This window comes from Populus euphratica, unplaced genomic scaffold, assembly GCF_000495115.2.
Source record: "Populus euphratica unplaced genomic scaffold, PopEup_1.0 scaffold76.1, whole genome shotgun sequence".
NCBI classification, from domain to species: domain Eukaryota; kingdom Viridiplantae; phylum Streptophyta; class Magnoliopsida; order Malpighiales; family Salicaceae; genus Populus; species Populus euphratica.
In genome coordinates this window covers 226,619-294,863 of record NW_011499890.1, presented here as the reverse complement: position 1 = coordinate 294,863, position 68,245 = coordinate 226,619, and the positions used below count along the sequence as shown (strand labels likewise).

The following is a 68,245-nucleotide window of genomic DNA, read 5'->3' as shown; positions in this document are numbered from 1 at the left end:
TTGCCAACCACTTTGGGAAAGTTTTTGATGGTTTTTGAAGGAAAGATAATCTCTCCAAGTAAGCTCCCTTGTATGGAACGGATGGAGGAGAAGTGATCTCCAAATACTCATGATGAAGCTTTCTTGACTTATAGGAGTGGATTTCTTATTGGAATGTATTGTTTTGCTTATAAAAGATTCAAAACCAAAGGACGGTATTGACAATATATATTTGCTGGGTTGATGGTTGATGTTAACTTTTATGCTTATATTTCTTGCAGCTGTTGCAACAGTCTCTTATCTTATAAGCAACATTTCAAGAGCTCTTGAAAGTTGAAGGCATCTGCATATTCATAAATCTGCAAACTGTATTGGTATTCTTTTGAAGCTGTATGGCTGTTAATGTTTCCCTAGGGAAAGCCTGTATCTTATATTCAAAGTGAAAATTATTTATTGGCAATTTTTATTTGTCACTGAAAACTAGCTCTCGCTGCTTGTGTTCACATGTTTGTGTACTCCTTATTTTTATGATAGAATCACACTTGTTGTTCAGCTTTGTTATGTTTTCATTGATAAGCTTAATGGTGACCAAAACTCTGCTTCTTGTAGTCCTTTAGTAATTCTTTCATTTCCTTTAAGATCTTTTTATCTCTGAGGTTTCATGGTGGGAATTCAACAGACATATATAAGATTTCACCGCGCTTCATCATCATGTCCCTGCCCTTTTCTTTTCTAAGTAGAACATTTTCCTCGCTTCTGGATTTGCTTTTTCTTGCTAAATATTTTTGGAACTGAGAAGATTTCATGTGTTTTTTATTAACAATCTCTTTAGATTTTTCTCCCTTTTTAATCCCCAATTGTTCATTCACAGGTTCTTAGAAATGCTATCAGCAAGACTTATAACCGTATATCTGATCTAAGAAACGAGATATCATCTCTTAAGAAGAGTGTTGTATCAGCTGAAGAAGCAGCGACAAAGGCAAAAACAGAGTTAGATGCTGCTGAGTCAAAGCTCTCTCTTGTGGATGGTGAGCCTGTTCTTGGTGATAACCCTGTGAGGTTGAAGCGCTTGAAAGCAAATGCTGAAAAGGCAAAAGAAGAAGAGGTGTCTGTGCATGAGTCTTTGGAGGCCAAGGAGGCTCTTCTTGCTCGTGCCCTTGATGAAAATGAGGTAATCAGCTTGAGATTATCTGTAATTTCCCTCTGTTTGGCTGCTTTTAATTCTTATTAGTTTTCTCATTTTGCATAAACTATCTGATTCATTTATGCCAAACTAGTTTGGTTTCCTGAACATGGCTTGTCACCTCGGAATGGAATCTTGGTTAAAGTTTTTGTGTGGAAAAAGAAAATATAGGAAGCTCTCTTTTCTAACAATGATTTGCATGTGCAGGCATTGTTCCTCTCTTTGTACAAAAACTTCTCAAATGTGTTGATGGAACGTCTACCTGATCCATCTAGAGCTCGAACATTGCGGGAATTAAAGTCAATTCAAGCGGATGAAATGACCATGGATCTCGATGAATCATCAGTAATGGAAGTGGATAATGAGAGCGGGAGACCCAACAAAAGGTTACTTTCCCCTCTTGCCCTTTTTCTTCTCCTCCCTTTTTCTTTCCTTTGTTTTTTTTTTTTCTCTGCATTTACTTTTCATTTCAAGAGCTATTTTGTTTCTCTCAACTCTGGCAGTCAGTTGAATGGAGGAAAGGAAAGCAACATCTATAATGTGGGAGAGAGAGAGCAATGGTGTTTATCAACTCTTGGCTATGTCAAGGCCTTTGCAAGACAGTATGCTTCTGAGGTAAATTTGGTGTAATGAGCTTCTATTCTTTTTCTGACTTCGTAGTTTTTTGGCATTTGTCTGAGTTTTATGTTCAGATATTCTCTCTTTCCCCTCTTTGATAGATCTTGTACAGCTCTTGCAGAACATTTTTAGTGTAATGGGTGGGAAACAACTCTGAATTTAGCAATAACCAGCTTACATTTTGTATTCATCGGTGATGCCGGTCTTAGTTTTAGAGATCCTGTGCTTTTTTATATTTAAATTTGTTTACCCTAATGTAAGAAATCTAGCTCAGCAAAAGCTGTTCTTTTTGCTGCAATGGTTCCTCAACTGGAACGATTTGTCTTTTGTTCAGTCCTACTAAGAGAATGTCATGACAACTGATGCAGCAGCAGTCTGTGGTAGAGCACTGCCAAATGGTCTGCAGAGGAGCTTAAAGCTTATTTGCCTAAACTTATTTTAGAAATTGGCACTTGGTAGATGGTTAGATGGTAGCCAAGGCAGTCTCTACTTTCTTTTAGGCTCTGTTGAACAGAATTAACTGGCAATACTTGTAAGAAATTCAGATCAGTAACTCCATAAAATGAAAAGGAACACACACACACCTACAGAGGGAACGTGATATGGACAAGCAATATAGCTGGATGTGGTCACAACATTATAGAAGTCGAACAGAGATGTATCTTTTTTTGCACTCCACGCTTTACTTGATTCATTGATGTTCCATCCCTTCTGTTTCATCTGCACTTCCTGTTGTGGAGCATTGCCATAAACTATTTAACTCTGAAAATTTGGATCTTCTTGGCAACAGAAGCCTGGGAACATTGATATCTATTACTGATGTTACTCACAGCACGTTTGATACCAGCGAAGTATTTCTATGAAACTTCTCTATCTCATACTATTTCATTGTTTGGGTGCACTAGCCACTGCTCTTTTTATGTGCATATTATGAATTCATGATGGCCATAACTGTCATTCATATTTTTTTTAGTACCAGCGAAGTATTTCTATGAAACTTCTCTATCTCATACTATTTCATTGTTTGGGTGCACTAGCCACTGCTCTTTTTATGTGCATATTATGAATTCATGATGGCCATAACTATCATTCATATTTTTTTTTAGTTTAAATGTATCATTAGAGATGATAAAGAATACAATGGATGTCTATGTTTCTGATGTCTATGCTCTACTTTGTTTGCAGATATGGGCTCACATCGAGAAGCTAGATGCAGAAGTATTCACAGAAAATGTGCATCCTCTTTTCAAGAAAGCTGTTTATTCTGGTTTAAGTCGGCCAATCAATGATGTGTGATCTGGCTAAAATTCATATAAATTTTTTATCCTGCATTCAAAATTGATTAGTGTACATGACCAAGGCTATTGAAAGAAAATTGAGTTTAGCCTCAATATCCAGGGTAAGCTAAGTTGTTTTAACTATGTTTTTTTTTTTTCCTGGCCCTACCTGCGAATCTGGTTGATTAGGGAGAAGCTAACCAAAGCCGCATATCTGGGAACCTAGGTTATGAGTATCCTGTATATTAACTATGTAACATCTTTGATACTGTTTGTTTTCTTCCATGGTGTTTTTGGTACAGCTTTGACACGGTTGCATTGAGCTCGTTTTTAAGTTAACCTCACCTGGTAACAGCCGTCGTGCTTTTGGTTTTTGTCATCAATCAGTTAAATCGGTAGTTCATAATCTCATGTTTTCCTTTTTGCTCAGCAATCACAAGGCAGGTGTTAATTTTAGGCAGGGTCATTGTTATTCTGTTGGAACGGTAGACCAATAAATGCCCACTTTGTGCTGTTGCTTTTCTGTCTGCCTCTTCTTCGCCATTATTGCACGCATTTTATTGCTGTCAATTGGGTCGTGATTTAGGCCAGTTTTTGTGCTTGTTGAAAGGTTATTGGTGTCTCCTCATTAAAAGATTCATCATGGACCATTTTATCATTAGTTGACGTGACAATAAGTATTTGGGACCTGCCTAACATGTCCCATGTTAATATTGTAGTATCAGAAAGCATAAACCTTGGTTTTATCGTTTTTTTTTTTTTTTTTTTTTTTTTTTTTTTTTTTTTTTTTTTTTTTTTTAATCTTGAAGTGCATTGCAAATGAATGAAAGCATGATAAGCTGTCAAATGATGCGAAACAATCGATCACGTTGTCTGGTCTTGAGATGTACGATATCAGGTCACGATATTATAACATCATTGGGGAAAGTAGGAGGGTTGTGCCTGTAAGCATGCTATGGTCGAAGCACAACAAGATCCTCTGTAAAAAGAACTGGCCTCTCAATGCATGTGGTTGGGTGTCCATGGTGGCTATATGCGCGATAGATGTTCGATCGAACTCGGGTCAAAAGCTTGTTGCCCGCTTCAGTTGTGCACTTGATTCAAGTATTGTAGACTTGTAGTTGAGATCAAATGTGAAGGTGGTGCCTCTCGAAATCGCAAGGGAGTTGTGCTTGAGGAGAAGGAAGACGGGAAGAAAGGTTCACATGAAAATTCTGTTTGTTTTTTTTTTAATTAATTTTTTTTTGGTGTTTTTAGGTTATTTTGATATTGATGTTAAAAATAGTTTTTAAAAAATAAAATAAAAATTATTATTTTGATATATTTTTAAGTAAAAAGCAACACTTTAAAAAAATAACTATAATTATATTTCTAAACACTCCTAAATATGCTGGTCAATAATAGAACCGGAATCAAACTCGCAATCTCAGCTAAACAATACAGTTTTAATTAATCACCTATCAAAACAGGGTTTGCTCATGGCATGCAGCTGTATTTAAAGCGTGGCAAGGATTCACAATCTTCGTGGGGGCACAAAAATGAGATACTCATGAGTGAGAGCATTGATAATTCTGAGGATGGAAAACAAACAGAATTGGTTTGGTTTCTACAGCTCAACCAGTAACTTCCCTCAAAGGGAAAGGGTAACAAAAAAAGACAGGGTTTCTTGATTCGATTTCAAAGCAACGCCATTTTATTCTTCAAGTGCATGTTATTTGCTTTCAAGATCCAATTTATTTGCAGACAAGTAGATAAAATGCAAAGCAAATACTAAACAAACACACAAATATTTTATATCACCCGAGTCTAGCCTGGTGCCTGTTTGACGCGGCAAATTGTTTTTATCAAAGAATTAGATAAATAAAACATAAATAAATTATTTAATACAATTTCAATTAATTCCTTTTCCTTTTCTCTTTTAAATGGAATTGAAGCATTAAAAGCTGCAAATACTCTGAACGGAGCATCGTTTGTCACCACATGAAATCCCAAGATTTTCGTGTTCTTTTTTATTTTTTCGTGATTGATGGAGTTGAATACAGAAGTTGACCACCATCTTACAAAATCGTGACCCAATCAATGTGAAGCGGAAGTTGAAGGCGGCTATCCATCCACTCCCAATCCCCCTTCGTCCGAGTTCTTCCCTTTCATATTCTGAAAAATTGGGTGAAGACAGGTGGCTGCCCCTTCAACCCTGTCACTTCACATTGAAGACTCGATCTTGGCTGGAATAGCAGAAAATAAGCTTTAATTCTGGTTTATTTTTGTATTTTAAAAAAATAAGCTTTAATTCTGGTTTATTTTTGTGTTTTAAATTTTTTATATTTTTATTTTAAATTAATATATTTTATAATCATTTAAATATTGATATCAAATATAATTTTTAAAAATAATAAAAAATATTATTTTAATAAAAAAATTTATAAAAAAAACTATAGATACACTCAAAACATGCAACGCATGCTTTCCAGCCTCCTAACAAAATCAACAACTCCCTCCTGTGCTTGATTATAGCAGGCTTGGATTTGAGTGATAAGGTGCTTCAATTCAAGATTTTCTTTAATTATTTTTTAGAATTGATTCCCAAATGTTACATTGAATGTCTAAGGTCTTGTGATGGTTTGGTGCTGTAGGTTTTTAAAAGTATTTTCATTTAAAAATATATTAAAAAAATTATTTTAAATTTTTTATATTAAAAAAATACTAAAAAATTACTAGTAACTTGATATTTTTTAAGAAAAATATATTTATTCTTTCTATACATGACAGTTACAAATCAATCTTATTTTACTTGTGAATAAACACTTGGAACTAACATTTTGATTGTTTTGGATTTATTTCTTTTTATGTAATAAAGTCCTAGGTAGTTATAAGATATATATATAAATATATATATATATATATATATATATATATATATTGTCTAAACAACCCACTACTACACACCCATTTCTCCAACAAGGGAAGAAAAGTCACTGCTTCTCTCTCTCTCTCTCTCTCTCTGTGCACGTTTGAACCACCTTTTAGAGAGAGAAAATCAAGGCAAAGCACCCTCTTTTCTCTCCAACTCTCTTAAAAAAACAGAAAAAGAAAGAAGCATCCAAGCTCATGATTTTTTAAAGAGAGAAAGCCCCAACAAAAGTAATAGCAAAAACCCAGCATTTTTCATTCTCTCCGAATTCGAACTCCTCAATGTTTTTTTCCCAAACAGAGATCGAAGTAGGAGAAAAAAGATTATGGAGTTTGTAGGTAAATCAGTTAATAAGAAGTTTAATGGGTTTGGTGTCTTCAAAGGATATGTCAAATCCTACGACGAGTCGTCTGGATTCTTCGAGATCAAATACGAGGACGGTGATTTCGAAGAGCTTGATTTCTCTAAAGTTGCTTCTCTGTTAGAAGAGGATAAAGAAGCCGCCGGTGTTTCTGCTGCCGGGCCTGTTGACCCCAAGCCTCGTTTGGGACGGAAGGTCAAGAGGCGTAGGCGTGCTGAGCCTAAGAAGCCTGAGAGCGGAGAGTCAGGTAATTCTGGGGTTGTTGAGGCTAATGGGTATTTGGATATGAATAGAAGTGTTGATTTGAATGAGTGGTTTGTCGGGGATTTGAGGGGAAATGTTGATATTAATGTTGATTTGAATGAAACCCTGGAGAAAGGAAGTGGGGCTGTGGAGGATTTGAGAGAGGGGGTTTTTGATTTAAATGCCGGGTTCAATTTTGATTTAAATGAGGAGGAAGAGGAGGGTAATCCCAATCCCAATCCTAATTATAATCATAACAATAATAGTAACAATAAAAACAATTTAAGCGTTGATTTTGAAGGGAAGAAGAGAGGGTGTATTGACTTGAATTTGGATGTGAGTGGTGATGTGGATGAGAATTTTAAGGAGGTTGATTTGGAGTGTATAGTTGTAAAGACCCAAAAGAGGGAATGTGGGTTTGATTTGAATTTGGGGATTGATGAGGAAATTAAGGATGAGATGGATGTTGGTTTTGAAGGGCAGATGGAAGAGACTACAAATTTTGAGACTCAAAGGATGGAGGAGTTTGAGAAAAGTCATATCGAAAGTGCCATTCCTAATGGGAAATTGCAAGGAGTGCATGTCTCTAATGATTCGTGTTCGGGGTTGGTTGAGAGAATTGAGGAGGTGAATATTGTTTCCTGTGAAGATTTTAGGGCTTTTGATTCTGTTGGACTGGTGGATGTTAAGGATGTCAAGGAGGATTTTCCAGAGGTGATTGATTCAGCGAGTGTGTATAAAGAGGAGAGCGGGAGTCGGAGGAGGGGGAGGAGGGGGAGAAAGCTTCCTGATAATTTGAATTCTACTCCAGAAGTGACTGTTCTCTCAGATGCTAATGCTGTTGGGGATGATTCTATGGTGGGGAGTGGTAGGCGGAGGCGCGGGAGGAGGAGAAAGCTTGCAGATAATTTGAATTCTACTCCAGAAGTGACTGTTCTCTCAGTTGCTAATGCTGTTGGGGATGATTGTATGGTGGGTGGTGGTGGTCAGAGGCGTGGGAGGAGGAGAAAACTTGCAGATAATTTGAATTCGATTCCAGAAAAAATAATTCTCTTAGATGCTAATGCTGTTACGGAAGATTGTACGGTCAGAGTTGATGGGAACCTTGGTGATATTGGAAGTTCATATAGAGAGGTCAGTGCTAGTGCTAGAAAGAGGAGAAAAATCTTGGATAACGGGAATTCAATGCAAGAAACAACAGTCTTGAGAAGAAGTGCTCGTAGAGGGTCAGCTAAAAACAACGTGCTAAAAGATTTATCAATGTCTCCTGTAGTTAGTGCATTGACGGAGGACAAACCTGTTAAATCACATCATGAATGGCCTGAAGAGCCTGTGGTTCTTCCTCCAAAGTTGCAATTACCTCCTTCTTCACAAAATTTAAATTTGAGTGGAATTCCAGTACTTGACCTATTCTCAGTTTATGCCTGTTTGAGGTCATTTAGCACTTTGTTGTTCTTAAGTCCATTTGGGTTGGAGGAATTTGTGGCAGCACTGAAGGGTAACTCTCCAAGTTCTTTATTTGATTCTATTCATGTTTCAATTTTGGAAACTCTAAGAAAACATTTGGAGCACCTTTCAAATGAAGGTTCTGAATCTGCTTCTAATTGCCTGAGGTATTCTTTTTGTTTGTTCCTACCTGTTATTTTTTTTTTTGAAGTTGATTTGGTTTACATTTGAAACTTGGGTTTATTAGTATTTATTGTCTAAATTGATTATCATTGTAGGAGCCTTGATTGGGGCTTGTTGGACTTGATTACATGGCCTGTTTTCATGGTTGAGTACCTCTTGATCCATGGTTCAGGGTTGAAACCTGGATTTGATCTTAGTAGATTGAATCTGTTCAGAAGTGACTACCACAAACAACCTGTATCCGTGAAGTTGGAGATGCTACAGTGTCTTTGTGATGACATGATTGAGGTGGAGGCCATTAGGTCGGAGCTTAATAGGAGATCTTCAGGAGCTGAACCTGACATGGATTTTGATCGAAATATGAGTCCTGGGGCTTGCAAGAAAAGGAAGATTGCGATGGATGTCTCGGGTAACTCATGCCTAACGGAGGATGCTGATGATGACTGGAATAGTGATGAATGCTGCCTTTGTAAGATGGATGGGAATTTAATATGCTGTGATGGTTGTCCTGCTGCATACCATGCAAAGTGTGTAGGTGTTGCCAATAACTCTTTGCCAGAGGGTGACTGGTATTGTCCTGAGTGTGCAATTGACAGGCAGAAACCGTGGATGAAATCTCGAAAGTTGCTTCGTGGAGCAGAGCTATTGGGAGTTGATCCTTACAACCGGCTATATTTTAGCAGCTGTGGTTACTTGTTGGTGTAAGTTTTTCCTATTGATCATGGATTGGTCATCGGTGATCATTCGTGTTGCTATTTTTGCTATCTTTATTGTTTGAGTAGCTGGCATGTAGAATACAGGCTCCAAAGTATTTAACAAAACAATGAAAGCAATGTAATGAAGGTCTGTTTAGTTGGTAGTTTTCTGAAACTGTAATATTTGAAGAAGTGTTGAAGTTCGTATATTCTTATATTGGTTTAAAAATTTAAGATGATCAATATCTCAAGGCAACAAATTTATATGACTAATTAATTGGTAGTAGCCTTAAGATTTCTTTTCACTAGTCGATAGCCTTGTCTAGCATGCCATTAACAATAACTTTATGGTTTCCTTCCTTTACCTAGGGAGACAAGTTTGTGATTGTGATGATATCCCTTTAGTATTAAACTTGTGTGGTCACAGTATTTGAACTACAGTTATTTTATGATCCATCTGCATGTGAGCTTGCTTCAGAAAATGCATATTTTTTCATTTATTGTTGACCTTGCAGGTCAGATGCGTGCGACTTCGAACTCCCATTCAATTATTACCAAAGGGATGATCTTAGTGCTGTTATTGAAGTGCTAAAGTCTTCAGAGATGATTTATGGTAGCATTTTGGAGGCTATCCACAAGCACTGGGATATTCCTGTTACTTTGCACGGAGCAAGCAATTTGAGTTCAGTAAAGCATGCAACAAGCTTAGACATGAGCATACCTGCATGTATCTCGGCATCTTTAGAAACATGTGCAGCTAAAATTGAGACTGCTGGTGGACAAAACCTGGAAAAGTTTGCTAATAGATGTTGTGGTCATCTTGATTTTGAGTTTTCAAAGTCTGTTGTGAGCCCGACATGCATGAGTTCTGAAGGATCAGCTGAAACCACCCAAATCAAGTTGGGGAACCAGAACTTTCAGAAAGGGCCTGACTGTTCTAACAGATCTGCTGGCTTCTCAAATGAAACTGAGATTCCAGAAAAGTCCCCTCTCATGGGAGACTTTTCTATGACTTCCAACATTTTGGATGTTAAACAAGAAAAGAATCGATGTTCTCCTCCCACCAGATGTCCTTCATCTGCTGTAAAGGCAACAGATGAGGTCACATTACAGGTGCAGCCCAGAACTGAGTACATGAACTATTACAGTTTTGGTTATACATCTGCTTCAATTGCGGAAGTGTTATTGTCTAAATCATCAGACAAGACCACTGAAAACTCCATGAAATCAGATGAGGAAATGGCTCTAGCTCAGATGAAGGTCATTTTAAAGAATTCCAACAGGTTCCGTTGGTCAAGTATTCCTAGTCTAAATGCTGAAGTCCAGAAAGAAAAATGTGGATGGTGCTTCTCTTGCAGAGCTACCACCGATGAGCCAGATTGCTTGTTTAATATGAGTCTGGGTCCTGTTCAGGAAGGGTCTGAAAGTGAGGTGATCAGTCTCAAAACCAAAAGAAACAGGAAAGGCTATCTTGTGGATTTAATATGTCATATTCTCTTGATTGAAGATCGGCTTCAGGGGCTGCTACTGGGTCCATGGCTGAATCCACATTACACCAAGCTTTGGCGTAAAAGCATTCTTAAGGCATCTGATATTGCAACCGTTAAACATTTACTGCTCAAAGTAAGGACTTCTCTTTTACGTTGATGGTCAGCACTGAGCAGAATTGATATTGCATTTTATTTCTTCAAGATTTCTTTTATTCAAGGTTAAATCCATTTCAAGGTTCAAACTGACATGCCGAGCCTATCTTGTTTGACAGCTTTTTTACCCTGCTCACTTGATTTTAAAATGTTATTCAAACTTCTATCTTTCCTTAATCTGGGTTTCAGCTGTAAGTTGCTTTCGGACAGCCAATGTTGTCTTCGAACCAGGATTTCTTATATTTGTTTATTGAATTTATCCAGTCTCATTCTTAGCATAACAAGTCGGGGTGGTAGTCCTTGACTCCTTGGTCCAGAACAGACCAAGTTGGTCCAAGCTGTAACGATCTTTACCACAGTTATTCTTTGATGCATTAGCTTAAATTCATAGTCATATGGCTAATTGTGCAGTTAGAGGCAAATGTGCGGCGTCTTGCACTTTCAGCAGACTGGGTGAAACATGTGGACTCTGGTGTCACGATGGGATCATCTTCTCATATTGTGACTGCTTCGTCACGTGCATCATTAAAAAATGGGATTAGCAGGAAAAGGGTTAGGTCCACAGAATGTGAGTCAAATCCTTGTGCAAATCCTGCCAGCGGATTGGGTATGCTTTGGTGGAGAGGTGGTAGGCTTTCTCGACGGCTGTTCAGTTGGAAGGTTTTACCTTGCACCTTGACATCCAAGGCTGCCAGACAAGGTCTGCAATTCTTTTTCTCTTTCTTAATTTTCCTTTGGGGTGTAGTTTTTGCTTTTCAGTCAACCGAGTATTATTCTGAATATGTTTAAACTTTGAAATTCTGCAGCTGGTTGCATGAAGATAGCGGGCATATTATATCCTGAGAATTCAGATTTTGCTAAGAGAAGCAAACATGTTACCTGGCAAGCTGCCGTTGAGTCATCAGTGACTGTAGAACAGCTTGCTTTGCAGGTACGGTACTCATTTTTCTTTTCCCTTTCAATTTTTCTTGATCATGGTAATCACCTTCATGGTTTGTTTTCTCAACCTCATCTATGTGGGCAGTGCATCTAATTGTAAATGTCAGCTGTATGATTACAATGTCTGTTTTCAGCTTCCTTTCTGCTGGTTCAATCTATTTATTTTAATTGTATGACCTTTCCAGGTTAGAGAGTTTGATTCAAATATTAGGTGGGATGAAATTGAGAACACTCATCCTTTGTCTATGTTGGACAAGGAGCTTAGAAAATCGTTCAGGTTGTTCAAGAAGGTAATTATTCGCAGGAAGTGTGTAGAAGAAGAAGGGACAAAGTATCTTCTTGATTTTGGCAAGAGGAGAAGTATTCCTGAAATTGTTTTAAAAAATGGGTCTATGATTGAAGAATCCTCCAGTGAAAGGAAGAAGTATTGGCTAAATGAATCTTATGTTCCCTTTTATCTCTTGAAAAGTTTTGAAGAGAGAAAAATTGCTCGCAGATCTAGTAAGATGAAATCTGGGAAACTTTCTGAGGCTATTGTGTTAGTGAAGAAGCCCTTGAAGCAAAGAGGGTTTTCTTATCTTTTTGCTAGAGCAGAAAGATCTGAGTACCATCAGTGTGGGCATTGTAACAAAGATGTTCCAATCAGGTAATGTAATTTTAAAAATGTTGATTTTTTTTTTCATTTACCGTACACTGTTAAAATTTGACAGCATGATTACTTGTTATATGCACCTTTTTGTTTAAAGTCATTTGTTTTTGCGCTTTTGTTCCTTTTAGTATTTGTTTCATTGCAAATATTAATTTCCTTTCTTATGATATTTAACCAGGGAAGCTGTCTGCTGTCAGAATTGCAAGGGTAAGCAGCTCTTCCTTATAAATGCCACAATAATCACAGGATTAAATCTGACATTTGGCACTCACTCTCCTTTTCCATTTAAGTTTTGTATCTTACAAATATTATACAATTTTTCAGGATTTTTCCACAAAAGGCATGTGAGGAAATCCGCTGGTGCCATCATAGCTAAATGTATATATACATGCCACCGATGTCACTATGGGAAAAATTTGAAGACAAATGCAAAATCAGTGAAGACTGAAACAAAAAGAAAAAGAAATAGCATCAAGAGCACAAAAGTTCAGGAGCGAAAATCAAAAAAGGCCAATGTAGTTAGAAATTCGGTGCGACTAAAGAACAGTAAAAAAGCTTTGAGGGGTTCACAACCACTACAATCACGAAACAAGAAGGTTACTGTTGTACCACTACGTTGTTCAGCTAGGAAAGCTAAACAGAAAGCATTGCAAAACAAGAAGGTTGTAGGACGCAAGAGAGGAAGACCATCCAAATCCAAAAAGGGGGCAAATAAGAAACCAAAGAGAGGTACTTTGTTGCATAAGAAGAGAACAGATACTTGTCATAGTTACTGGCGCAATGGTCTTCTGTTGTCTAGAAATTCAGATGATGAACGGGTGACACATTTTAGGGAGAAAAGCCTTATTGCCTCATCAGAGAGTGCCATTGATGATCAACCCAAATGCCATCTTTGCTGTGAAGCAGGATATACATCTATTTCAAATTATATTTCTTGTGAGATTTGTGGAGGTAACTATGTTATTATTCTTTATGTCCATTTCCATTTAGCTAAATTGAATTGTTGGAAGCTAATGAAAAATATATTATCTGTTGATACATTAGGTCCCCCCCACTTTCTTTCTTTCTTTCTTTTCCCCCTGTTTTTCATAGCAATGTTTTCACCCTAACATGCTTTATGCAGAATGGTTTCATGGAGATGCATTTGGACTTGATGCGGAGAACATAAATAAGCTCATTGGTTTTAGGTGCCATGTGTGCCTTAAGAAGACTCCTCCTATCTGCCCGCATGCAGCAACCACAAGCCATGAGGTTGAGATAGCTGAGGTACAAAATGATGTTGGGACTGAATTACCCAAGGAAGAGACTGATGGTATCGTTCATCAAGAGGAGGATCATCCAGGTTCACTTCTTGTGTCTGAGTCTGTTCATGTAGAGGGGAAATTAGGTACTGCTCTGGATTCAAATCAGAGTTTTGTGTCCGAGTCTAAGTTGGAAGCAGAAAATGGGCATGCACTTGCAAATGTGATTGAGAATACTGATGCAATTCAAACTTTGTACGAGAATTTGAAACCAGATTTACTAACATCACCTAATGAAAGTCATATGGTCGAAGAGAACACAATTAAATCAGGAGATGATGCTATTGTAACTTCAGATGATGCCGCACAGCTCTCTTCCTGCAAGTTCGGTGTGGATTTGATAGAAACTGGATTGGCTGCATTGGGACCAGATGGTGGAAAGGATAGCTTAACAACACCCTCCCTGAAATCACCAATTGATGGATCCTTTATAGAAACCATGAAGATGCAACCTCAATCATTCATGGCATCAAATGAATTGTAAGATGAGATTGAAACAATTGTAGATTAGGTCCACTGTATGTCATTTAACTGGTGAGACAGGAAAGGTAGAGCCTAGAGTTATTTTCAAGTTCAGAGCTAACTGTAAATCTTCTAATGTTCTTGACATTCATGGCTGAAGCTTATAAAATACACTGAGAAGATTCTTTGAAAACTAAAAACAAGGAGTTTATTGGAGGAGGTAGTTTCTCTAACAGCTTTCAATCTCTATGAAGATTGCTCCATGTCATTGCTGTCTTATATGATGGAATTTACTCAGTTCGTGCTTGGGAAGCACGTGTAGGAGCATCTTTTACCAGGTCTGATGGCATTTTCCTCTCCTTACATATATGTGTGTGTGTGTGTGTGTGTGTGTGTGTGTGCATAATTTTCTTTCCCGATAGCTAGCAAGTAGGATTAGGTTATTTGGGAGAGCTTGAGGCATGGAATTGGTAGCAACAGGTTTCGTGAGGGTTTATGAAGATTAGCACATTATTCTATAACTAGGTTGTGGTGGCAGTTCTGTATTTGGATTTTTAACTTCATTTTTTGCACATTGATTTTCTATTGAAAAGTAGCTGTTAACTATGTAAACTCGTGTAAATATAACTAACATCAATATGATCAAATGGAATTCATGTGTGCATGTTTGTTTGAACCACCTTGAATTCGTATCAACTGGTAGAATTGATTTTGTATGAAACTGACGAACACAAACTTGCATGTATTTTCGTGGATATGCACACACCTGTTTATATGGAACGCATTAGATATGGTAGAATGCTAAAGTGTTTGCATAGCTCTGTGTATGTGTGTGTGGCTTGCTTGTCGTTAATTTCATGTAGATACGTGCTACGAGTGGAGCAAAATTGTAGGAGAATTCCGACTGTTTTTAAGCATGTCACGCAGCGGAATTGAACGGTTCTTTCTGGTCTTACATGGTCCTTAAGTTGTTGACCATTTTCAGCAAGGTGACATTAAGAGAGAGAGATGCAAGGAGTAGAGAGAATCACATTCTTTCCATATATATAAAGAAAAAAAAGATGAGAATTCCTCCCTTCTGTTTCTCTTTTCTCCTTGTGTCAATCTCTTTGCCTTTTTATCTATGATTGATTGAGGTTCTCTCTTGTTGGCTCCCTCTTTAGGCAACTAAGTTATAACACTCCTATCCAAGAGATTTCTCCACTCTCTACTGTTACAAGACAAAGTGGAACATACGGGTAAAAATGATGTAACATGTATAGACACTAGTTATTAAAGGAAACAGTCCTAACATTTTATTAACTCAAAATGATATACACAAATCTGTTTGGATGTGTGTGCACAATCAATCATTCTGTCTATCCACATAACTTGCAACCTGCACTCTTTAACTTGAAGGGATGTTTGAGCCAATTTTTCTCTCTGAAACGAAAGAATCGAGAAATCAATAGCTAAAACTCACTATTTCAAAACCCCGACTTGACCTGGGAGCTTAGATTGGGTTGAGCTTCAACAAATATAAAGGAAAAATTTAGTATGACCTGATTAGAATTTCAGGTTAATCTGTAACTTGGTCTGTTCAAGGAAAACCCCGATTAAAATTCATTGACCTTTTTCTCTCTTTTTTTTCAATATTTTTATTTTATTTTTTTATAAAATAAAAAAAAAATGAATCGATTCAGGTTAATTTACCACTCGTGACCTGTGAACTTGTTCCTAATTGGATTTAAATACTATCTTCTTTAAACCAACCAAGCATCGATGATAATAATCACTTATGACTAAATTGTATAAATAATTAGCAATTTATTGTTATATCAAAAGAAAATCAATGGTGGTAGAAGATGAATTTGATTTCACGGTGTTTATATTGAGATGATGTGATAGTTGGCTGGTACTGAGAGATGATAGTGAAAAAACTGCAAAAAATGATGATGGGTGTAGAGATGGTTGAATAAGAAAGAAAGAAGATGATGAAATTGTGTTCATAGCAAGAGCGAAGAAGATGACAGATAAAATCGATGTATAAGTGCTCATAGCAGGAGGGGAGAAAGGTGATACAGATCTGCAAAAATAGTGGCAGATGCATACAAGTGGTAGGTGGAAGAAGATCATTAACGTCATGAGAAATAAACTTTCTTGCCTTTGAAAATAGAGGAGCAAAAACTAGCTTTCAAATTGAACATTTGTATCGACGTGTTAATAGCAAGCATGTAATATTTTACTTGTAGAAGTTATTAAAATATTAAATAAATTAAAAAATTATTTCAAAACTTTTCCTTTTTAAAAAAAATTCATTATTTTTTTTTTTCATTATTGATCTCTCTTGTTACTAACTCACCGCGTTAACATATTATCAACTAGCTATATAATTCACACTTCATTATGAATTAAAAAACTTTTTATCTAAAAAAATATTGGGATGCAAGGTACTTTGATACTTTTTTTACATGAAAAAATCAAATTTTAAATTAAAAGGTACATCCAAATATCTAATTAAATAAATTGATTATCATTTATATCTATATAAATGAGCAAAAAAAAATTACTAATAGAAAATTTAAAAAAAATAAAAGATGAATGTAAATCAAGATATTCAATCACACAAAATAGAATATTTATCTAATTGTATTTATTGAACTTATTTATTTAAATTAAAAAAAATAAACCACAAAAAAAATTGTAATCTAAAAAATAAATACAAATAAAACCGATTGAATAAACCCATACCCTAAAAAAATATTATGCAAGGCCGAACTTATATTAGAATAATATCTCAAAAAATTAAACACAAATAAAATAAATTTTTAAAAAAACTTATATTATAAAAAACATGTAAAACTCATGATCTTCATCATAAGACCAAGATAAAACCAAGATAAACTCATAAAAAAATTAAAAATAAACACAAAACCAATATATATATATAAAAAAAACTAATGTAGAACAATAAGATTGTACAAAGCTGAATTCATAACAAATTAAATATCAAGAAGATGAAATTAAAAAAATTAATTACACAAAAAAATAAAAAAAATGATGGTGGAAATAAAAAATTATTAGAGGGAAAATAAAAATTTTCAATTAGAAGGTTAAATTGAATTGAAAAATAGATTTAACAACAAAAAATAAATAAAAAAAATAAGAATCAAATTTAAAAAAAAAATAGAATAACAAAAACTTTGATTAAAACATAAAATTAAAAGCAAAAAAACCTTATTAGAATGACAAAAAAAAAATTAAAAGAATAGGCATCAAGAAAAAAAAATTATATGAGAAATTGTAATTAAATGAGTAAATTGAAAAAAAAACATAAAACTTCTATAAAAAGAATAATAAAAAAATAAAAAAAATAAAAACTAAAATTAAAAATAAAAAATAAAAAAAACAATCACACATTTTATTTAGTAGGAGAGAGAAGAAAAAATAAAAACCACTAATGATAATCCGTTCATAATACACTATCATACCCCATACATGATGATATATCTAAAGAGACGATGGAAAGTAAGGTTTGACCATCGAGTGATATTAAATGGGCTGTTTAAATGATGCAAACACCATTAATTCAATGGTGTGTACTTAACACAAGTTACTATTTTTTTAATTAAAATAATTATAAAAAAATAATATTAAAATATTAAAATGCTTCCATAACCTTGATAATTACTCTAAAAAACTTGTGTAAAAATACAAAAATAATTTTGAATGCAAACCTTAATATTTTTTTCTTGAAAGCAAAATAATAATTTAACTGAAATAATTTATAGTAATATATGTCTAATGCTAGAATGAAACAGCAACGTCATATATATTTTGTTAAATTATTATATAAAATATAATTTTTTCAAATAAAAGAGGAAACCCGTAAATAAATGCATGTCATCCACCGCACAAGTGACAAAAGAGAGAAAGAGGGCAGGAGAGCATAAAACATGATCATCAAATGCGAGGGACCAAACCTATCTATAACAGATCATGTAACAGATAAGAAAGGCAAAGCATATAACACTCGTGATTTTCAAGTCAAACACAACAAAACAATGCCATTCTCTCCCACATCTCCTTCTTCTTCTTCACTATCTACCCTTCAATCTTCTACTCCTGCTCTTTTTTCTTCACTCAAACCACACTCCCATCCTTTTCCTCCCTCTTCTTTTTCTTATGCTTTCAACCCCAAGAAAAGACTCTCCCACACCCGTCGTTTTCGCGTTGTTGCTGCAAATGTAACTCTCCAGTCTGGCAATGGTGCTGTTTCTGTTGATGCTGCTCCTAATACTTCCACTGAGAAGCTGGACTCATCTTACTATGGAAGACAGTACTTCCCTTTAGCTGCTGTTGTTGGCCAGGTCTATATTATACATCTCTCTCTCTTCAATTTTGGTAATAAAAAAGATTTATTCTTTTTTAGTACTTGGTTTTTAATTATTTTGTTTGTTTGCTGTTTTTTGGTGGATATACTAAAATGGGTTGGGTCTTTTAAGGTTATAGTCGTTATGTTGTTATGGGTAAAAATGAATGAATTGATGCTGAAAGATTATTGAAGGAACTTTGTCATTAAGTTGAGAGCCTTTGGCTTTCCGAAATTTCGATACTAAATGATTTAAGCGAGTGATTGTTCTCCATAGCTGCAGCAGAATGCTATTGGATGTGCGTCGCCGCGTATGATAATGACAACTAAGTGTGCAGTGCGGCATTGGTTGTGTTTAATTTGGAAATTCATTTGATAATTGTAATGTTTGGCTTATAAATCTTTCATTAACATGTATCTAATGATGTCAATTGTGTCATAGGATGCTATCAAAACTGCTCTTTTGCTTGGGGCTATTGACCGTGAGATTGGTGGGATTGCTATATCCGGCAGGCGAGGAACAGCCAAAACAGTTATGGCACGTGGGCTTCATGAAGTTTTGCCACCCATTGATGTAGTCATGGGTTCAATAGCAAATGCAGATCCAGCATGCCCTGAAGAGTAAGCTCAATGATTGCTTGAAAGATTTGTGTGCATGTCTATGTCTGTTCTTCCTTTTCCACATACAAAAAAAGAAGACAGTATTTGTTCACACAGACAACTGCTTTTGTTTTTAATCGCCTTAAAAAGGAAGATTTTTTGCTCGGAAGTCAAATTGTCACTTTAAACACACAAAATGATATGCTATCATTTGTTCAAAGTTTATTATTGTCCACTCCCCACTCAGAACAACTTTTCCTTGATTTATGTGATGTTTATTAACACAATGCTAGCAGTGTGGGAAATGTCCATAAAAAAGTGGTTATTTTATCTGTTTGTTCACGCTCAGAAAATAAATCCTTAACCAGAAATAGTTGCGTTTGTCTGCTCAAGATCACCTAGAGGTATTGCCTCCTGTCCAGTTTTCTATGTTGTAGTTAATTTAAGGTTATTTATTATTAGGTTTTGTCTTTAATTCTTGGTCTGGTGACTTACTTGATAGGAGAAAAGCTCAAGGCTGGGCCTAGATCATAGCCTCATGTATCATTTTTCCCTTTTAGAACAAGTGATGCAAAACTCCATAATTTTTGTTTGTAAATGATAAAGCTGGAGATGCCATGTGATTAAGAAGTCGATGTTGGCATTTAAAATTTTAGCGTTGCCCTTCAATATATCTAAGCGTATGGATTTGGAAGCTGAAGCCTTATTTACTTCTATTCCATGCAGAACAAATATCATGTAATAGAAAAAAAAAGGAGTACAGACATTGAAAGATCTAATGTCTGTCAGCAAGCACATGGAGCTGCCAAATTTATGTTGTCATGAATCATGATGTTAATCCCCTAGGCCAAGGGAATTTTTTTGTTTTGAACTTTTATTTTTTTTCTCTCAAAATGACCCATCTGGCCATGCTTTCTGAAGGTGGGAGGATGGTTTGGCTGAACGAGTGGAATATGATTCCAATGGTAATATCAAGACCCAAGTTGTGAGATCTCCTTTTGTTCAGGTCCGTGCCTTGAAAAAAGCCTTAGTAGTTTAGATGGTTTTCATTACTTAGCAACAACTCTCATCTATTCATGCACAGATTCCTCTGGGAGTTACTGAGGATAGGCTCATTGGATCTGTTGATGTTGAGGAGTCCGTGAAAACAGGAACAGCTGTCTTCCAACCTGGCCTTCTTGCTGAAGCTCATAGAGGTGTTTTATATGTTGACGAAATTAATCTCTTGGATGAGGGTATAAGTAATTTGCTTCTTAATGTGTTGACCGAAGGAGTTAATATTGTTGAAAGAGAGGGAATTAGCTTTAGGCATCCTTGCAAGCCACTTTTGATTGCTACTTATAACCCAGAAGAAGGTGCTGTTCGTGAACACTTATTAGATCGCATTGCTATTAATTTGAGGTATGTGCCTTCATTTAAGCAATGGAGTAATTTCCTCGTCATTAATTTTCTTCTCACCATTTCAATAATGACACAATTCTTCTGCAGCGCAGATCTGCCAATGAATTTTGAAGATCGTGTTGCAGCTGTTGGAATTGCAACTCAATTTCAGGAACATATTAATGAAGTATTTAAACTGGTTGAGGAAGAGACTGAATATGCAAAGACCCAGGTACTGTCCAGCAACGACATGTCCTGTGAGTTGGCCCTCCAATAGAAAAATTTTAGGAGTTTAGCAAAACAAAAACCTTGGGAATGGATGGTGTAACCCAATGACAATTCCCCTCTGTCAGTTAAGAGGATATGTCAGGTTGTTGTCTATGATTTAATGCACTCCAGTTCAAGTGGAGGTTATAATTTCCCATATTCCTATAACAACTGATATTGCTTGGCTAAACCAAAGACAGGACAACCTACTTGGAATGGCTTCCTTGTATACTTAAGGGCAGAAGATTATGCTTTGAAGGAACAAATAGATACTTCTGTTTAAAGGCATGTTTATATGATTAAATGAAGTAATTTTTTTATATAATAGAAAAAGGAGAGAGCATTTTTTTGAATCCATTTGGGATGGCTAACATGCTCCATTTAGTACTAGCCCCCAACTCACAATCAGTTATGACTTTGTATAGAACTTTTCTTCCATGATACTGTATTTTGTGGTGCTACTGCTAAATGGTTCTTTGTAGCCATTGTTAATAGTTAATACAATAATATACATAATTAGCAAGCCTGACTTTCTAGAAGGCCTCTCTGTCAAGGTTTCTAGGAGATGAGTTATTTCTTAAACATATTAGATGTGCTTACATAATTTATTTCCTATGATAATTGAATTGCCTAGAACACCATACAGATTGATGAAAGCATATCCAAATTTTGCAGGTCATACATTTTGCTTCATTAAAATGCAAATGCTCGTTGTTATTCTGACAAATATGATACTTGGTCTTTATTGCATTTTGTGATGCTGCAGTATGGTTTTTTGTCCGCATAGATAATTACGCAATGTTTCTAAATTATTTTTCCTGCAGATCATTTTGGCAAGGGAGTATTTGAAGGATGTTACTATTGGCAGGGAGCAATTGAAGTACCTTGTTTTGGAAGCCCTTCGAGGTGGTTGCCAGGTACTAAGATTAAGGCTCTTGCTCAATATTTAGAGTCTTCTTTTGATTTTCCTTCCTCCCTCTCCCCCACCTCCTAAGCCCTCTCTGTTGGAATGCAAAATCAAGGAAGTCCACAGATCATCTCCCTTGACATCCTTTATACTTGGACTACTTAACAAAAACCTTTATGTTGGTGTGTTGTGCCATTATGGAATCATGAGGATGTTTTGTGATGTTCATGAATTCCGAATTGGCTGCAGATTTTTTTCTTCTCGTTTCTTTTTGAACTTGTTCTTCTTACTTTTGAGCTGCTATCAAGATCTTCTAAATGTATATTATGAATGGCAGGGACACAGAGCTGAGCTCTATGCTGCCCGTGTTGCAAAATGCCTGACTGCTTTAGAAGGACGTGAAAAAGTGACTGTGGATGACCTTAAAAAAGCTGTAAAGTATTTTTTTTTTTTTCCGAAACATAGTGCTCATAAGTAATGAGAGAAAAATGAAAAGGATTGTTTTCATTGCTTGCGATGAAGATACACTGATATAACCACTTCTATACAAAGTTTCTGAGACAGATTTTAAACCTTCTATATAATTTTTATAAAAATTTTAGCTCTTGTTATCATCATCCCTTCTTATGTATTTACTGAAATGAACTCTTTATAAGATTTGCATAAAGTTTATTAACTTCTATTCTGATATACCATCTTATGCAGGTAGAACTGGTTATTCTTCCCCGTTCAATAATAAATGAGAAACCACCTGAGCAACAAGACCAACAGCCTCCCCCTCCACCACCTCCTCAAAATCAAGATTCAGGGGATGAGCAGAATGAGGAGGAAGATCAAAAGGTTCCTTAACATTGATGAACTTATTTGTTTGATGCAGAAAATTATACTGATCTTTCCAATATTATATTTTAAAAATGAAAAAGGAAAGACAAGAAAATAGATTGCTGTTTGGTGTCTTCTGACTTATCGTTCATCTCTTCTTTATTTAGCTGGAATGCTTGTTTGAAATGTGAGTGTTCTTTTCTGTAACTAGGATGATGATAAAGAGAATGAGCAACAGCAGGAACAAATACCTGAAGAATTCATCTTTGATGCGGAGGGAGGGTTGGTTGATGAGAAACTTCTCTTCTTTGCACAACAAGCACAGAGACGCCGAGGGAAGGCTGGGAGAGCAAAGAATGTGATATTTTCAGAGGACAGAGGACGGTATATTAAACCCATGCTCCCAAAGGTTTGTCCCCTGAATGTCTTCTGCCTCTCCTGTCCTCCCTTTCTTTTTAAACGACAATTAAATTCCACTTCAGGCCAGTGTTTTTTTTTTTTTTTTTGTCTCTATAGAATTTTACACAACTAGACATAACAGTACAAGGAATTCTGATCACTTTGTATCCAATACATTGATTTTATCTTTGGTTCTTCTTTAGATTATGAATTAGCAGTCCTCTAAAATCATAATAATCTGTTTGTCCTTGCCCCACTGAATGGTCTGCTTCATCCTTTTTTCCTGAATTCCTCATTCAAGGGTCCTGTGAAAAGATTAGCGGTGGATGCAACCCTCAGGGCAGCTGCTCCATATCAAAAATTGCGTAAAGAGAAGGATACTCAAAAGAGTAGGAAGGTTTATGTTGAGAAAACTGACATGAGGGCAAAGAGAATGGCAAGAAAAGCCGGAGCACTGGTAACAATGGATTCTTGTATTATTTGCATTTACCCTCAACTTCCTTTTTAAAAAAAATGATTCTGCCTCAAAACATAATTCTGTTGCAGTTCTATATATTTATCTTTGATTGTGTTTCAAAGTTATGATTAGTGTGGTATACCATTCTGTGAAAGTTCTAGATTCAATTTTTAAATTTTAGTTGCCATCATTTTGCCATAAAGAGAAGAAAGTAAACTTCAAACATAACATTTTTTCTTATAAGTCTAATGGAATTTGGATCTTAGTGACTTCAATCACACTATCAGATTTTTTGTCTGGTAATAATAATATATAGATTTTAACAACTCTGAGCTTAATAGGATTGGTATGTTGGTCTAATTTCTGTTCCATTGCTGTGAAAGGGTGCATTTGGTTTAAGTTCTGTTCCATTATTGAGGGAGGGAGTTTGGTGCTGTTTTGATTTCCCCAACATTGAGAGAGAAAGAGGGTAAAAGAGCTCCCATGAAGTGTTGAAACTTCTGATATGTCTGGATTCTCATACACATAGTTAATGACAGGTAATATTTGTGGTTGATGCTAGTGGGAGCATGGCATTGAATCGAATGCAAAATGCAAAGGGTGCAGCACTAAAGTTGCTTGCTGAGAGTTATACAAGCAGGGATCAGGTATGTATAATTAGCACATTTGTCATGCACTTCAATTGTTGTGAAACCTTATACTTCAAATTTCTACTGATTCTTCTATGTTAAAAGAAGTTAGCTCCTGATGGCATCTAGCACTCTTAACTATCGAATTCTATGAACACTTTAAACATCTGATTCTTTCGGACTCTTTTTCTGGTCAATGTGAATTAGGTTGCTATTATTCCTTTCCGTGGAGATGCTGCTGAAGTTCTTTTGCCTCCTTCCAGATCAATCTCAATGGCAAGAAAGCGCCTTGAAAGGCTCCCATGTGGTGGTGGTTCTCCCTTAGCTCACGGCCTAACAACTGTAAGCAGATCTAGTTTATCTCCCCAGTTTGCATCTCAACAAATGAATTCCCATAAAATGGGAATTTTTCTGTTACTGAATATTTCAATTTGAGCTCATGTAAATGATATGCATACAATTCTTCGTGTGTTTTATATTGTGAATGACATCCCATGAATATACTTGCTGAAAACTGATGCCATTATCTTACTTTTTTAACTTCTGAGCTGCTATTCCTTTATGATTTATTCATGAAATTGTTAAAAAACTCAACACGCAGGACTTGTTTTTGTTGCAATCAGCATTCTGGAATTCATACACACATCCCTTATTTTGTTTCCTGATTCTAACTTTTATGAGCTTGATTTTTTTTTTAGGCTGTCAGGGTTGGGTTAAATGCAGAAAAGAGTGGTGATGTTGGACGCATAATGATTGTTGCAATAACTGATGGCAGAGCCAATATATCACTAAAAAGGTCTACTGATCCCGAAGCTGCTGGTCCTGATACTCCAAGACCTTCGGCACGAGAATTGAAGGTAAATTTTGAGCTCCGAATAGTACATGTAGCATATTGCCAACTGCAACGCAAAAGCTTCTAAAGTGGCACTAGGAGGACAGACCCCACACAGGAGATTGCCTAATTTGCTCACTCTGAAATGAACAAGACTTATCTGATTTTAGACTATACAAAACTTATTCTGAGCATATGCAACCATCCAAATAAGCTTGTTATAAAGGGATGCATAATTTTCTTGTTACCACTTTTGCTAAAACATAATTTATGTTGGACGTGAAATTCTAATCCCGAATCTTGATTTACAATTTATCCGTGTGAAGAGGTGCATAGAGAGACAAATCTGCAATCCTAAAATTTTGCTGCAGTTTTTCTTGTCTATGATTGTAATGCATTTTCTGTATGTCTGACGAAGGATGAGATTCTTGAAGTGGCTGGGAAAATATACAAGGCAGGGATGTCTCTCCTCGTCATTGACACAGAAAACAAGTTCGTTTCAACTGGTTTTGCTAAAGAAATCGCAAGAGTTGCTCAAGGTTTGTCTCCTTGAAACCTCTTTAAATCTTCGTTTTCTAGAGGGCCATGTCAAATTAATTGTGCTAGCAAATCTTGCTCTACAGGAAAATACTATTACTTGCCGAATGCATCAGACGCAGTTATTTCAGCCACAACGAAAGAAGCTTTATCAGCCTTGAAGAGTTCATGATTTTAACATTCTTGATCACCCAAATGTCGAGGATTGTATCATGTATCCCACCCGATCGAGCATGAAACTGACAAGTATGGTTAACCATGTAGAGAGTTAGCTTTTAGGTCTTTTTATTCTGTTAAATTCTGCATGTATTCTCAGCTATGAAATAAATTCATTTTCATCTTTTAGAAATTAGAACACCTCGTTTTGATAGAGTTTGCTATACCTGCATCATGCATGACCATATATTAATAAGGAAATCACGACTTTTTTTTATAGCTACATCAAGCGGTGCCTGACATGTTGGTTCTGGAGCAGCGTTCTTTCTTTCCAAGGACAAAATTTGTGAAGACTAGCGAAAGAAATATGAGGCAGACAAATTAGTCTTCACACCTGAAGTTGGCATGGAAAATCACATTGTTCTAGGACCAGACAAATTTTATCTTTTTCTTGAGAAGTCATGTGTGTCAATCACAGCAGGTTTTGGCTATTGGAGACTATATAGTCTATTGGAATTGGGAACCTGTGATGAAAAATCATGAGATTTCATAATCTTGAAAATCTTTTAATTTATCATCAAGAAAGAGAGAGGTGAGGAGCTATTATATAATTTATATTTAATTTTCCTGAGTTTCATCTTGTCTGCAGGCTCTCAATCCGGCCGTGTGGAAAGACTTGAATTGCATTTATAAAAGTGTGATTAACACTAAATGGTGAATTACTAGATCATACTTGAATTAGTGACTTTCCATAATAATTATACTTTTAATACAACTAGCATTTATTAAAATTCCTTGACATTTTGGCAATGAACTTTAGAATGCTAAGGTGTTTTTTACTTCGGTCCTCAAAATATTTTTAGGATTTTTTTTAATTTTTAAACTTCGGTCCTCAAAATATTTTTAGGATTTTTTTTAATTTTAAATTTAGTTTTTTTTTTTAATTTCATTCTTAAACATTAAATTTTCTAAAGTTGAGATAAAATTATACATATCTCATAACTCAGGTCGTGAGTTTTACGAGTTAATCATGTTGACTCAAGTTTTTAATTTCATTCTTAAACATTAAATTTGCTAAATATTAAATTTTATAATTTGATTTGATTTGCTTTTAGTTGAGATAAAGTTATACATATCTCATAACCCAGGCCGTGAGTTTTACAAATTAATCATGTTGACTCAGATTTATTTTGTTATTTTTTTCAATTAATTTTGTTTTCAATTTTATCTTTCAATAGTAGGTTGGTTGAGAATTGAGCTGTATAATTATTTTTTTAATTCGTTTTTTATGAGGTTATCATGATCCAGGTTACTGGTTTTGCGGGTTAGCCAGGTTAACTCGAGTTTTTTGCTAATTAAATAATTTTTTTTAATTTTTTTCTTCAATATTGAATTGATTGAAAATTTAATTTTATATCTATTTTTTATTTTTTTTCTATAAAGTTATTACGGTCCTCTAACCTAAGATTAATGAGTTAACTTGAGTTGATTTAAATTATTTTTTTTATTTTTTTTTCAATTTGATTTTTTAGTATTGAGTTGATTGAGATTTGGTCTATATAATTTTTATTTTATTTTTATGAGTTTATCACAGTCTAATGACTTAGGTTATAGGTTAGGCTAATTGGCTCGAGGTTTTTTCCCTTTTTTTAGTTGAATTGATTTCAATTTTATCTATCAATAATTTTTATAATTTGTTTCAGTTGGTTGAATCGAATAGTTTTTGTATTTTTTTTAATTTCATCTTTCAATACTAGATTAATTAAAAATTAAGTTTTATAATTTTATTTTTATTCGCCTTCTATGGAGTTACTCGATCTTATGAATCATATTTATCAGGTTAACTTGGGTTGATTTAGCTTATTTTTTTAGTTGATTTTTTTTAAAAAAATTATCCATTTAACATTGAGTTGATTGAAAATTAAATTTAATATTTATTTATTTATTTATTTACTTTTTATAGAGTTATTAAAGTCTTATGATTTAGGTAATAAATTTAATAGGTTAGTCCAAGTTGACTAGAATCAATTTAATATATTGTTATTTTAATATTTTAAAAATATTTTAATTTTTTTAGTTAAATTATATCTTTATTGGTTGTATGAATTATAATTGGACTTATTAAATCAATTTGATTATGTCACGTCAATCATTATTATAATTGGACTTATTAAATCAATTTGATTATATCACGTCAAGTATAATTTTTTTTATTCAATAAACACATTAATATACCTTGATAATTTTTTTACATCCATAAAAAAAAATACCTTTAGTGCAGGCAAGAATATAGTATATTGCTCATTTGTTTTATAACCAAGTTCATGAAAAAAAAAAACCACATATTGAATTTCAAGTGCTTGGACAGGAAAGACCCATTATTTTAATAATGTTTCTTTCTTTAGGCTGCAGGCCCAGCCCAACTATAGTTTAAAAACAACAATAATAATAGAATATAAATATCAATTACTCCGACAAAACAAATCTCAGAGAGTGCGAGTGACGGAGTTTCCTTTCCTCTCCTCTCCTGTCCTTTAAATTTTCAATCTTCAATTTTCCCGCCTCACCTCTGTTCCCGAAACGCTCAATCACACAATAATCCTTTTGATTTCCGAAAGAACAATTGATTAAGGTAAAACACTTACTTTGCTTTCTTATTTTTATGATTTATTGACTAGTTGTTTATGGCAATAAAATGTGCTAATTTTGTTTCAGGGTTTGGAAAAAAAATATTTTATGGAGGATTTGTATAAAAAACTCTACGCTAAGTACGATAAGCTTAAGGTGTGCTGCTTTTCTTTTCTTTTGCAAGACAAGACGAGAGATCTTCTAATTATGAACACCCATTTGGTTTAATTATGTAATTCATCGATGATTCCATGTTTGTTTGCAGAAGAAACAATTGTCAGAGTTTGATGAGCTCAACAAAGATCAAGAAGTCAAGTTTTTGAATTATGCCTCTGGTATGCTTTTGTTTTCAATTTATGGTTTAATTAGTGAAGAAGAAGCCCGATAAAACCGCAAAAATCTTTTATTTCTTTTGTTTCTCTTGGTTCTCTAGTGCTATTCTTTGTAAATTAATGCCAACAAAAAAAAAAATGGTCCCTGCAGTTGCTGAAGAGATGATACAATACTTGAAAGATGAAAATGACAGGTTGCGTAAACAAGCCAGTGATTTGAGAAGTGAAGCTGCTTCAATCAGGCACCCAATATTCCCCCTTGTCCTTTCCTAAGTTTTGTGGTGGTTCTACATGTTTTTCCTTCACTATAATTTCAACTCATTCATTTTATTTTTCTTGCAGGTCCACCATGGATGAACAATGTGCCGAGTACCAGAAGCTGTTAATGGAAGAGAACCAGAAAAGTAAGGAACACTATATTGCATTTCCTTCCTTCTTCTTCTTCTTGTTTTTTTTTTTTTTTTTTGAGTCTTTTTAATCAATTTACAAGGCAATCGTCTGCGAAAGCTTCTACTTAATGGTGAACTCGTATGTGATAAATATTAATTTCATATGGGTACACCATAAAAAATTATCCACTTTCTTTTTTCTTTTCTTTTCTTTCCACTTATAACACCCGTTCAACATTTGTAAGCAACAAATAACAATTTTGAAATTTGACTCAATGCTGTGCAACTCCGTAATGTGTTGATGGGTTATGGTCACTTTATAGTGCCAACTTGAAAATTCTATTGCATTACTATCATCTGTAGTAAGATAATATCTGATATGAAATTACTATGAGGGTCATACTAATCTTTACACATGAAGCTTGGAATGGAAACGGATGGTTTGGATCCATGGCCAATGGGATTGCATATAAAGCGTGTTAATTTTTCATCAGTAGCCAATTTTAATGGCATCTCTATATTTTCTAGCTGTCAGTAGTTACATTATCAGGTGTCCAACACATTGAAACTGCAGAAGTATCCTTGACCCAAGCCATAGCAAGTGCCTACTATCTAATGAAAATAAAGTTCATGTAACACATAATTTGACTTTTTAAGAAATGAAAGCGGAAGCTCAACCCCAAGTGCCAATGGTAAAAATGGCTGATCAAACCATCTACCTAACTCAATATTACACCTCTTGCTCCATTGCATGTGAAGAAAAGACTTGTAGCTAAATATGTTACTGGAAGTATCATTTACTGACCTTTTTGATTTAGAAGCAAAGCTCTAGTTGCTCTGACCAAAACTTGTGGCTAAATAATCGTACATCTATTTCATTACTGAGAGGTTTATTTATGGCAGATAAAATTCTTAACGAAGAAGTTGAGAAGCTTCAAAACCAGCTTCAATATGGACTTCCTTGCAATTCTAAGGACAGAAACAGTGATAATGTCAGGCTGAATATGCTTGAAACCGCACAAGTTACACCAGAAGAGAGATGTATTGCCTCAACTAGAAGAATGGTGAGAAAACGTAGCCGAGAAGCTAGGGAGAAACTGGAAGTAGAAATTACCCATGGTGGGAATGATATAGTTGGATACAATGATATGGAAGAAAAATCTGCCAAGCGCTCATCCAAGGGAACTGTTTCCTCTGGGGATCTTCCAAATGATCAGCAGGTATTGTCCGTAACCTACATTTGCAGAGTGAAAGCTGTTACTCTCCTTTTTTCCCCCCTCTTAACTGTTCTGGTGTGGCTGTCCAGCTAGAATCCTGTGAAAGAATTTTATACAGATCAGGTTTGTTTCAAATGCTAAATTTTCTCCCATTTTCTGTCAATTTTTCATGTTGTATTCATCTATTTATTGTTTTCTTTTTTTCCTGATGGTGGCATTGTAGCTGAAAGTGGCCCTGCTAACTTCCAGTTTCAAGCTCTTCTCGAATACCTAGTAGGCATGAAATTGTCTGCTGTTAATCAAAATGATGAAGTTTGCATTTCAGCTCTGCATCAATCAAGTGGTAATTTCAGTAATAGATATGCAAATATCAAATATTTCAATACTTGTTTAATTTTGATTTTTCTGTTTATAGTTTGGACTTGGTTTTATTTCAATATTGATTCAAGCATAGGTGAATCTGCACAATTTTTTATTAAATATGTAGATATGCAAATAGGCCTTAAAGAAATCTGTTTATAGTTTAGCAATCACTGATTGAAAATCCAGCTAAGTCTGATGATGAGTTATTTAGTCCTGTCATAGTATATGCTTGAAATTGCAAGTCCTGTTTTAGTTTCTGATCTTCTCTGAAGAGTTATCATCCACCAATTTGAGTTTCCTTCTAGTATGTTATATGATCTGTCCAATGGATATTTAGCTATTTAGCCATGCTAAACTAAGTACATGTTGTAGTTAGATTCTAAGCATTACCTAACGGATATTTGAGCTATTTTCACTTTTTAATTGGATCAACGATTGCTTTGTTGGGTTGCATTAATTCAGCACAGACAATTTTATCATCATAGTTTTTATAGTTTTTATGCATTTTGACACATGCGGGACTCACATTGAGTTTCCAAACACTTTGGTACTTATGCCCAATTTGGAAGCATGATGGATACGCACAATCTTTTTTTTTTCCTGGAAAAAAAATTGTAGAGTATGCTCTAGAAAGCAATGTGCTTTGTTTTATGAGAAAAAAACGTGGCTGGTTTTGTGAAAGTGGAGGAGCCTGGCCAAGTTGGTAGACATCAATGGCCACGATGATATGGGGATTGTGGAGTGAATTAATTACTGTGTCTCTCTTTTCCTCATTCTAACATGATAGATCAGTAGGTATCCGATTGGAGAGATGTAAACTAAACGGTTTTCAGCTTGAAAGTAGTCCAAATTTTGGAGACCAAAGCAGGGAGTGGTAATTGGTTGATTTTCTTGAGTGTCATTGAGAGATAATCTGCTGCCTGGATAGAGGTGGCAGAGAAGTGGGAGTTTCGGATAAACAAATGTTTCTTTAGATTGTCACATGAGCTCGAGTAGCTAGTTTCCATGGGATGCATTGATTTTTCATACTTTTTCCTTTCACAGTGCATGTGTCCCTGTTTTGGGTAACCCGGGAGATGGTGTCCACTGTGAACGTCATGAATTTGTGTTACTGCATTATATTTTGTTAGCATTAGTTCCCAATTAAATTTTTGAATAGATTTGATGGCTTCGGCCTGAAATGTGTACCATGTTCAACCTAATCTGGCATCTCACTGTGTATCTTCTCGTTGTTCACTCAACATTTGACTAGCAACTTGTGTTTCTGTTTTCATTTCATTTTCTAAACATTTCTAGTATCTGTTATTCATGGCTGCAGCTTTGATTTTTGTTTATCTAACAGGTTATGCATTTACTCTAACATGGATGAGGAACGAAGCTGTAGAGGAACCAGAGCTGTTATATCGGGTGTTAACATTAGGTACATTTGAGAGGGTAGCACCAGAGTGGATGCGATCGGTCCTGATGTTCAGCATGAGAATGTGGCCAATCTTCTTTGAAAGATTAGCCTGTGTGATCAAGCTCCATCGCTGATTGTGCTCTCGTATTATTTTCTTGTGGTGCAATTTGCTGTTGTATATGACTTGGGAAACTGATGACAAGGTAAAATGTTACTAATGACATAATTCTAAAGAAAAAGGAAAAGAAAAGTTGTGTACTTCAAAAAAAGTCAATTGTCTATTAGAATTGTGGAATTAGACTAGGCAGGCAGCTTGAGACCTTCCATTCCATATCATCAAGCCGATGTTGTAGTGGCAGGGCCAACATTTTTCTTTCTCTGTGATGGATACTTGTCATTGTTTTATGATGGTTTTGAATTGATTTAAGATTTGAAACTGAAGTATTGCTATGCTAGGCTCTATCTTTCTCATAGAGATTTGTGAACTTAGTTTTGATGCAAAATCTAGGCCGAGAATATGATATTACTGTAAAACCAAGAAAAAGAATTGTGGAGCGATCAAAATTGACAGATATGGGGATGGATCACAGCCCTCTTCATTAAGCGCTGGGCTTTCGCTGATAGCACTGACATCTAATTGAATGGATTAGGGATTTGTCTCGGCATAGATTCACATTCTCTCATCGGGATCAAGTTCCTTCGCGGCCAAGAGCGAACCCTTTTTCTCTCCTATCAAACCTGAAATATTATTTATATATTTACACGAACCCTTTTTCTCTGCTACCAAACCTGGAATATTATTTATATATTTACATGATCATAAACGATAAAAAATAGTTTAACTTATTGTTCTTTGATTGGAAGATTAGGTTCATTCAGAATCAAGTTATTATATTTTTTCTATCTTTATTATTGAACTTCAATGTATTTTATTTTATTAAATTTTTATTACTTAGTTGGTTTTAAGCCTGAATTTAATTTTGATTAGGGTTTTATTATTATTATTATTATTATAATATAATTTTTTAGACATTACAAGTTAGTTGCTGATGAATTGAATAAAAATTGTAAAGCTGGAAGCTTTTTGAATTTTTCATCTCTCTCTTTTTTCTTTAGCCATTTTTTTCCCTTTTTTTTTTTTAGCTTTAAATCTCTTGTTTCACATCAAATTGGATATGAAAGCTCAAAAGTAGTCTCTAAAGTTGTTATAAAGCTTGTTCGGTAGTGTAGCTAGATTTGTATTGTTAAAAGTATATTTTTTCATTTAAAATTATTTTTTTAGTATTTTTTATTTATTTTGATATGTTAATATTAAAATTATTTTTAAAAAAATAAAAAAATATTATTATTTTAATATATTCCCAAGCAAAACAAGCACTATTACATTACGAAATAGTGTAATACTATCATAATATGAGCACTACATTTTTTTATCAAGTCTGAGACTTGGATTAGTATTTTTTTTTATTCAGGTGTCATACTATAGGTTGAATTTTTTTTTTATCAACTTGTAAAAAATATAAAAATATTAGAAAGTTGAAAACATGATTCATACTAATAAAACAAACTTTTTAAATGGTAACACATTGTGTGTTATATTTTTTAAAAAAAAATATATGAGATAGTTATATATGAGATTAACTTGAACCAACTATTGTTACCTTGTGAAACTAGTAACATAGGTATGAGATGGTGATAAAATCATGAAATCCATTGCAAAATAAAATAAAAGGCTCAATTACAACAATTGAAGGTAAAAGGTGAGAAAATTTAAAATAAAGGGAAAAAATATCCTGAGTTAACATATATCAATAACTAGCGCAACATCTTGGAATGGGACAAATTTCTTAACTTAAAAAAGAAAAAAGTGAAGGCAATATTAGGATTTCTAAAAGAAATTTGAGACTTATTGAGTTGATTGATTTTAGTAAATTTGATTGATCTCACAATATATATAAGAAAACAACCCTAATTTAATAACATGAAAAATCGAGCAAACCTGGAAAAATTCTCTAAATCAAGGTTAATCTTTAAAAATCACAATTAATAAAATCTCAAGCTCAGGCTATTTATTGTAAAATCCGAGTAAAATTAAATCTCAAGTCAATTGGATTTTGAATCAACTCTCTAGGAATAGTCATAGTTTCCTAACCTGGTTGGGAATAAAGAATTATCCACACAACTAAAGATATTTCTAGTAATTTACCCAACTTCTATTTCTTAAATTTTTGAAAATAATTTTCTTTATATAAAAAAATGATTATCCGGCTAATATTAGGTAAAATACTAAAGTGCGTGGGTTTTTCAATGTAACTCATCCACAATTAAATATATCTAGGATTCCAGTGAAATTTTCTTTTTACCTTCATCATTTAATTTGCTTTACTTGAGAGGTAGGATAATTTTTGTACATGATTAATTTGTCATTTATAATTTGCTTGGGGGTAATACTATCTTTTTATTTGTTAATAATAGTGCAATTATTGTATTGCTTTAAAAAGTAAACAATCAAAATCTTTGATTTAGGGGCTATATGGTAATTTTAATTTTATCATGAATAGTTGAATTATGCAAGTACCCTTATTATGCAAATTTATTAGCCTTGATTTCGAGGGCTTTATTGTCATTTTCTAATGATTTTTTTTTTGTTTTTGTTATTTAGTACTAGGGACATTTTCATTTTTTATAATGATATAAATAGTTGAATTACTTTGTTACTCTTGCCATTTAATATTTTTAGCCTTAACTTCAAGGACTTGGTTGCAATTTCATAAGGGTACTTAGTTGTAATTTCATAAGGGTTTTTTGGTTATTATTGTTTAGCCATAATGATATTTTTTTACTTTGCCCACATAAAAAAAATGTTGTCAACACTTACCACTAACAATGATGTTTGAAATTAAGCTTCAACCATATCATTTGATGCTTTTTGGAGTCTTCCTCCTTCTTAGGTGGGCATTTGATGCTTTTTGGAGTCTTCCTCCTTAGGTGGCACATGTATAGTAGCGAGGTTGGTTTGATACCAATTGGCTTTTCTTTTCTTTTCTTCTCTTTCATTTCCTTTTCCCTTTCTTTCTTTCTTGGATTGCATGCTAGCCATGCAAAAAATTATACCAATCCTTCAATTTATTTTCTTTTGATTCAGTCATTCTTTTTTTAATTTTAATTGTTTTATTTATATTGATTGTTTCTACTTAGATTTTATTTTTTTCATCCCTAGTTGTTTGATTTTGTTAGGTTTTTTTTTTTTATCAAATTTGGTGTTCATTTTTTAATTACTAATTTTTTGGCTTTCAATCATTTTCTTGATTTATATGTTTTTCTTCAATTCCATCCTTGAGCATTTTTTTCATTAAATTTTTATGTCAAGTTTGGTACCAATTCTTTTATTTGTTATTTTTTTAATCATTTTTTTAATTGATTTGTTTTTTTTTTCAATTCCCTCTCTAAATATTTAATTTCATTTGAATTTTCCCTTAAAATTTATTTTTAGTTGGTTTTTATGTTGAATTTAGTCTTTATTTTTTTAATTGTTATTTTTTTATATTATTTTTTTAATTGATTTTTTTACCTCAGTTTTATCCCTTCATATTTGTATAGTTAAGAATCTTACTCCTTTATTTTTTTAGTTTTGTTTTTAATGGGGTCACTCTAGTTTCATTATCTAAGATATAGATTTGAAAGATTAGCTCGAGTTAATTTTGATTTTTTTTTAAATGTTTTTTTTCAAATATATTTTTTTGCTTTGTTATTTTGGGGGTTATCTCAATTTCATGTTCTAGATCATGTGTTTGATTTGTTCACCTTGGATGGCTGCCAAATTTATTCGAGGTATTTTTTATCTTTTTTTTATATGTTTTCATTATATCGACAAATATCCATTTCTTATATTTTTTTGATGTGTTTGACTTTTCATAATATTTTTTATGATGTGGTTTTATTCAATCATTTTTGTTTATATTTATTGTTTAAGCCATATGAGTTTTTTAAGGTGAGTTTATCTTTTATTTATTTAAATAAAAAAATTAATAAATATAATCAGGTAAATATCTCATCTTTACTATTTTCTTTTTGGTTATTATTAATGATTTTTTTAATTTATATAAATGGTTATCAATTTATTTAGTTAGATAATTGCATAAGCTTTTAGATGATATTTTTAATTTTTCATGTAAAAAAAATATTGGAATAGTATGTATATTTAGTATTTTCTTTAAAAATTATAACTTGCAAACCAAATTCATGATTTAAAAGTTTTTTTAGTTTTTTCTCTTTTTTTACACTTTTTTTTTAAATTTATTTTTTATTCTTTACACTTAGCCTATTTATAACTTTTTTTTTGTTTATTCTTTTGTAATTTATTTTTGGAAATTTATTCTATATATATTAAAAAAATAATATATCATTGTAGTAATTGTAACATTGTTTTATTTTCTAGTTACATTAAAAATTAGCTTGGGATTTTAAATATTTTTTATTAATGCATATAATTTTCATTATATTTTATTATATATCGACTTTATAATTCATGATTATATTTTTTATTTGATGTAAAAAAACTATTAATAATATTTACATATTAATTTTTTGTGTTGATAAAAAAATTATTTAACTTATAATTAGACTAGTTGAATAGATATGTTAATATTTTATTTTTTATATTTATTAACATAAATAATTCTCACTTGCGTTTTGGTTTAGAACTAGAATTAAAAAATATCAAAATGCTTGCATTTTTTTTTTCATTTTTCCCAAAAAAATTCGTCAGGGTGGGGTTTGTTTACGATATATATTTTTTTTAAATGAAAAGGATAATTGACGAAGGCATGCGTGTTTTATTTGCATACAGCACTTTCCAAACCAGGAAACTAGCCGTTGGAGGTCGACTAGAAAAACAACAATTCAAATCCCTACCACCGTCATTCTAACGTTCGAAAATACACCAAACCCTACCCAAAACTCTCCTAAACGGTACCGTAATGGGCAATCTCAACTTCTTATAAACCACATATGCATGGCCTCTCTATCATCTCTCTCTCTCTCTTGAAACGCGCTCTCTCTATAAAAAACTCAAAGAAGAAGAAGAGACAAAGGAAGAAGAAATTCAAAAACTCTCTTGAGTCTCTTCTTCTTCTTGTTTTCTAAACATACTTCACTGATCAGTTTCTTGATTTGGGTTGACTTTCTTTTGGATTCTAAACTAAAAAAAGAAAGAAAAAAAAAGAAACAATGGCAGCTATTAATGGGTATCAAGGGTATACTGCGGTGGCTGCTCCGGCAAGGACTACCCCATCAAAACAGACAGTCCCATCGGCAAAGACTGTTGATACACAATCCGTGCTTAAACGGTATTATGTTTTTCTTGTTTTTGCGCTTGATCTGCTCTTCTTATTTGTCAAATGATGTAACATATCACGAATTTTATCTGAATTTATTTCTTTGGTTTTCTTTTCTTGTTCATGAATGTGGTTTGTGATCTAAGATCAGATGATGTTTGTATTTATAATGAATATGGTAGCATTTAAGCTATTGATTTTTATGTAATTGGTTCTTTATCTAAGAGTGATTTTGAATGAATCAATTGGGTTTCTTTAAGTCTGATTATTTGTCTTAATTGGTTAGCTGCTTTTCATTAGCTAATTGATTGTGTGATAAGCTTGATTTGAATACTCGTCTTTTTTGCTATAATTTTTGCTTGAGGTATTTCATGGTTTAATTTGACTGAACTTTTTTTCAGAATTGGTTGCTCTGTAACCTGATCTGGTTGCTCATTGTCTTTTAATCGGCTTGAGAATTTTATGGGTTTTGTTACTGATTGTTACCTTTTTTGGTTATGAAATCAGGTTGCAATCTGAACTGATGGCGTTGATGGTAAGAACATCAAAACCTGTCTTCTTGTTGTATCTCTAATGTTTTCAGCAACAAATCAATGGTTAAACTTGTTGATCTGAGAGGTTTCCGATAAATTTTGTTTTGTAGATGAGTGGAGAATCTGGGATATCTGCCTTCCCTGAAGGGGACAACTTATTTTGCTGGAAAGGAACAATCACAGGAAGCAAAGACACTGTTTTTGAAGGAACAGAATACAAACTATCCCTTTCCTTCCCTAATGACTACCCTTTCAAGCCACCAAAAGTCAAGTTTGAAACCAGCTGCTTCCATCCCAATGTGGATGTCTATGGCAACATTTGCTTGGATATTCTTCAGGTAAAATTATTAATTATTTTAGTTAAAGCTTGTGGTCTGATGCATTTATTTAACTAATTAAGAAGGTTTTTTAAGATGCAAATTGGCTGATCAATGATGTTTGATTGTGTGTTCTAGGATAAATGGTCATCTGCCTATGATGTGAGGACAATATTGCTATCAATCCAAAGTCTGCTTGGAGGTGAATCTTGTTTTCCGTTTTCCCCTTCTCTGGTTAATGAAAGTTGGTGATTTAATTGACTATTAACATTGTTTCTCTTTTCATGTTATGTTCAGAGCCAAACATAAGTTCACCTCTAAACACTCAAGCAGCACAACTTTGGAGCAATCAAGAAGGTTTGTTTGTTGTTACTTTGGATGTTTTCCTCTATGATTACATATATGGTATGTATTGGACTATTGGTGCATGTATATTGCTTGAAGTCTGGATGGTTTTGCTTGGAGTCTGGATAACACGTTTGCTATGAATTGCGAGTCTGGATAACACGTTTGCTATGAATTGCTTGGAGTATGGATAGCATATTTTACTTTTGGTACCTTGTATCTGTTGCAGAATATAGGAAAATGGTGGAGAAGTTGTACAAGCCTCCAAGTGCTGCATAGAAGGAAGATAGGGGGTCCAAAAGGAGGTGGTTTCTTCACTGTTTGTTGGGTGGTAGTGCTGCATCGAAGGAAGAGAAAGGGTCCAAAATGAGGTGGTTAATTTACTGTTTGATGGGTGTGGTGTGGTGTGGTGTGACTGACTCAATGGATGAATGATGACGAATTAATGAATTCTCAATTATTTTTTTCCTATCATCCTCTTTGCAAAGTGTGTGATCCATGGTTCGTTCAGCATCCCTGCTGCTCTCTCCTACTGCTTCTTGTGCATTTTGAGAAATTAGAAAACTGCTGTGAAGGGTAGTTGTCTGGAGACAATCTTAATAAAAAAAATTTTCTATAAGCAATGGCATTTTTAATCTGAAACGGTAAACTATAGAATGAAAAAGGAAAGCAAATCAATAACGTTTCCCTTCAATATAAATAAATATATATATATATATAGGTTTTTTTTTCCTTATCTTACAATAAAAAATTAAAGAACTACACATTTTTAATCCGAAATAAAAATCCATAATGTTTTTTCCCCTTCAATATAAAACTAAATAGTTTTTTTTCCCTTATTTTACAACAAAAAATTAAAGAAACTACTAATAGGTGTGTCGCTTCCATTATCAAGATGATATTGTATTGGTAATGGTAATTGCTATGATAGTTGGGGAAAAAAAAAACACGACAAAAACAACAATACCAGGGCGCAGTGCGCAGAAATGAGGAAAGACCAGAAACAAAAGGAAGAAGTGAAGACAAAACACGACATGGATTTTTATGTCTTCTGGTTATTTTATGCTATTGCAACAATGTCATGAACATTCTTAACACGAGGAGCTCGAGAAAGAAAGAAAGAAAAAGTTCTATTTGAACCAAAATTTTAGTTAGCGTGCCCCTATTTAATACGAACTAAAAATAACAGATCCAAGTTGCGCTTTCCTCTCCATTTAAGTTGTCACAGGCTATTACTGCTTCGATGATGTGAGCTGCCTCAAGTTGTACTTGGACAGCTCCTTGTACTTTTCAATAACCCCGATCAAGCACACAGTCTGAGAAAATTACAAACCAAAGTAATCAAAGTTAATCGGGCAAAAAATAAATTAGCACCACAGGCAGTCAAACTCTGATTTTTTTTTTCCCGATAGGTACTGATTATACACGAAACAAGTACTTCTAGTGCTTTGCGGCAAAGAATACATCACAAGTGTAAGAGGCTGAACAAACTTGAAACATGTAGGGTCTTAAGAAATAAACAGACTGGCCAATTAATTTGACCAGATGCAGGATCACTCATAGGCATCAGGAGACGTAATGAGATGTAATGGTTATAAAAGTTCTTCAATATCATTGCTGATAGAGAGCCTAAAAGCTTCTTCTAAAAGATATAACCAACATACACGATTCTAACTTAACTTCAAAATATCGCAAAACTTGGTTTTGTAACAAATGAGCAGTTTCTGCAATAGATAAGTCATAGCAGGGAAGAGAACAGATTCTTACCTTGACAATTTCAACTACAATTGTCTTGTCGGGATTGCCAAGATCAACTTTGTGAGGTCCAGGAACAGATTTTGCCACTGAATTTATAATTTTCATCCTGTCAATGCCAGAATTTGCACGGGCTTCATACATTACTGCAAACTGCACAGAAGGAATAAGTGGTCAACTTGTAGTTTGTGTTGCAAGTATGAGATGCAACTCCATTGGTCCTTGTTGACTTAGTTCAATCAGCAAAATTCAGATTTCTTATCTCCTATGACTTCCTATATTCCACCACAATTACGATGTCAGACTACAGGGGTGCTTTTAGCAGTGTAGTGGTTGCTCAGCTGCCATATGCTAAATGAGAATGGCACGCTATTGGAAGTATTATTCATGTCTGATTAATTGAAGAAACAAAACTTCATTTTGGATCACTATTTAATTAAATTTTGATGGTGTTCAATGCCATCTATTTCCCCATTGCCAATTTCCCTTGGATCCCAACTTATGTAATGCTAGGTCCTTGTAGGAGCTACCTCAACAGCAACTCCTGAACTAACCGTGTCCTGCAGGTCTAAGAATTTTACAGAATAGATGGAATTTTATTTAAGGTTACGTCAAAAGTGGTGCTAGAGCCAGCTTATTAACACAAAAGTGACACATGAAATCAACGTATTCCACATGGAATTCTAAGAACACTGATGAAGCAAGGAACAAATTCTTGAATATACAGATTTAGTTTTACCTCTTAATCCAAAGGAGCATTGTTTCCCTTTTCACGGTACATCTAACATATTTTTCAGTGCAGGAAGCAGTTCTTACTGTTGGGAAATTAAGCGGGATTATCATCAGCAAGTCCTATTCAAAGGGTTCTAAAGGTCAAACAGTGTTTTTTGTAGGACTTAGTTTTATATTTTGGGTTTTAGAACTATTAGTTTAGGGAGAGGGAAAAAAAATCACAAAAAGCTATATCTAGGCTGCCTCTTGGCTTGATTTAGATTATGAATCAAGCCTCCAATTAAAATCAAACCATACAATGAAGTTGGACAAGACTAATGCTGCATTGTTAGCATATTTGAAGACTCAACTCTTCCCAAGCGTGTGCCCTCTGTATTCCAAGTTGTCAAGCATTACTGAATTGGATGGTGAATTTTATTCATCACAAGAAATTAGTTGGCATGGTGAATATGCTACTCAAACACTTCCTTCTTATATTTGTTATATAATTCTCACTTATGGAGCACCAGAGAAGTAGTCCCAGTTTACTTTTGAGGTAAGTATTAATGAATAGTACCTTCAATGGATCCTGAGTATCCACAGGAAAATATTTTTCAACAATTGGTGCAATCGCTCTTGAGATTTCCTCTTCTGAAGCATAGCATGCAACTTCAATTGGTAGCATTCTTATGATGAACCTATATATGAACAGATAGCATAACTTTAGCATTCTGAAATGATATGTCATTTTTTTAAGATGTTGTAAAAGTTCTTGCTTTTTGCAGTACAGAAAGCCATTTTGGTACATATGCACCAAATGTCACACACAGGTTGATGCCCAGCATTTTGGATGTGAAAATCCATAAGCAGTGGCCTGAGGCTGAAGTACGGCTCAAAAGGGGAGAATAGCGAGCACTGGTTGGAAGCTATGCCTTTATAAAATTTAACCTAAGAAGTCAGCAATTCATAAACCTGGACATGTGTTTCCTTGTTGACGCAGCAGATGTCATTATATGCTGGACAATATCTTTGGGACAAGGGTCTCCATCTATCTTACGCATTTGAATAAAGGCAACACCGTTACAACCAGAATCAAGGCTAAGAAAGCGCCTCTGTTCAAGCAGAAGAAAAATTCAAAATCAGCATAAGAATATAATGATATGACCAAAAATAGTAGCAACATAGAGGACAAAGACCACCCTTTTTAAGCATGCTCACCATGACCACAGGAATTAGTGAATTCAACAGATAGCAAACTCAACAAGATAGGATATCAGTTATCAAAAATGAAAAGTGTAGCATATCTGAATAAAATACTCTCAGAATTGCAAGGAGTAACACTACAGTATCTGCGACAAACATAAGAGCACCAAGTTCACCATGCCCGATTGCAAGATAAACAGCAATTTATACTGCTGTAAAGTTTGTTCATGGAGTTGCATTTCATTCTATGATAGGCTATGGGGAAGCAAAATGTGTTTCCTACCATTTCCTAGAATTTCCATTTCCCCATCTGGGCCTAGAAGAAGCAAAACAGGTAGGCTGAGAGGACAAATACGACAAACAAAAGAAAACAAAAGGAACAAATCATACGAAGGTGTCACCCAGTATACTTTCTGAAAGTAAAATCAGGATACAGATTATGTGTTTCCATTCTAGGGTGAAGGGGAGGTAATTTCATTAGATGGTACAGTGCACTGCTTGTATGTCTTTTATCTTCATTTCAAGCCAAATCATTGTACTTTCAGTACAAGCAAAACATCCCTATTGAGTACCTACCAGCACATCTTAACAGCATTGCAATGTGGTGGGTGTGAAGTTAGTGAGCAAAATGAGAATGTAAATAATCTCTACCGATACCAAATAGAGGAGAGGGAGATAGAGAGCTAAGTACAAATACAGGGAAGAAAAGGAAAATTGAGCTCAACAAAAGAACACAGGCAAAAGCTATAGAAATAAGGCCGCCAGCTCAATTTCTCTGATCAACTCATTTCAAAAATTATTTATTTTTCAATGGAACATCAGTAAATGGAACATGGGCAATACATTACTCACCTTGTTCTTATCTCCAAGTTCTTTGAGTTCATCCTCAATAAGCCTATCAATGGATTTCTCCTCCACTTTTTCTTGGACAACAGACTTTGGGGCACATGTTTCTGTGCATTTCTTCTTCGCTGGCAGCTCCTCTGCTTCATTTGCTTGTTTTTCATCATTTTTACAACCCTCTTCTTGATTAGTCTTCTCTTCTGTTTGATTTTCACTGTTTTCATTTTCTACACTAGGAGATCCTACCTTTTTGTTTGTAGGATTATCATTCAGGGCATCATTGCCTTCAGGGGCTTCTGATTTGTTCTCATCTTCCCCATCCTCTTCATTGTCATCCTCTTCGTCATCTCCTTCATCGTCAGAATATGAGAACTTGATCTTTTTATTTGTAGGTTTACCAGGCAAATCTGCAAGCTTCACACTAGTATCCTTCACATAAGCTATCTCTTCATAAAACTGCAAGAAAAAAATGCAAATACCAGCAGCTCAATGAAAGAGTACATAATTTGACCTCGTACATCAAGGGAAAGGTGCACTCACCGCATCTAAAAGCACTCTAAATTATCTAATCTAGTGAATGCACTTCTCAGACATTATGATAACAGAAAGAGCAAACCAAAAAATAAAAATTCCACCCGTGATAAGCAGAATTCTTGTAGGAGGAATTTATCAAGATGCTATAAATTTCACCGCACCAAAATTTTCACAGCTATATGAGTCGATTTTCCATATCTCCAGATTGAATTTTGCAGCAAAAAATGAAAAGAAGAAGGAAATAAGAGAAAGGAACATACAGAATCAATAACGTTAATAGCCTCGCGAGAGGCTTGGCGCTCCCTACCCCCATCACAAGTGATAAAGAAGCCTTGAACTCCTGGGTGTAATGGGTAGGAACCCTTCTTCCTCACTGGTTTCTGCAGTACAGAAACACATACAAAATACAATCAAAAGAAAGAAAAACAAATTACATATATATATGAACAAGTGCATAGAGAGGAAGTAAAAGAAGGATACATTGTGAGGGAGATAGCGTTGTTTTCTCTTCTTGCTGTTGGTAGTAGCACTAGCACTGGACTTCGGCTTGTTCTCCGTTGCCATTATTTGCTTAAGCTGTGCTCGATGAGGGTTTCTACTTCCTAGTTCTATAATTCTATTTCGTCGGACACCAAGAAGACGAGGAACACTTGGAGTTGGGCTCAGATAGATTTCTTTGTCTTCAGAGTTAGGCCCAAACCCACCTTGCCGCTTTGTGGCCCAAAATTGGGTCAGGATTACATTATTGATTCAGAACTGCAATTTAACACCTTAACAAGCACACCATGTAAATTCTCAGCAAGAAATGGTGAGAACGTTTCGCAACAAAACAGAAACGTCTCTGTGATATAATAAAATCTGCTACTGGTTCCAAGCTGAGTTCAAGAAGAAGACATTTAAAAGTATGGAACAGAAACTGAACTAAAGCGAGCAAAGGTGTAAACTAACCTGTTGATTGCGAATCCCTAACGCGTACAGGGAATTAGAGATAATTCTCTTATGAACACAAAGAGGGCATTTAGACACATCATACCATATTGTAAGCTTTGCTGAGTAATGTAGAATAATTTGCAGGCCTAGGCTCGATTGAAGAACCAGTTATCAATAGAGATTTGTATGCATTTTTTTCCTACTATTAACGCTGTCTTATTCCATTCTATGCCCACGACAGACTACAGGAATATTGACAGCTATCCGCTTCTTTAGCATTATTTTTCGAACATGTCTAGCCATAATGTCCTATAAGCATCAAGAACAAGGTGAAAAAAGAAAAAGGAACAGAAGCTAGAAATCACCGGTAGGATGGTTATAGAAAGCCAAAATTACACTTCATTTGCCATTGAACACTTAGATATAAACAAGGACGACACCAAGATTTTCAGCTATTAACATAAGAAGACACGGAATTCTTGATTACAAATAGATAAATGCTTGCCAACCAAGGAAAACATACAGGCATCGTATTCAACCGGATATTTCAATAGCTTTCTTGACACCAGGTTTCTTGACTTCCTCCTTCGGCACAGTAACAGTAAGCACCCCATTCTCCAATCAACCGGATATTTCAATAGCTTTCTTGACCCAAAAAACCCTAATTTTTACCTATTTTTAGTTTTAGAAAAAACATAATAGAAACCTAAAAAAATCTCATTCCCACCACAAAATAAACTCTAATATTTCCTCTCACATGTGATAGAGACAGGCTAATGTTTTGTTTTTAAAATTAATTCCTCATTTGTTAATTATTTAATTTTATAGTTCAAAGTTTAAACAACATCACCTTGCAATTTTTATTAAGTTAAACTAGATTTTAATTAGGTCATGTTTAAACCTATTATATTAACTAAATTACATTATGTTAACTCTTACTATGTTTTATTTTAAATTTAAACTAAATAAAAAATTTAATATCTAAATTGGCTAGCTAGATGGATCAGTTTTATTGATTGTATTAAAAAAAATTTCATAATCACGTGTAAGTGGTTCATTATTTTTATATTTTTTTAATATATTCTTGACAAAGATATTAAAATTTATTTATTTATTTATAATTGATACATACTTTTATTATGATTGTAATTAGATTTGAAAAATAGTTTCAAACTAGAGAGATGATTTTGTTATTCTTATTTCAAATCGCCAAAGATCTTTTTAAAATTTGTTATGATTGCTTTTTATTTTTAAGGCATGTTAGAACACACACACACTAATTAAACTGTTCAAAGAATTCGACAACAAGCTATTGTGAAGAATGAACAAGAAAATACAATAAAATGTAAAATTTAAACTGCGCTTAGGCGAATGGTAGAGGGGGGATAAAAGAAAATGCTTAAATATTTATCCAAAAAGAGAAAAAAGAAAATCAAATTATACGCGCACACACACAGAGGTGGGGATTAAGGCCTCAAGCGTGGCTTAAAGGAGGAGGTTTGAAGCTCTCTCCATATAGCAGCCAGAGGAGATGACTAATATCAAATTATTACTTTAAGTAAAGACTGAATATCTTATAGAACAAGATGAGTAATCGGCCGCTAGTTGATTCTTTAACATTTAAGGGATTAAAGCTCTAATAAACATGTTGAAGGAAAAAAATGTAGTGTTCTTTTTTAACAGGAGATTTCAATAGTCTTCTTGGCATCAGGTTTCTTGACCTCCTTCTTGGGCACAGTGACAGTAAGCACCCCGTTTTCCATACCAGCCTTGACTTGATCTATCTTGGCATTCTCAGGCAGCTTGAACCTTCTCAAGAACTTGCCACTGCTACGTTCAACACGATGCCATGTCTCATTCTTGTCTTCCTTCTCCACGTTCCTCTCCCCGCTAATTTGAAGCACCCTGTCATCTTCAATCTCGACTTTCACTTCCTCCTTTTTAATCCCCGGCAGATCAGCTTTGAAGACATGGGCCTCTGGGGTCTCTTTCCAGTCAATGCGAGTGTTAACGAAAGCTGAATTCTCACGAGGGATGAGGGAAAAAGAAGGGAAAGGGAAGTCCTTGAATGGATCGAAAGAAGAGAAAGGGTCGAAGATGATGTCTCGTGATCGGTTGTTGAAGAAGCTTGGAATCATTGCCATGATCGATATGTGTTACTTGCTTTGCTGGTTGGTCGTTTGCTGAAGAATAATCGTTGTGAATTGCTGTTGATCGGTCTTGATGAGAAGGGGGAATTTATAGGAAGCAGGAGACAAATCCAGGGTAATCGCGATGGTGCGCTTCACGAACTTCCTGGTGTGCTCTAGAATAATTGAGGCCTAGAATTTTTTTGAAGCCCTAACTTGGGCAACAACTTACAGGTTAATAAGGCCCATGAAGGCCTTGCTTGGGATTCAACTCTTAGCAAGCATCAAGGGCAGCTATGTTCTTTTTTTAGAGCTTTTAGTAGACTTGTTCAGACTTATTTAATGCATTTATAATTGATTAAATGTCAATTACAATCGATCTTTATTTTTATTCAAAATTTACCATAAATACTTATAAAATATCACAATAAAAATACCATTTATTTAATTAAATATCCTTAAATAATAAATAAAAGAATGAATAGTTGTTTCATGTGCATAATAAATAAGAGCTAAAAAAATATATGGATGGGTAAATTATAAAAAAAATTATTAACACCAATTAAAGATCAGAGTGAAAAGTTGATAATTTTTATAAGAAATAAAAAATAGATATAAATACAAATATTTTAAGTATATATCCTTTTTGTTTTACATGTTTATATTTTATTTTTCACGTTGGTAGATTTTACACTTGAGCAATGACGTGGAATAATTGGAATAATCGTCAAAGTTGATTTTTATTTAATTCTGCAATAATTAAAATAAATATGCAAAAAAATATGAAGGATTTAAATTCTGCATGAGCAAATGAGTGTTTTTCAAGTCAATATCATTTTTTCCTTATTTATGCATTAATTTTATTTTAAGTGAAGAAACAGTGTTGTTGGACTAGCCCTAAAAAATAAAACCTAGATCTACTTGTTTGGCCTTTGAAAGTGAAATCTCATGCGAGTTTAGTGATGTAAGGCTAAGCCTATGTGCCTGCATTTATTTATTTTTTAATTGAATAGAACACTCATCGTCTGTTTAATTTTAAAAAATTATAATAGCCAACATGTTGTATACTTTTATATTTTTTCCGCCACCAACAATTATCATAAAATAGGGTTTGATTTTTGAACCCAGAAAACCCTAATTTTTACCTATTTTTAGTTTTAGAAAAAACATAATAGAAACCTAAAAAAATCTCATTCCCACCACAAAATAAACTCTAATATTTCCTCTCACATGTGATAGAGACAGGCTAATGTTTTGTTTTTAAAATTAATTCCTCATTTGTTAATTATTTAATTTTATAGTTCAAAGTTTAAACAACATCACCTTGCAATTTTTATTAAGTTAAACTAGATTTTAATTAGGTCATGTTTAAACCTATTATATTAACTAAATTACATTATGTTAACTCTTACTATGTTTTATTTTAAATTTAAACTAAATAAAAAATTTAATATCTAAATTGGCTAGCTAGATGGATCAGTTTTATTGATTGTATTAAAAAAAATTTCATAATCACGTGTAAGTGGTTCATTATTTTTATATTTTTTTAATATATTCTTGACAAAGATATTAAAATTTATTTATTTATTTATAATTGATACATACTTTTATGATTGTAATTAGATTTGAAAAATAGTTTCAAACTAGAGAGATGATTTTGTTATTCTTATTTCAAATCGCCAAAGATCTTTTTAAAATTTGTTATGATTGCTTTTTATTTTTAAGGCATGTTAGAACACACACACACTAATTAAACTGTTCAAAGAATTCGACAACAAGCTATTGTGAAGAATGAACAAGAAAATACAATAAAATGTAAAATTTAAACTGCGCTTAGGCGAATGGTAGAGGGGGGATAAAAGAAAATGCTTAAATATTTATCCAAAAAGAGAAAAAAGAAAATCAAATTATACGCGCACACACACAGAGGTGGGGATTAAGGCCTCAAGCGTGGCTTAAAGGAGGAGGTTTGAAGCTCTCTCCATATAGCAGCCAGAGGAGATGACTAATATCAAATTATTACTTTAAGTAAAGACTGAATATCTTATAGAACAAGATGAGTAATCGGCCGCTAGTTGATTCTTTAACATTTAAGGGATTAAAGCTCTAATAAACATGTTGAAGGAAAAAAATGTAGTGTTCTTTTTTAACAGGAGATTTCAATAGTCTTCTTGGCATCAGGTTTCTTGACCTCCTTCTTGGGCACAGTGACAGTAAGCACCCCGTTTTCCATACCAGCCTTGACTTGATCTATCTTGGCATTCTCAGGCAGCTTGAACCTTCTCAAGAACTTGCCACTGCTACGTTCAACACGATGCCATGTCTCATTCTTGTCTTCCTTCTCCACGTTCCTCTCCCCGCTAATTTGAAGCACCCTGTCATCTTCAATCTCGACTTTCACTTCCTCCTTTTTAATCCCCGGCAGATCAGCTTTGAAGACATGGGCCTCTGGGGTCTCTTTCCAGTCAATGCGAGTGTTAACGAAAGCTGAATTCTCGCGAGGGATGAGGGGAGATGAAGGAGAAGGGAAGTCCTTGAATGGATCGAAAGAAGAGAACGGGTCGAAGATGATGTCTCGTGATAGGTTGTTGAAGAAACTTGGAATCATTGCCATCTTTGTTCTTCTTTATGCCTTCGAAGCAGGAACTCTTTGTAATTGAGAGATGAATTGCTGTTGTCGTGTTGACGATGATGAGGAAGGAGGGATAGGCTGAGTAATTTATACATTACGAGGGGGGAGAAGAGAATTCTGGTAGTTTCATCTTGGGCTTCTCTAGATCTTTCTAGTACTTTCTCGAATCTTTCAGGGCTTTAGTGAAAGATCCAGAACCTGGTTTTCAAGAGAGCAGGATTTTGAAACTTGAATATAGAATTTAGGCCCATCACACATACGGGCTTTTATTGGCATTTATTTGGCCCATGCCAAGAGCTGCGTGTATAAAGCTTTTTTAATGTTTGGCTACTTCTTGAAAACATGGTTAAATAAATTCATTTTTCAGTTTTGGATAAATAAAAGTATTTTTCGGTTTAGGAGATCAGAAAATGCTTTCCATGAAGCATCTAAAAACTAAAATGATATATTACTTCTTTTTTTTTTCTTTTTTGTGTACACGCACATAAACAATAATATATTAATAAAATACTTTAAAATATAATATTTTTATAAAATAACAAATTACTAGTATATTTATATAGGAAATAATATATTAGGATAGAGTAATATACAGCATAAAAGCATATTAATTTAATATATCAATGCATATAGTAGTCGCTATAAAATACATTTAATACAAAACATGATATATTATACAACAATAATGTATATTAGATAATATAAATTGTGTTATAAAATCATAATAACATTGAAGACAAATTCATTTTTAATGTTCTCCAGGCACCAAAAAATATTTGATAAAAATAAAAATTTTAATAGCTCAAAATGTATTATTTTTCAACTTATTTTCTTCAATGCATCTAAAAAGTATTTTACAAACATTAATAGGTCAAAATGTATTATTCCTCGATTTATTTTCTTTGACACATCCAGAAATCATAAAATAATTTGCATTCATTATCCATTACACAACTAACCATACAAAACAATATATTCGTTATGTATCTATAATACTATATTGTAAATATTTATATTATATGTACAAATACACTTTATAAAATAAATTATACATAAATATAATAATTATTTGTATTGTTATTACATTATTTATATCACATTATTTTATTCTAAATAGTTGAACAATTACATTGAATGCATCAAAAAATAATAATAAGAAGTAATTTCTCAGGTTATTTGTCATGGCATATCTAAAACTAAAAAGTATTTTATAATTTATCTTCCATGATACTAAATTATTCTTTTTTGGAAAATAAACAATTAATTTTCATTTCAACAAAGAAAACACTGGTCGGCGTATGAGGTGGCATGCCATGATGAAGAAAATCACCATAGATAAAAGGAAAAACGGGGAAAAAGACTTTTACACGTGTGCTTGTGGGCATTGGTGGAGCTGTTGGGGTGTGGAAAAGGATGGGAGGATCCCGTGGATGCATCATGCAGCTTGTAAGAAGCAAGTAGCCGTCGCGAAATAAAAATAGAATATAAATACTTTTCGTGTTTGATGACGTAATGGATGATCTACGTGGCTACGAAAACTGTCAACGCTTGCTGACGAGGGAAACATGACCATCAAATAAATCTACACAAAGATCACGATGCCATCACCACCATCTCACGTCACCTTCATGCTTTGCAAGGGAATTGATAACTGGATTCCCACGCTCCATTCCTCTCTCTTTATATCAAGACTATTCCTTTTTATTTCTTTGTTTTTTTAAAAAAATTAATATGGTTGTCCGGACTAGTTTACACTCACTATAATTAATTTTATAAATTTTAAAATTAACAATTATATAAACTTTCAGTAATCATCATATGAGTAATTAAGGACTCAAACCTAAGACTACAAAAAAAACAAACCCCTTAACTTCAAGTTTTTACCACTTAACCATCACCTAAATGGTTATTTCTTCGTCCTTTTCTTCTAGGTAATGGTAGCACTGGCTTGGCTTCACTAACTGATATAATCTCAAAGAAATAAATAAATAAAATTTAGAAAACTTGACTTAATCTTACTTTGAAACAACAACATTTAAAAATAATTCATCTTAAAAAACATAAAAAAAAAACCAAGTTCATCTTACCTCCCTTTATTAATCCACCATATACTAGGGTATATGAAATTAGGATAAGAAAATTATTTAAAAAAAAAACCACAAAAAATGATCAAAATTAAACAATTAAAAAAATAATATTAAAAAATCGAGTTATTTTAGGTTAGCCTAACAAATATATAATCTAAATTAACTTTATAGAAAAATATAAAAAGTAAAAAATTGTAAAACTTAATAGTGTAATTTCAAATAATAAAAATAAAAAATATTTAAAATAATCAAGTTAAACTTGATTATTTTATAAATTAGGAAAATCCTAGAATAAAAAAAAAAACCCTCAAGTTCCAGTAGTGGGATGAAAAAGTTAAAAAAAAAAGTCATGAACAAAATCATATATATCTAGCACGGTGATGGCGATGGCATGGGGGTGGTGGCGGTGAAGTCAACAAGGGATGACCATCGGAGAAGATGAATGGCAGGGCTGCCGACCAATGATAATAATGGAAGGGGGAGGGGAACTTGATGGTCATTAAAACTGGCCATAACCACGAGATGTTTGGGCCCAACAACACTCTTAATGACTTCCAGAGTGCAAAAAGTCCTCAATCATTTGAAAGGACAATAATTTGTAAAGACGACTCTCTCATTGCGGGATAAATAAAGCACACTTTTCACATAGCCAGCAGCAATATACAGAAGACCTGATTGAAAAGGAAGTGTACCAACAAAAAAAAAAAGAAGAAAATTAAGATACTATTTGTTTCGTATGTTTCACAGAAAATGATTTTTTAGAAATTACATTTCATTTTTTTTATTTTAATAAAAAATTATTTTTAAATAAAAATATTTTTAACTTGGTTTACGCTAAACTTCTTTTTTTAAACATCTTATCATTTATTAATTATTTCAACTTTTATTCTTTTTATTATTATTAACTATTTTTCTTACTATTTTTTTAAATTAAAATTTTTTATTCATGACATAATCTTTATATTTTTATTGCTATTTATTTTATTTAAAATATTTTTTATTTATATTACAATTTTTTATTTCTGATTTTTTTATCCATAAAATTTGATCTTTATTGCTATTTATTTTATTTAAAATAATTTTTTTCATTTTTTATTAATCAAATTTAATTCTCATTTTTTTAATAAGCTTCAAAACATTAAAAAATTATTCTTCACCTTGTTTTTTACACTAACAAAGCATAATTTACTTCTCAAAGATTTAGTTTATAAAAACACTTTCCAAAAATAAATAAATAAAAAAGCTTAAGATACAATGAGAATCATTAGAAAGATGACAAGTTTTTTCTTTTTGACAAACCCTTTTATATATATGAAGATATTGAAAGAATTCTACATTTACAAGGGAGCTATATGTATATAAATAATATATATTTATGGCAACCGTACGTTATCCACACCGCCGGATGAATATGCGGCAGCAAGGAGAGCTCCGCCAATGCCTGATCCATCTTCTGTAACTTTAAGAATGACATGTTGGGCCACATCTTCTCCCAGTATTTCATTCAGGGCTTCATGCAAGTACTCTCTGAACATTGTATAACTCGTATACAAACCCCCTTCAATCGCAACAACTGTTCTTCTCATTTTTACATCACTTCTACTTCTTCCACCAGTGATGCCTCCACTTCCATCCCGTCCGATCTTCTTCAAGATTCCCACTATGCCAGCAGCTGCCAATCGAGCAGCCCTACGGGTCACAACGTCACATACTCTTACAACAAGCTTTCGGACCTTCAAAGAGACCTCTGAAATCTGAAATTGACAGGTGCACAGGAAAATAAAACCGATATAGTCAATCCATAGCAGCATTCAATAAACACAAGAAAGGAAAACATGAGCGGTCCATCTACCTCCAGGGTTTCTTTCAAGATCTTATCTACTTCTTTCAGTTCAGGAGAGTCGTCCTCATGCATTGCAGCCAGCAAGGGTGTTCTGATTAGCAATAGATGAAAATGAGTAAGAAATTAAGGAGAACCAAAGCTTCAAATGACAATAAGCACAGAATATCAAGAGAGATAACACATTTATACAACAATAAAATCAACTCCTAGCCACCCAAGATTTCTGTGTATATATGTCACATACTGCAAAATAAAGGGGATTGATAATCTGGAGGAAACAGGTCCAAATATATCTGAGTCTTGCGACATTCTAAGAATAACTCTCCGAACAATGTCACCTAGGTACATTCCTGATATCATTTTCTCAAAACCCTGCAACAAAATCCAACAAAAAAACATTGAGCAGGTCCTTTATAGTAACAAATAATAAAAGCATAAGAAACTGCTCCTTACCTGATCATTTGGGTTAGGGCTTTCCAAATCCAAATCAATATCATAAGAAGTTCGTGGCAAATGGGATGACCAGAAATTTCCCCATTCCATGTTAACAACCTAGTAAAACAAGACAAAAGCATAATGTGAGCAAGCAGATATAATAATGGATTGTTTTTCAAGTTAATCACAGGAAAATGCTTGATCGAGACAAGAGCAGTACCATGCATCCCGAAGTTGTAAGAACACCTTGACACTTTATGATGGCATCTGCCCGCTCTAAATAACAGGCATTAGTACCCGTTCCAATTATCACAGCAGCAACAGTGTCAGCATCATCATAATGTCCAAGTGCTAAGGTTCCCACAGTATCATTTACCTGTTCAAAACAAAGTGCACCTCTTCATTAATACATTAAAAAAAAAAAAACTCTATATGAAAAGGAAAGTACTGTTTTTTTTTTTTTCCGGTGGGGGTGGGGGTGGGGGTTAAAACAGAAAGGCTGTCCAATGAACCACCCTGCACAACAATAGTTAAAGAGATGAAGGTCCAGAAAAGACATCCAGGTAATTTAAAAAAAAAAAAAAAACTATTGAGAAAAGGAAAATTTGAAATCAACAAAAGGATCATCCACAAGCTCAAACATACTGGTGTCTGTGCATTTATACATGCATGACCTGGTAATTTTTAAGTTCTAGATCACTCCATTAGATATGTAAGATGAACTTTATTTTGCATACAGTACAACATCAACCACGTGCTATTCAAGATCCTGGTACGAGTAAAACTCCACCACTCAAGGAAACTTCATGCAAGTAAAACAGATGGGGAAAATCTTCGCAAGCAGTCTGCGATTATGGTCTAGATCTTCTTTAGTTCTGACCATGACTGAAATTATGGTTAACTTTGCAATGCTGGTCCAGCTATTCAATTCAAAAGGTACATGACCTAAGGAAAAAACTTAAACTGATTCGGAATAAAATACATGTTCGACCACTTAACAGTTACTATTCAAAAATAATAAAGAATGCTTTTGACTGATAACAATTGTACTTCCCAAAAGCATCGACTTTTTATTTATTAAAATACCTTCAAATAGCAATAACTGTACAGTTGAATTGTTATATTGGTTAAAGGGAAATCAAATATCAACAATGCTTCCATAAGAGAAGAAAGTGCTTACCAATACTGCAACATGCATGTCTAAACCACTCCTGACTAATGCTGCTTCTAAAAGTGCAACCACCTCTTTTCCAACCTACAATCATTTGTGCAATAAATCCAGTCGTAAAAAAAGGAAACGAAACAGAAGTTCACTTATAATAGTCACTTGAATAAAATGTATAAAAACTTCCAGATTGGCTAATAGAAGCATTATCACTTAGATTATAATATATTTATGATAAGTGATTTAATTACCAGGCCAAATAGATTTAAGATTTTTACTCATCCTAAAATTACATGCAATGAAAAAACACATCCTAGGTGCTCCAATACTTCACTTACTGCTCTTTAAGAACAACACAAAACATGTGTAGAAATATTCAGAACAGCAAAAAGGCACCGGAAATCCAACTAACAATTACGCAGTCAACATTTACAAAGTTTCCTTGGCAGACATCATCTAGCTTACCATATCTTCAATGGCAAATCCTTTTGTCCATTTCTCAAGGATACCTGAATGCATAGACAATTGTTTCACTGGAAAAGAAAATGTAAGCCCAAGCTCCCTTGCTCTAACTGAAGAAGGCTCAGAACCACTTTCTTCTTTTTCAACGAATTGCTTTAAGGTTGAAGCAATAAAATCAAAGAGATCCTGTAGCCAAAAAATGCACAATAATTGCCATACTTATCAGGTCATCTCTTATCTTCTTTTTTTTCTTTTCCAAAAGCATGCCCAAAGATAGTGAAATATTTGCAGTTAAAACTCAGTCACCTCACTTGTGCTTGTCATCAAGTGCTGGGGAATGGGTTGTCGCTCCACATCTTGAGACAAGATTGAAGATCTTCTACCTCCTAGCTGAATCCGCAAGACCCTAAAATTAGTACCCCCAAGATCTAGAGCATAATAAGTTCCTATCTCACTCCTGACAACAACATCAAAAATCAATTTACCAAGGCAACCTAAGCAAACAATACAAATATAGACCACATAATTGAAAATTGATCCAACTCTAATAATTGATATAAAAAAAGCAATTTAAAAACAGAAGCACATAGTCACTGCTTATTTGGTATGATTTCCCCAAGCAAGCTAGTAATTGTACATTTACATTACAAATACCATACATGCAAAATGTGAAATTAATTGGATGTCCATATCTATCTCATTTATATATCACAAATGGGGATAAACTTTCTTCTTCTTATTCACTTCAGGAACTTGAAATTGATATACATGGCATGCATGGGTAAAGGATCAAAAACAACCATAGCTAAAAAGGATGAGTCTCAAATGATTTAGGAAGGATAATAGAAGAAATGGTCACATCTGGTGTAACTTCATCCTAACTCTTCCAGCTAACATGTGATTCAAAGACAGGTACAGGAACCAGGCTAAAGACTATTAACAACTGTAAACACACCCTCTTCATCCAATATCTAATCCCTGTCATTGCGCATGTTTTCAACAGCCAGAACACTTCCAAAAGAAAAAGGGGATGGCGCTTTAGCATAAAAATTGCAATTATGTATTTGCATCGACAAACTATTAAAACAATTGTTAAATCAAGAGTCGGTATGAAAATTCTGTTCATTGAATACAACGCAGATTCTGTCCTTCATTGAGCAACCAATCTTGTCCACTTGGAAAAGAAGACTAAATAAGAACCACCATATTTCAATTAAGGAACCTAAACACGTAGTATTTCTCAAACAGTTCTTTAGCATTTTAAATCAGAATAGAAGGGAATAGAAAGAGAACATTTAGATTCTATAAACTCACGTTTTTGTTTGAGAAAAAAATATATTCCCAAATCAAGTAGTGAGAAGATCGATTCATTACAATCAAGTTTTGCAAAACAACAGATAGCAGGACATGAATGTATAATTTAAAAGCGCGTGCGTTTACAAATAAATCCAGTTCCAAAACCACTGTACCAGAATCATCTAACCAAATGAACCCACAAAACACTTTAAAAACAAACTTATACAACACAAAGGAGAAAACAGCAAATAGACTGAACATCACATCAAAAGAAAAATAAAACTGGAATAACCAAACACTTTCACAGTGAAAAAATTGGCAGAAAGCGTTATGAAACAAGAAAAAGAAATAACACAAAGAAAGACTGTCCAAGTTGCAAGAAAACAAGGAAAAAAAAAGTTCAAAAGGCACTCCAAAACAGCAATGGGAAACAAATGGCTAAACTGTATCAAATTTTAATTTAAGATAAAAACAGCTAAGAGTAAAGGCAACAAGAACACCCCAGAAAACGAACACGAGATCGTAATAAAATAGGAAAAAAAATATCAAACCACCGTAAAAATGAAATTTTAAACCCAAACTATCAAATTCAAGATTACTAGGCATACGAATATCACTAAAAGAAACTAAAGAGACAAGTACCATTCAATCAATCATTCCCCTTTAATTCCTAAACCAACCAGCGATGATGGATCAATCAAGAATCAAACAAAACACAGAAACACGCGCAGACACACTAAAAGTAGGACCACATAGTATCTCTCACAAGTCACAACCAGTAACAAAAACAACAAGAGAGGTAGATTAGATTATGGATTATTATACCCCCTAGGTAAATGGTCAACAAAAGTGAGTAACATTTTAAGCTTCGAGCCACCTTCAGACGCCAAGCCAGCGTGCATCTCCACAGCCATAGCATCCACTACTTGCCTTAACCTCCCAACTGGTGTCTCACATGCTTCTTCTAACTCTCTCAGCACTCCTACCACTCTCTTCCACTTCCTCCTACTCCGTACCCTCCTGCCCACGACCACTCCCGCCACCGCACAAGCCGCCGCCGCCGCAGCCGCCGCCACTCCCGCCGCCACCTTCCCCATCACGCCCCAATTATCCAACTATACCGCTTACCAACTTATCACTATACGGTCACCGGTCCAAAGAAACAGGAAACCGACACCGTTTCATTGTGAAACATTGCAACTTTGCTATGTAAATGAACTATCTGAATGAAACCCAGATAGGAAAAGTTAAACACTTGATGAGGATTCAGCGGCGAGAGACAATCGCCGGTGAAGGTGCCTGTTTGTAGATGAACAGTTCGAGGAAAGGCTTAAAAGACTCTTTTTTTATAATAAGATTTTACAGGTAAGTGTTAGGAGGAGTTTTTTTTTTGTGGGAGAGAGAGAGAGAGAATGGAATGGTTTTTTTTCTTTTTTTTCTTGACTAAAGAAGCGTTGGAAAGCGAACTGGACGATACTTATAGACGTAATAAAATGACAATTTTGCCCTCGTTAACGCTGGGAATTGATAGATTTATGCCGAGGATCTTCCTGTTGATTTCATTACCGTTTGTGAATAGTTTTCGAGGTTAATGAGAATTTTGACTTCTGGGCGTGGCTGCTGTTTTTTGTGGGGTTGGTGCATGCAATTGCCATTCGAGTTCAAGGATATTACAAGTAAAAAAACACCAAAGCCTTTCATTGTTCTTTGAAAGGAGAAAGATGGTCGGTGTTGGTTGCGTTTGACTCGTTCGATTAAGACCCTTTTCCGAAATGGAGACAGGCACAGGGGGCTGGGCTGGCTAGGTGGATAGCTAGAAAATGCCCCTGTTCTTTTAAAATCCAATTTACCTGTGTGAACCAAGTTCGTGCTCGTTCGTTAATCTTAGTAGGTGATTGTGACTCGTGATCTTAAATTACTGGGTTCTCTGCTCATATAACCAGTGGATAAGGCATGCCGACCCTGTGTTCATCCACAATATAATTATTGCTTTGAAGATAGACATGATATTGATGACAATTGGGTTTGTGGCAAATGGTTTTTGCAATTTATTTATAGTATGTTCTTTAATTCACGACCATCTCGTTCATTTTTCCTTTTTTTTTTGTTTTTTGTTTTTTTGTTTTTTACTATGCCATTCAGGAGGGTTAATTATGTTTAATATCTACTAATACTGGAATTCAGTCTGTTAATTTTTTTTTCCTTTTCAATGTAAGCATTTACTTTATTGAATTTAAAAGTAAATTTGATATACTTTATTTAATAAAAAATAGTTATTATTTAAAAATATTAGCTTTTATTTTTCATATCAACATATTAAAATTATTAAAAAAATAATTTTATATTTTTTACAAACCAAGTCTACCAAATGCAAAACTAACTTTATAAGATATTTGAGTATGTTTGTTGTTACTGTTTAAAATATTTTTTATTTAAAAATATATTTAATTAAAAAATTTTATTTTTAATATCAATACATTAAAATATTTAAAAAATTAATTTCATATTAAAAAAAATTAAACTGCGTTACAAAACACTGTCTTGATAAGCAGCTTTTGTGAATCAAAATTCATGCGCGCTTAAATTTATTTTCAAAGAAAATTATAGAAGCATTTCTTATCCAAATTAAAGAGGAGATTATAGCTCAAGTCCCTCTTCCTTACAAGATCACGTGGGCGGACAAAGAAAGAGAATGAATTGAAGGGGGAAAAAAAGAAACATGATGAGTGTGTTCCTGTTTTTGGTCTCGGATTACAATGAACACAAAAGTTTCTACCGAGTTCATTCGAGAGTGCTTCCTTCCTAGCTCGACTCGCCATCCCTCACTTGCGACCTAGTTGGGACCAAATATCAACATATTAAAATTATTAAAAAAATAATTTTATATTTTTTACAAACCAAGTCTACCAAATGCAAAACTAACTTTATAAGATATTTGAGTATGTTTGTTGTTACTGTTTAAAATATTTTTTATTTAAAAATATATTTAATTAAAAAATTTTATTTTTAATATCAATACATTAAAATATTTAAAAAATTAATTTCATATTAAAAAAAATTAAACTGCGTTACAAAACACTGTCTTGATAAGCAGCTTTTGTGAATCAAAATTCATGCGCGCTTAAATTTATTTTCAAAGAAAATTATAGAAGCATTTCTTATCCAAATTAAAGAGGAGATTATAGCTCAAGTCCCTCTTCCTTACAAGATCACGTGGGCGGACAAAGAAAGAGAATGAATTGAAGGGGGAAAAAAAGAAACATGATGAGTGTGTTCCTGTTTTTGGTCTCGGATTACAATGAACACAAAAGTTTCTACCGAGTTCATTCGAGAGTGCTTCCTTCCTAGCTCGACTCGCCATCCCTCACACGTATTTAAAAATATATTTAATTAAAAAATTTTATTTTTAATATCAATACATTAAAATATTTAAAAAATTAATTTCATATTAAAAAAAATTAAACTGCGTTACAAAACACTGTCTTGATAAGCAGCTTTTGTGAATCAAAATTCATGCGCGCTTAAATTTATTTTCAAAGAAAATTATAGAAGCATTTCTTATCCAAATTAAAGAGGAGATTATAGCTCAAGTCCCTCTTCCTTACAAGATCACGTGGGCGGACAAAGAAAGAGAATGAATTGAAGGGGGAAAAAAAGAAACATGATGAGTGTGTTCCTGTTTTTGGTCTCGGATTACAATGAACACAAAAGTTTCTACCGAGTTCATTCGAGAGTGCTTCCTTCCTAGCTCGACTCGCCATCCCTCACACGTTCAATGAACCAAACAAATTAATGAATTAATTATCACACGAGACGACAACGTTCGAGGCACACAGCAACAAAGCAACATTTTATTTATCCTGTAGTAATATTAATTAATTATTAATAGTTTTTTCTCAAACCGAAGAGACCAGAACATAAGAATCGACAACTTCATCAATGCTACCAGGCAGCAGCAATTAGCAGCTGGTGTTTACAATATTATGTGCATTCCAGGTTGGTTTCGAGACTTGTATCGTCTTTCACAGCTAATCGTCTCCTTTTCCTCACACATACTGACATTCATGTGGGGGAAAGGGAGAGAGCATGTAGCTAGCAAATTTTTAACCATGGCCACGTTCATCCCTCTTGAAGGCATGCTTCTTCACTGCCTTGCTCGGATCTCTCGTTCCCAGCTCAGATGGCAACAGCAAACATTCACAAGTCTCTCTTTTCTTTCCTAGGCTTTTGGTTTTCATCCCGTGTTTGATATATGTTCTTAAAAATATTTTTTTATTTTAAAACATATTAAAATATTTTTATTTTTTATATTAGTTTATCATACTCATTGAAAACACTTAAAAGACTGATTTTTCTCTGGTGAAACACATTTTCAAAACAAAGACTAACTACAAAACAGATGCTGTCGAATTTCTAAACACTACATTCGTTATAGTTTGTGGCACGGTCTTTTTGCTGTTAGGATATGTTTAAAATTGTGATAATGATAATAGTTTAAAATTATTTTTGATATTGATTTAAAAATATAAAAATATATTTTATTTTAATTAAAAAAATTAAAATTTAAGTAATCGAACACTCTTAAAATATCTCTCTGAAGTTCCAGGCTTGAAATTGGAATGGAAAATAACTGTAGCTTGAAAACTTGTCTACAAACATTATTGCATTAACTTTTCTCCTGGTGTTATACTTTCTTTTAAAAAGGACTCGGGGGCAAGGCCATTTTCGTAATCTTAACAGGATATCCACCAAGTCCCAACAGACCAGACCAGCATGCAAAAAAGGGAAGGGAATGAATAATAAATAATATTACATAAATAAATACTTGAAATAGATTTATAAAAATAAGAAAATTTATTTTTTATTTGATAAATAATAATAAAACCTGAACGCGTAACAAAAACTCCGTTCTTATTGTCATTCCAGTACTCGATTCCAGGAGCAGAAAACAAAAATAAAAAGAGACCAGACTGCGACGGTAGTCACGTATCCTTCGTACATGCCAGCTGTGTCCCGCTAATTCCAGCTGTGCTTACAGCACGACCAAAAGCCACCATCCTCTGCGTGCGTTCACGTTTTTATTTCGATGACAATTAAACAAGAGTTTAAGTAAAATATTACTCACAGTACAGTTGGAAAAAAACAAAACAACATCTCAGCATTCTTGTGTTAGGGCATCTCCAAGAATATGCTATATGAAAAGTCAAGAATAAATATAAAAAAACCATTAATTTGACCTCTCAAAGCTCGTTTATCATGTCCAAGGAAAACAACGCTGATCAAGTTACTAAAATATCTTCTTCTTTTAAAAAAAAAATATTATTCCCGCATGTTTGGTAACGATATCGAGATTTTACAGAAAAACAATTAATTTAAGTTGTGGTTTTTTTCTTTTTTAAAAATTTATATTTTTTAAATTTATTTTTAAAAAGTTATACCAATCTCATAATTTAAATTATAAATTTAACAAATTAAGACAAGTTATTTTGTATTTTTATCATTTAATATTAATATTAATTGAAAAATATTTAGATATGTTTTTAAATTTACCAAGTAAATTAGGTTATATTAAATTATTTTTATAAAATTATCTTAATTTTATCACTTATATTATAGGTCTGGTGAATTTATTTGGGTTGTTTTTTAATTGAATTTTTTTTAATTTTATTATTTAATATTAAAATTAATTAAAAATTATTTCAGTTATTTTTAAATAGGTCATATTAAGTTATTAAAAAAATTGTATTAAATATATTTAAATGAAATCAATTCTTCTAAATGACATTTTACAATTGAAATGCACCTAAAAAAAAAATATATTTAGACTATTTAAAAAATAATATTGCATGTTTGGCTCTTCTAGACGAGGGATGCTTTTATACAAGGGATTTTAACAAAACAATGTCATGCAATGACGTTTGCAAAGAGTTAATTAAAATTAAATAGTTAACTACTAGACCATGCCCAAGACCTGACCTTAAAAATACTTATATTATCTAGCTACATGGTTAGTTTATAGGTCATAGAGTCAAATCAGAATAATTATTTTTATTAAAAACATTATCATTTTGTTATTTCAAAAAAAATAGTACCGACTCAATTGATTTTTAATTTGAATTTAATTGAATCAACCATGCTTATTAGATCAATGCATTTTTTTATTTAAATTAAAAATTATTATAGGCTAGATTTAAGATTCAAGGTCATGAATTCTCCAGGTCAATTTCATGGAAATAGATTTAATAGCTAAAATTCTAAAATTTGAATTTTTAATAGTAATATGAGATTAAAAAAAAGAGAGCTGTCTATTGTTGCTAAAACCATGTAAGAAAAAAAGAATTATGAATGCATCAATTGAACAAGACTTGTTTAAAATGGGATTTAAAGTAGACTAAATTTCAATGAAAGAGAGGTATCCACGTAAGATCATGTGTTTATTACAAGGTCCATTCTCTCCGGTGCATGTTAAGATCAACAATATGAAAGCTCCTCGTAAGCCATGACCTTGGAGAACAGTAGAAGCCGGCTCTCCGCGGATGGTGAAGCCTATAGATCTCCCGGCTGGCTGAAATACAGCCGTGACCGTGAGGGCTAAAATAGAACCTATCGCGACTCGCGATAGTTTAAAAGAAGCAGAAACGATAATCTTTTTATTTATTTATTTATTTATTTCGAGTGGTGAGTGATGACTGCCGTCGAGACTAATTTGACCGCGCGTGCATATTTAAAAGTCAAAATCAATGAATGGTCCACTGACTGTACAAATTACCCTGACCTGGCAAAGCAGATAGCTAAGCTGGAATTTCCATTGGATTTTAAGCACGTGATTTATGCTAATCAGTTTCAAATGTCTGTTCTCGCGGGCCCACAATAAATCCGATGCCGCTTTCGTAATTATATACATAATACTTTATATAAATATTATAATTATCAAGTAAGCGATTAAAAAAAAAACACCAATCACATGATGCCATCCATACCACTTGAGTAGATACATTTTATTAAAAAAAAATAAAGCACCTGTAAACGCTATGAATAATTAATCAATATTAGCTATTTTGAAAAATAAGCTACACTGCTGTTTAAATAGTGATCAAACCGACCTAACTAATTAACATCAAAATCAAATTAATTTTTTAGCCTAATTTGCACGTCATCTCGGTCTCGACTCATTACAACAAGTTGACACACAGTAGAACCAAGCCTATAGAAAATGGTGGTCAAGTATGGGCTCAATTCAATTATTAGATAAAGTTATGTCAATTTTCATATGTTCAAATTTTCTTAAACTTGAATTTGTACAGACAGATTTCTCAATTAATTTTTTTTCTAAAATATTCAAAATAATTAAAATAATATTTATTTTTACTGGTGTTTTATTTTTTTTTCAAGCAATGAAGCTGCGTAGCACAAAAAACTAGCAAAAATTTAAAAATTTTAAATATAAAAATAAGCATTTTTTAAGTTGGATTGTTGAAAATTAAACTATTTAATTAAAATTTATTAAAAATTCACATGTTGCAAATATACTTGCCGATGTTATTTTATTAAATTTCTTTTATAATATATCAACATGTATATTTGTTTTTATTATTATGTTTGTTTTTAGTAATGAGGTACACTACTAAAAACAAAAAACATGGAAATAAAACACGTGAATTTATTGTTTTTTTTAATTATGTTTTTTATTGTGAATAATTATATCTCATAATAAATATAAAAACAAAAACAAATCCACAGCTAGTATCTTGTTGTTACATGGGAGTGTGGAAAAATGCCATTGATGACTACAAAAACATGTATGAGATTATGTAGTGTCTCTGCTTCAACTTCGCAGTGACTAGGTATTCTTGTTGACGTTTAAAATCTCTGATTCCCTTTTTGACAATGTAATTAAATTAAGAAAAGGCTGGAAAAAAATATTAAACGACTTGGAAAACAAATATATTCGCCACTTGATCATGGGCCTCCTTGTGTTTTCTTGTCGTTTGTTCCTACTTCACGACAACTCTGTATTATTGTAAGCCATCGATTATATGTTTTAGAAGGTGGCGATTGGCTGAGCCATTCAGAAGACAGGATCATTTTCTTGCATGTTCGTCTATAATAACACGTGTAATTAGCCAGGCCAAGCAATTTTTTCATAAAATGGGTGTATCGACTATCAAGGGCGACTTTCATGTATTTTTTATTAATTTAGATATCATTTAAAAAAAATGGAAATAACTCAGCACAACGGCAGCTAGCACCTAACATTCCATGCTCCATGCATTTAAATTAACCCACGCGTATTAATTAATTGACAATTATATTGCCTAGGAAAATATAATATCTAATTTATGATCTACTACTATTCAACACTCTTTCATTCCTATCCAATCACCGCCAGGAAATTAAGAAGAAAAAAACAATATAATATTTTGTCGGTGTCAAAAAAATAAAAACTCTTACCCGTAATTACTACGTTGATAGAATTGTCAAAGGAAACATGTTGATGGCCATATGCTTGCATAGAATTTACATTCCATTGATTTCGCTGGCAACTTCCTTTTGATGACATGATTACGGAATATTCACAGTAAAAACAAAAGAAAATCAATTTTTATTGTTTATTTTTTACTAGTTTTTTAAATTTAAAACTTTTATAAACTCACAATATCTTATATTTAATTTTTATCAAATAAATAGACATGATAAAATTTAAACTTGTAATCATTTCATTATCAATGTTTTGATACCATATCAAAACTATCTTAATTTAATAGTTTAATATTTAAAATAAAATCTTAACATATATATATATTGGATTTATTGATTGGTTGTTATCATTCTAAACATAAATACAGCAATCACTACAAATAGTATAACAAAATTATATATATACACATATAAAATATATAAAACAATTAAATATATTAATAAACTACAAATAATGTATGTTTTAATAAATTAACCTATAACATAAATGAATTATTAAAAAATACATAAATTTGTTTATTTTTATGTTTACCTCTCTAAAATATTCAAGAATTTTAAGTGAGCGGCGATTAGATTAATAAATAACATGAACATTAACGATGGTGTCTCCTTTTTCTCCTAAAAAGTGGTTTATGTTCCTAGCCTCGAACATGTGAGCTGAAGGGTAGTTTGTGTGCACTCATGGTTTTAGAAAACACGCATAGCATTAAACGGTGTGGTTTTGGTTTTCTATGATGTTACAAATTGTTTTATAACGTGAGAGAGCATTCTACAAGCATAATACCCATAAGAATCATCGTGAAGTAATAACTATCACCATGTCAAGTTCATAATTAAATTTGCAAAATTTTCACTATAATTCATTTTTAATGTATATATCTTTAGATGTTTAAGTTCTAAAAACCTTGTACATGATATATAATCTTGATTATCATTATATTAATTGTTCACCTCTCACGAGCCCCAATTTACTTAAGGGTGCTTAAAATAATAGTTAAATTAAGTTATTTTTTAGAGTAGTTTTTATTTGAAATATATTAAAACAATATATATTTTTAATTTTTTTACATAAACAAATCAATAAGATTTAAAAATATAAAATAAAAACTAAAAAACAAAACAATAATTCAACTACCACGCCAATCAGTGCCTTAAACCCATAGAAACGGAGCCACCAGGCCAGCAAGCAATAACCTAACAACAGGTAATATTAATACCATTTATATTTTTATATTTGTCGTCTTCCTCCAGGAGCCTTCACCTTTCATGATCATAATTGGCTTGCTTGACCAGTGAAAACTTGGCATTACTGCTGGAAACCAAATCCGAACTTGCACAATCCAAGTGTATATAAAGTGATCCAGCCATTAAGCATTCGATTTTCAACCTTTCTTGTATCCCATGCCCCCAACAAAATATCTTCCCTCAAAGCCTGATTTGCGCTACTTTTAGCCATTTTCAAACCATTTTTTATTTTTGTTTTTATTTTTACAGATGTGATTCTTTCTCTGGATGAGAGTTTTATGTTCCAGATTTAGAAGCTTAGATCATTTGATTGAGAGTTTTGAGATTTTATCTTGTTATTTGAAGATGACTGACATTCATTGATAATGCTAGAAGACTAAAATCTTCCATCAATGGTGCCTGGTAGCACTATCCGTTTCCTTAATGATCTGTTATAGCAAGAAATCCTTTGATTTTGAAGAAGAAAAACTATTTTATGAAGCTCTAATTTAAGAAGTTAATTCACATGTCTATATTTTTCATCTATATATATATATACAAAGGACTATATCTTGCCCGAATAACAATGATTCACCGAAATTATGAAGGTTTTTACCATATCTTTTCCTTATAATTGTTAGGATATTTTACTTTTATCAATTGAATATTGATAAAAATACTATTTTTTTCCCTAAAAATATAGTGCTACAACCATTCAAATGTGTACAATGGCACGTCCAATCGTCGTCACGACTTTTGCAGCGTGCTTATGGGCAGGACATCTTTTAGGGTGACATGCTTTTTGAATACCTTGGCCATTTCTCTATCAAGGAGATGATCATGTATGCTCGATCCAGGGAATTAATGCCTAAGAAGGCAAGAAGATGGTATCCTTTGCAGTAGTATATTTGTTTCTATAGTGCTGTGGGGTTGCATGATTGCTCTACTCGACAATCCAATGTTTGTTTCCCTCGATCAGTGCGTTTTTTTTTTAAAAAAAAAAGAATGATAAAAGGGGCATTGTATCAAGGAAAAGAAAACACCCCCGTGTATCAAGTGGACTCACAAAAGTATTCCTTGTCCAAGAATTATAATTTAATCCAAATAGGATTGTCACCATCAGAAGTGAATGAATGAATTATTTTATTTGATGGATAATTAATAAGATATGATATTATCAAACCGACTCACAACTCAAAACTCACTTTAACCTGAAATATATATTTATATTATCTTAATACATTTGTAAAATATTTAAATTGTTTTTAATACAAGACATTAAATACACATATATGTATACTATTTATCATTTTCTTTTTTAATATATGTATATAAATACTTCAAATATATATTAACAACTACATTTTTATTGAAGAATAAAAAATGGCAAATAATAAATACACTTGCTAGGAAGTCTTCTCGCACTTGATGATTTCCTGCTAGGAACCTACAACGGAGTATGGACCCGCGCGGCTGTCCCCATGCTTCTTAGTTTTCCGCCGCCCCCTGAAAACTGAAAAAAAATAAATTAAAATGATACCATAGAAAATAGGAACTATCATTTCATTAATAGGTCGAATTGACCATGGCGGCTGCTGCTGCAGCATTATTAAAAAATCGTGTTTGTTATTTAGCAAATATTATAAAATTAATAATAATAATGGAGACAAGTCATTGGATGAAAGTGAAGTTTAACGATAATATAATAGACTTACACAGGGCCATGGAAATTAAAGAGAAGTCACGTCCTCGATCTTGGTCATTTCTGGAGATCTGGATTTATTTATTTTCCTTCCGTTCCTTGTGTTTCAATGATTCGTCCCATGGCCACCGAATCCCATTGGGTGGGTGTGGGGTTTAGAGTGGAGCATGCTTTTGTTTTTTAATAATGAGTTAGTGACAAATATTGCTGATGATAATCCTCTGTGACATATGCTGTATTGAATCACTCTCGGGTATTAATTAATTAACAGCAGCCTGTCTAGGCTAATCCAAGAACACCTAAAAGCCTTTCCCGTCATTATTTTATTATTATACTATATTCTATAGTCTTGGTCAAGAAATTAACATTAAGTACGTGCCTTCATTAACCTTCAATCACCTTCTTGATTAACTGATTAATTAACTTTTAATATTGATTAATTAACTCTTAATGTTCAGAATTCGAATTCGTGGAGAAGTCCCGCGACTAGATCCAATTAATGATTCGGAGTTGCAAGTGTCCACGCATTAAAGCAGGATTTCGGTGTCGTTTTTATCTTTATGTAAAGAATTGAAACCCATCCCTCAATGAATACAATTCGAGGAGTTGCCTTATTGCCGATAATAAACAATATGATATGATTACGCTTTTTGACAGGATCTAACCTCTCTGATCTCCACAACTACCACCCAACTATTCTACGCTGCTTTCAAGTTAATTAATATTGGTG

The 68,245-nt window shown here is 33.3% G+C and overlaps 9 protein-coding genes across 18 annotated transcripts in view; 5 read left to right on the top strand and 4 right to left on the bottom strand.

Moving 5' to 3' along the window:
* Positions 1–3,396, top strand: part of ABH1 (ARM repeat superfamily protein) — a 13,520-nt gene extending 10,124 nt beyond the window's left edge. The window contains exons 16-19 of the mRNA XM_011033781.1: positions 851–1,150; positions 1,370–1,548; positions 1,666–1,777; positions 2,966–3,396. Coding sequence (XP_011032083.1) covers positions 851–1,150; positions 1,370–1,548; positions 1,666–1,777; positions 2,966–3,076 — 702 coding nt within the window. The 3' untranslated portion in view covers positions 3,077–3,396. The remainder of the gene's footprint in view (positions 1–850; positions 1,151–1,369; positions 1,549–1,665; positions 1,778–2,965) is intronic.
* Positions 3,397–6,002: 2,606 nt separating this feature from the next.
* Positions 6,003–14,227, top strand: LOC105131023 (uncharacterized). Of its 3 annotated transcripts, none has more exons than XR_843347.1 (10): positions 6,003–8,185; positions 8,297–8,902; positions 9,412–10,519; positions 10,951–11,239; positions 11,346–11,470; positions 11,664–12,124; positions 12,306–12,334; positions 12,452–13,078; positions 13,251–13,962; positions 14,048–14,227. XR_843347.1 is itself a non-coding variant. In XM_011033780.1 (10 exons), exons 1-10 carry the CDS (start codon positions 6,294–6,296, stop codon positions 13,910–13,912), a joined length of 5,685 nt encoding a protein of 1,894 aa, XP_011032082.1. In that variant the 5' UTR covers positions 6,003–6,293; the 3' UTR covers positions 13,913–14,227. The 3 variants fall into 3 exon arrangements, 2 of the variants coding, with proteins under 2 accessions (XP_011032082.1, XP_011032081.1); XM_011033780.1 differs by having other exon boundaries at positions 6,003–7,362; positions 7,477–8,185; positions 13,251–14,227; XM_011033779.1 differs by having other exon boundaries at positions 13,251–14,227.
* A 3,553-nt stretch (positions 14,228–17,780) lies between these two features.
* Positions 17,781–25,808, top strand: ALB1 (ALBINA 1). 2 transcript variants are annotated; one of them, XR_843346.1, is made up of 16 exons: positions 17,781–18,239; positions 18,684–18,862; positions 19,763–19,847; positions 19,926–20,242; positions 20,330–20,453; positions 21,313–21,405; positions 21,733–21,828; positions 22,101–22,235; positions 22,429–22,626; positions 22,918–23,073; positions 23,613–23,720; positions 23,910–24,044; positions 24,401–24,559; positions 24,953–25,073; positions 25,158–25,317; positions 25,508–25,808. XR_843346.1 is itself a non-coding variant. In XM_011033778.1 (15 exons), exons 1-15 carry the CDS (start codon positions 17,826–17,828, stop codon positions 25,241–25,243), a joined length of 2,406 nt encoding a protein of 801 aa, XP_011032080.1. In that variant the 5' UTR covers positions 17,781–17,825; the 3' UTR covers positions 25,244–25,503. The 2 variants fall into 2 exon arrangements, 1 of the variants encoding a protein (XP_011032080.1); XM_011033778.1 differs by lacking the exon at positions 25,508–25,808 and having other exon boundaries at positions 25,158–25,503.
* Positions 25,809–27,686: 1,878 nt separating this feature from the next.
* Positions 27,687–32,030, top strand: TTN9 (titan9). Of its 2 annotated transcripts, XM_011033775.1 has the most exons (9): positions 27,690–27,859; positions 27,943–28,011; positions 28,121–28,190; positions 28,339–28,429; positions 28,530–28,591; positions 29,480–29,796; positions 29,883–29,916; positions 30,017–30,136; positions 31,499–32,030. In XM_011033775.1, the coding sequence occupies exons 2-9, from the start codon at positions 27,964–27,966 to the stop codon at positions 31,687–31,689; spliced, it is 933 nt and encodes a 310-aa protein (XP_011032077.1). In that variant the 5' UTR covers positions 27,690–27,859; positions 27,943–27,963; the 3' UTR covers positions 31,690–32,030. The 2 variants fall into 2 exon arrangements, with proteins under 2 accessions (XP_011032078.1, XP_011032077.1); XM_011033776.1 differs by lacking the exon at positions 30,017–30,136 and having other exon boundaries at positions 27,687–27,859.
* Positions 32,031–36,601: 4,571 nt separating this feature from the next.
* Positions 36,602–38,559, top strand: LOC105131020 (ubiquitin-conjugating enzyme E2 20-like). 4 transcript variants are annotated; one of them, XM_011033774.1, is made up of 7 exons: positions 36,603–36,903; positions 37,399–37,426; positions 37,535–37,762; positions 37,880–37,943; positions 38,039–38,098; positions 38,316–38,372; positions 38,439–38,559. In XM_011033774.1, exons 1-6 carry the CDS (start codon positions 36,785–36,787, stop codon positions 38,363–38,365), a joined length of 549 nt encoding a protein of 182 aa, XP_011032076.1. In that variant the 5' UTR covers positions 36,603–36,784; the 3' UTR covers positions 38,366–38,372; positions 38,439–38,559. The 4 variants fall into 4 exon arrangements, with proteins under 4 accessions (XP_011032074.1, XP_011032073.1, XP_011032076.1 ...); XM_011033772.1 differs by lacking the exons at positions 38,316–38,372; positions 38,439–38,559 and adding an exon at positions 38,180–38,254 and having other exon boundaries at positions 36,602–36,903; positions 38,039–38,131; XM_011033771.1 differs by lacking the exons at positions 38,316–38,372; positions 38,439–38,559 and adding an exon at positions 38,179–38,244 and having other exon boundaries at positions 36,602–36,903; positions 38,039–38,139.
* A 544-nt stretch (positions 38,560–39,103) lies between these two features.
* Positions 39,104–44,697, bottom strand: LOC105131019 (THUMP domain-containing protein). 2 transcript variants are annotated; one of them, XM_011033770.1, is made up of 8 exons: positions 44,081–44,697; positions 43,613–43,902; positions 43,393–43,512; positions 42,608–43,054; positions 41,525–41,664; positions 41,130–41,250; positions 39,854–39,994; positions 39,104–39,402 (listed from the first exon to the last, which is right to left on the bottom strand). In XM_011033770.1, exons 2-8 carry the CDS (start codon positions 43,694–43,696, stop codon positions 39,319–39,321), a joined length of 1,137 nt encoding a protein of 378 aa, XP_011032072.1. In that variant the 5' UTR covers positions 43,697–43,902; positions 44,081–44,697; the 3' UTR covers positions 39,104–39,318. The 2 variants fall into 2 exon arrangements, with proteins under 2 accessions (XP_011032072.1, XP_011032071.1); XM_011033769.1 differs by lacking the exon at positions 44,081–44,697 and having other exon boundaries at positions 43,613–44,067.
* A 771-nt stretch (positions 44,698–45,468) lies between these two features.
* LOC105131018 (18.1 kDa class I heat shock protein-like) lies at positions 45,469–46,286 on the bottom strand. The gene has a single exon (XM_011033768.1). The coding sequence runs from the start codon at positions 46,204–46,206 to the stop codon at positions 45,739–45,741; it is 468 nt and encodes a 155-aa protein (XP_011032070.1). The 5' UTR covers positions 46,207–46,286; the 3' UTR covers positions 45,469–45,738.
* A 1,761-nt stretch (positions 46,287–48,047) lies between these two features.
* On the bottom strand, positions 48,048–48,890 carry LOC105131017 (18.1 kDa class I heat shock protein-like). Its single transcript, XM_011033766.1, has one exon. The coding sequence runs from the start codon at positions 48,803–48,805 to the stop codon at positions 48,338–48,340; it is 468 nt and encodes a 155-aa protein (XP_011032068.1). The 5' UTR covers positions 48,806–48,890; the 3' UTR covers positions 48,048–48,337.
* Positions 48,891–52,171: 3,281 nt separating this feature from the next.
* HKL1 (hexokinase-like 1) lies at positions 52,172–57,546 on the bottom strand. Of its 2 annotated transcripts, none has more exons than XM_011033765.1 (9): positions 56,937–57,546; positions 55,122–55,272; positions 54,819–55,001; positions 54,365–54,443; positions 53,409–53,560; positions 53,207–53,305; positions 52,998–53,125; positions 52,763–52,844; positions 52,172–52,664 (listed from the first exon to the last, which is right to left on the bottom strand). In XM_011033765.1, the coding sequence occupies exons 1-9, from the start codon at positions 57,206–57,208 to the stop codon at positions 52,284–52,286; spliced, it is 1,527 nt and encodes a 508-aa protein (XP_011032067.1). In that variant the 5' UTR covers positions 57,209–57,546; the 3' UTR covers positions 52,172–52,283. The 2 variants fall into 2 exon arrangements, with proteins under 2 accessions (XP_011032067.1, XP_011032066.1); XM_011033764.1 differs by having other exon boundaries at positions 53,409–53,564; positions 54,369–54,443.
* Between the last annotated feature and the right edge of the window lie 10,699 nt (positions 57,547–68,245).

What these genes read in the sequence shown, in the direction of transcription:
- LOC105131023 (XM_011033779.1), top strand. Translation starts at nt 6,294, where the DNA reads ATGGAGTTTGTAGGTAAATCAGTTAATAAGAAGTTTAATGGGTTTGGT. An exon ending in AGCTGTGGTTACTTGTTGGT is followed by an intron (nt 8,903 to 9,411) that starts GTAAGTTTTTCC and finishes TTGACCTTGCAG; the next exon opens with GTCAGATGCGTGCGACTTCG. An exon ending in CTGCTGTCAGAATTGCAAGG is followed by an intron (nt 12,335 to 12,451) that starts GTAAGCAGCTCT and finishes ACAATTTTTCAG; the next exon opens with GATTTTTCCACAAAAGGCAT.
- ALB1 (XM_011033778.1), top strand. Translation starts at nt 17,826, where the DNA reads ATGATCATCAAATGCGAGGGACCAAACCTATCTATAACAGATCATGTA. An exon ending in CGCATTGCTATTAATTTGAG is followed by an intron (nt 20,243 to 20,329) that starts GTATGTGCCTTC and finishes ATTCTTCTGCAG; the next exon opens with CGCAGATCTGCCAATGAATT. An exon ending in GTTATACAAGCAGGGATCAG is followed by an intron (nt 23,721 to 23,909) that starts GTATGTATAATT and finishes AATGTGAATTAG; the next exon opens with GTTGCTATTATTCCTTTCCG.
- TTN9 (XM_011033775.1), top strand. Translation starts at nt 27,964, where the DNA reads ATGGAGGATTTGTATAAAAAACTCTACGCTAAGTACGATAAGCTTAAG. An exon ending in GTTTTTGAATTATGCCTCTG is followed by an intron (nt 28,191 to 28,338) that starts GTATGCTTTTGT and finishes TGGTCCCTGCAG; the next exon opens with TTGCTGAAGAGATGATACAA. An exon ending in AAGAATTTTATACAGATCAG is followed by an intron (nt 29,917 to 30,016) that starts GTTTGTTTCAAA and finishes GTGGCATTGTAG; the next exon opens with CTGAAAGTGGCCCTGCTAAC.
- LOC105131020 (XM_011033771.1), top strand. Translation starts at nt 36,785, where the DNA reads ATGGCAGCTATTAATGGGTATCAAGGGTATACTGCGGTGGCTGCTCCG. An exon ending in CTGAACTGATGGCGTTGATG is followed by an intron (nt 37,427 to 37,534) that starts GTAAGAACATCA and finishes TTTGTTTTGTAG; the next exon opens with ATGAGTGGAGAATCTGGGAT. An exon ending in AATCCAAAGTCTGCTTGGAG is followed by an intron (nt 37,944 to 38,038) that starts GTGAATCTTGTT and finishes TGTTATGTTCAG; the next exon opens with AGCCAAACATAAGTTCACCT.
- LOC105131019 (XM_011033770.1), bottom strand. Translation starts at nt 43,696, where the DNA reads ATGGCAACGGAGAACAAGCCGAAGTCCAGTGCTAGTGCTACTACCAAC. An exon ending in ATACTCAGGATCCATTGAAG is followed by an intron (nt 39,995 to 41,129) that starts GTACTATTCATT and finishes CCTTCTGTGCAG; the next exon opens with TTTGCAGTAATGTATGAAGC. An exon ending in TTGTAGTTGAAATTGTCAAG is followed by an intron (nt 39,403 to 39,853) that starts GTAAGAATCTGT and finishes TAATTTTCTCAG; the next exon opens with ACTGTGTGCTTGATCGGGGT.
- LOC105131018 (XM_011033768.1), bottom strand. Translation starts at nt 46,206, where the DNA reads ATGGCAATGATTCCAAGCTTCTTCAACAACCGATCACGAGACATCATC.
- LOC105131017 (XM_011033766.1), bottom strand. Translation starts at nt 48,805, where the DNA reads ATGGCAATGATTCCAAGTTTCTTCAACAACCTATCACGAGACATCATC.
- HKL1 (XM_011033765.1), bottom strand. Translation starts at nt 57,208, where the DNA reads ATGGGGAAGGTGGCGGCGGGAGTGGCGGCGGCTGCGGCGGCGGCGGCT. An exon ending in TGATGACAAGCACAAGTGAG is followed by an intron (nt 55,002 to 55,121) that starts GTGACTGAGTTT and finishes TTTTGGCTACAG; the next exon opens with GATCTCTTTGATTTTATTGC. An exon ending in GCCCTAACCCAAATGATCAG is followed by an intron (nt 53,126 to 53,206) that starts GTAAGGAGCAGT and finishes ATTTTGTTGCAG; the next exon opens with GGTTTTGAGAAAATGATATC.